Source organism: Cavia porcellus, unplaced genomic scaffold (genome assembly GCF_034190915.1).
Source record: "Cavia porcellus strain 051 isolate PalLab524CR breed Dunkin Hartley unplaced genomic scaffold, mCavPor4.1 scaffold_20, whole genome shotgun sequence".
NCBI classification, from domain to species: Eukaryota; Metazoa; Chordata; class Mammalia; order Rodentia; family Caviidae; genus Cavia; species Cavia porcellus.
Genome location: NW_026947503.1, coordinates 10761837 through 10833925, shown reverse-complemented (window position 1 = coordinate 10833925; position 72089 = coordinate 10761837).

Below are 72089 nucleotides of genomic sequence, written 5' to 3'. Positions count from 1 at the left end.
AACGTTTGTGTTTTGCACAGAAGGAGCAAACTAAACAGCCTCCATGAAAGGCCACTGCCTCGGTCTGCGCAGCCCAGCTGTGTGAGGTGCATGGAGAGTCCAAGTTGTCAGAGTCACACATTCCCGGTCATAAACACACAGCTGAGAACCTAAACCTTCCCTATAGGGGGAAACCCCAAGAAACCTTGTGTGTTCAGGATCGCTGGTCCTGAAAGCTGTACCTCGTGCCCTGATGATATGTCGCTAGAATTTAGATGTATTTAAACGCAATTTAGAATAAATTTCCCCACAGTGAATGGATGCTGCTCTGACTGGTGCAGTGTGGAGCCCACGTTGGGACTTTCTCTAATGTCTTAATCCGTGCTCAATTTACCTTGCAATTTTACTTAGGTTTATTTGTTGGTATAAAAAAAAGTTATGTAACTAAAGGATGGTCTAATTAATACTGGAGTCTTACAAGGGAAATCATTCCCTCGAGTGATCCTGAATAACAGCGTTGAGTTTGTTGAGATTTAGGTAGAGGTTAAGCCACTATTTTATACACAATCATGATTTTTAAAGTAAGCAAATTAGTTTTTACTTTGGGTACACATTCCAGGCCGTATCTGCAGTGCCCTCTTGTGGCCACATACCTTTATGCAGGTAGAATTCTTCTCTGGTTTCCGTCTCTTTTTGGATTGGCCAGGGCGCTGGAATGGGAATTAATTGAGTTTGTTTGTCATATACAAGTAAATATTGACGCAGATAGAGCCAGGAAAGTTAATGACAGGTCTGGAGTGGAGGTTACAGCTCGATGTCCTACAGATTAGCTTTTAGTCATTAAAGAGATCATGAAAAGTGATTATTGCTTTTAACCTAATACTTTAAGAGAGCCCTTTCTCTCCTTTGTCCCAGAACATTCCCTGGAAACGGCTTCGGTAGACCATAGTCACCGCTGCCAGCGACGTTCCAGGTATCAACTGGGATCTATTAGGGAAGGATGGGTCCTTGGGCTCCCACTGCCCCAGGGACCTTAGATACAGCCATCTCACCCAGGGCAGGGGAATCAGCTTTTAGAGAAGAGGCCATGATAATACCGTGGGTAACTTCTAAGTTCTGAAAGCAGCAGGCCAGGCCAACAACAAATTTTGTGAATCTAAGCAAATAATTCACCTTCACTACCTCGGTTTTGTTGTCTGCAGAATGGGAGCAGAAAACTGATGGCCGTGAAGATGAAATGCCTTAAGCTTATAAAACGTCACGCAGCCATTGTTAGTCATTGTTAAAAAGTCAGAATTGAAACGGAACTTGACTTTTCTGATGTTATTGATTTCTTAATCTTAAATTAGCATTTTAGTTTTTAGAACAGCTTTAAGTTTATAGAAAAGTTGAGCAATAGAGACCTCTCGTATTCTTATCCCCTTCCCATATTCTTCTGTTTATTAGCGTCTTTCACAAGCATGGTACATTTGCTGACAAAGCAGCATCAATACATGGTTATTAACGCAAGTGAACAGTTCACTGTTTGGTGGACCCTGAGAGATACACTTGGTGGATTTTGACCTGAGTAGCAACTTGCAGAGTACTTTTAGGGTCCTAGAAATGCTCCGTGCTCTACCTTTCATTCATCCTCCCCTCCTCTAGTGCAGAGCAACTTGGGCGCTCTGGCTGCCTCTACAATTTTGCCTCTTCCAGAATGTCCTTTACTTGGAAGCGGGAAGTCTGCAGGCTTTTCAGACTGGTCCCTTTTATTTAGTCATTTAGGAGAATGGTTTCTTCGCCTGTTCTAGCTCGGCTCATTTCAGCTCCGAATGCAGTTTGGTGTCTGGCGGTACCACAGCTGGTTTAAGCATCCACCTCTTCTACAGTGTTTGACTGCTTTTCCTCTGTGTTTCTCACTATTGGGAGTCACTAAAGGAACAGAGCTGTGAGTTAACATACTTGAGGCATTAGAAGTGGGGTAACTGCTGATGAATAATAGTTCTTCCACAATGTTTGTGGAAGGAGAGAAAGTTTCAGTCACAGGAACATTCGTCCTGGGAGGTGAGCTGAGGGACGGCTTCCCAGTGCTGCTGTGAATGATTCCTGTCATTAGCCTGGTTTCTCCTTGGGATCCTGGAGGGCTCCATGGTCTTGGGAGCGGATTCTCCAAGCTGAGCCTGCAGTCAGCTGCAGGCTTCCTGCATGGCAGCAGTGGCCCAGGAATGAAGGGCCCTGAGTGCATCAGCTGGGTGCATATTTGCACCTGCTCTGTGGCGGGTGCTCTGTGCTCCCTGGGAGATGGCTTGTGGTGGCCGCCACACTGCAGCCTAGAGAAGAGTGAGTGTATTTGAGAATGTGGAGATGAACTGTGGAAATGCAGTTTGTTGTGTGATGGGTTAAATCATAGTTCCCTGGGGATCCCTATAAACATGTCCTCAAACTGTGAGTCTACAGCTAAAAGCACCATAATGAAGTGTTCATTATTTAATGGCTGCAGAAGAAGAAATTTTAGGATTTTTTTCTTGGCACGGTAAAAGGGGAATAATTCATGTTGTTGGTGGCAGGGGTTGTTATTCAAATCAAGGTTATAAGCAGGAAAAAGAGGAGGGAAGCCTGTTGTTTGATGTAGAAGTAACCTGCAAGAGATCTTTGAAAGTTTTTATTACCAGAAGAAAAATGTTTCTTCCATGGACTTGTCTCTTGGGAGAAATTGGTTACTTATTCATGAAGAAGAAAGGATTTGAGATATGATCTTTCTTCCTACTTTTTAATTGGAAAACCAAGGACTGGAGGTCCATTCTGAGCAGAGGCTGGCCTTTAAATCGGTTGTCACAGCAGCTAAGATCTCATGTGAGGAGAAGACGGCAGTTATGGGGAATTAATCAATTGGGAAATGTGTAATTTTTAAAAAATCTCTTCCATTCTCCGCGAATGGAGGAGGGATTCTAACCCCAAAGTCATGAGGATGTCCAGATCTCCAGCATCCAACACTGGACAGGGAGGACGGACAGGAAGTCATTAGTCCTGTGAGCCTGCAGCCTGAGGTGGGGGACCCCACATGCCGACAGGGCCACGCGGGGGCAGTGCTGGGGAAGACAGTGTGTGTTCAGGAGCTGTGGGAGCTAGGATTTCCAGTAACAAGGGCTGAGGTGACCCAGGCTCTGGGGGAGGATGTGATGATGTTATTTGAGCTGTACCACGGGCTAGAAGGAAGTGGAGACCATTACTCACTGATAAGCAGAATTTTGTCTGGTTCCATGACAAGGATGATCCCTGAGCTTGGTGATGTCTCCTCAGGAGAAGAACAGGGATGGAGCTTGAGATCAGGTCACTGAAAGCTCTTCTGGCTGCCTGAGATAGAGGGTAGGATTGCAGTTAACAGTGGGTTTGAATCTTAGATCTTATGTCCCACATAGGTGTGTGTAGATCGGGTTGTGCAAGACACAACTGGCTGCTGATAATTAGTTAAGCAGTCACATTGCTGATCACACTAAGCACCTGCCCTCCCGTATCACTGGCAGCCCATGTTTCAGGGACAGTCCTGTCCTGTTCTCAGAGTGTCACTGCAGAGGGCTCACGAAGGACACACATTGCACTTACCAGAGCAAATGAGGGAAAAAAGTCCCTCAAACCTCACAGCAGGGGGTCCACGAGCGGTCAGTGTCCAGTCTCCTCAGTGCGAATTAGAAGCTGGTTTTACCAAGGGTCCTGGCCCTCATACACCTCATCTGAAAGCAGGTCACGCAGGTGAGCCACAAAACACACAACCATTTCTTCGGGCAGAGTGGATTTGGAATTTTCATTTGTTTTTAATAATATAGCTTGTTCTCTGGTGGAATTTTTCGTAGGCCAGTGGGTATTCTCCAAATTCCCACACACACCATGCAGGCAGGAGCATGGCACTGCCCATGCTTATTGCATGTGGGGCGGCTAAACTACTCTATCATGTCACAGGTCATGTTGATAAAGCATGTCATTTATTGGGTCTGAGTTTATTTTATTGTAGCCTGGATTGCTTGCTTTTGTATTTTTATTTCTGGACATTGCTATATTTTATTCCAAAAATGAGAACATCTTCAGATGTGAAAAAACCACTTCTGAATTTTCAAATTTTGATAAAAAGTATATAAATTTGGGGTACTTCTTTCCTCTTCTTTTTAAAAAAATTATTTATCTTCAGAGAGAAATTTAAAATTGAAACTCTGGCTTCTTAATATGGCAGCCCATTTTCTCCCGTAAGTGCTTCCCTGTTCTCTGAGAATAAATCTTAAACCCCCAATCTGCATCTTTCTTACAAGAAGTTTAGTGAACAAAGGGAGCCAACGGGGCTTCCACCAGCGGAGAGCCTGGTTTCACTCCTGCTTTTGCTTAAACGCTTCCTCATTTCCAAAAGGCTGTGAAGCTTTGCAGCTCCCAGTCCCTGCTCCAGCATGGCCTGGTGGTGGCAGCTTCTCATCCAGTGTGGGCAAAGACAAGATTTAGACCAGTTGTTAGGATCCTGATGATCCTTAATGCGTGCTGAACAGGGATTTACATTCTAGCTGGAAAGTCATTAAAAATGAATGCTATGCTGAGCTATTTTATCTGGGCTTTGGATGTGGAAAAAGCCTCTAATAAAGGCTTCTAAGAAAGTCTATGAATAGCTTGAAAGTCCCTCCATATTCATAATAGATATTTAGCAGCAAAGAATTTGTGATGTCTGGTTGTAATCGGTGACCAATAGTCAGCCACCAAGGTTGGGAACTGTGACTCCTGAGATAGCTCAGGCATCTGTTTGACCTGATCAGGCAGAAAGAGAGAATATTTATGTTGTTAAATTTAAATCCGTGGCAGGCAAATTGGCCATTTAGGGTCGATGACAAGCCTTCATGGTGCTGACTGTCAATAATAATATCGTATGTTAGGGGGACAGCGGTGCTGTAATGTGTGTCAGAATTTGTATAATGGACTTCTCACCAAGATGCAGCTATCCAGAGATGTGTTTGGCAGATAATAGGTTCAGTTTTATGAGCTTTATTGTTACCTTTTGATGTGCTGACTTCTAAGGTCTCAGCATAGGCACAGCTGTGTAGCAACTGCAATTGCCTGAGGTTGTAGATGGCTAAATGTAATTACTCAGCCACAGTAGTGTCCACAGGTGACTTTAGACATCCAGAGATTCTAATCACGGCACTGTGAAGTTTGGTAAAAACTGCTCCTTGAATAAATAAAATATGAAATTTATGTTGATCCAATGTAAAGGAGTTCTAAGAGGTAGCTCCATTAACAGAAAGAAAGCATGTTGCATGAAAGGTCAGACACACTACTTTTAAAATATCAGAGACAGGAGAAGAATAATTTAATTAGCATTTATGGAGGGCATTTTTGGATGTAACTTTCAGTTAATGGAGTGGGTGCCGAAATAAATGAAATCTTAGTTTCTAAATTCATGGGCTTTAACCAAATTACTAAAATAACACATATAAAAACAAAAAAGGCCTGTGATTAAAAATAAAACTTTTGTAAACAAAGGCCATCAGTTTAGGAGAGTAGAAATTTCCATGAAAATTCTTTTAAACCCTTGGGTTCATTAGAGGGAGCCAAGCAAATGAAGTGAACCAAATAGTGAGGGATCTAGACCATCCCATACTCTGTCTCTACTTACTTAGGCATCCAAACTGGGCAGACAATGAGGGAAACTTGCTGTGTGGGGAGGAGACTCAGAATCTCCCTAATATATTAAAATGTTCACTGTGATTTAGGTAACGTGAAGTTTCAGTGTTCTTACAACCGAGTTGCTAGACTTAGCAAATAAAATGTCATGTTACAAATTGAATTTACAAATCAATGAAAGATACTCTCTTGGCTCTTAATAGTTTTTTTTTTGGTTCACAGCAAAACTGAACAGAGAAAGTGAAGACCCTCTTCTGCCTGGCATCACACATGCGCAGCCTCATCCTCACCTGTGAGGAACACTGATCACAACCAATGAACTTGCATTGCTATGTCATCGTCCAGAATCTATAGTTCCCATCAGGGCTCATCCAGGACACTGTGTATTCTGTGGGTTTTACCAAGTATATAATGATGTATCCACCTTTATAGTTTCATATAGGACATTTTCACCGCCATAAAAATCCTGTGTGCTCTGCCTTTTCTTCTCTTCTCCTCCCAAACTCCGGACAACCACCAGTCTTTTGCAGTCTCCACGGTTTCATCTTTTCCAGAACGCCATGTAGTTGAAATTATACACTATGTAGTCTTTTCAGGTTTGCTCCACTCACATAGGAATAATGCTTTTAGGCTTCTCCATGATCTAATTACAGCTCAGTTTATTTTTTCTTGTTATCATTCACCTGGTGAAGGACATCTTTCCTGCTTTTACGTTGTGCCACGTATGATTAGAGCGGCTGTAAGTTGCCGTGTGGAGGTTTTGGTGTAGACATAAGTTCTCTACTAATTTGGGCAAATGCCAAAGAGTGTGATTGCTAGATTACACGATAAGTATATTTTGAATTCCATAAGGGTAATTTTTTTCAGTAGAAATATATCCTCAGTATTGCATGGCACCCCAACTGCCAAAGATGGAACGGTTCCACGTAGGGCAATGCTCCTAGAGGTTGTGATGATTTTAATTATAGTTATAAAAGGTAAGCTTTTGAATCACTCCTTGCTCCTCCAGTTGAGATAACTGGTCTCCATCTCCTGGATGGATTCCTTGGCAGCCAGGTATGCTAGATGGAGCCGGAAATCCTAAAACAAGGGGCATTAAACCCAAGCACTCTTTTGATGCCACTGGAATGCCCCATAACTGGCACATACTATACTCACAGGACTTGGTACTTTAGCTTGCAGGTGCTGTAAGTCCTGGAATTGCTTTTGGCTTCCACAAAGTGTGTCCTCTTCTTGCATCCTCTCACATTGTCGTGGTTACTTCTCTCTCATTGTTGAGAAAAAATATCTGTTGTTCAAAATGGAGGAAGGAAAGGTTTATTTCTTACAGTGTTGGAGGTTTCAGTCCATACTAGCTGGCTCCAAGGCAGAGTGGTGTGGTGAAGGACAGCCATCCACTGTGACTGCAAAGCCTAAGAGCTAAGGGGCAAAAGAGGAAAAGCATGCCTCCTTCCTGCCCTTACATTGTATGTCGGCTCCGCCCCTGGGCAGGTGCAGCACTCACACCACCAATCCCCGTGCTGGACGAGGAACCAATCACACATGCTGGATTCAGCCGCGTCATGATTGGTGAGGCCCTAGGGGCGGGGCATCGGAACACAAACCACAACACACACCTTTCTCCCTCGGTTTCCATGATCTTATTCCTCCGCTCCCAACCTACCTTGTAACCCTGGGTTATTGCTGTCCCTGATGACCCCAAGGATCCTTCAGGGTTTTAGAGTTGAGACACCAGGCCTGAATGGCATCTGCCTTTCTTCTGCAGATGTTAAGGGCTCCAGAGAACCACGAGCTGTTCATGTGTGATCTGCAAACATGCTTTTGTGCTGCAGTCTGAATTCCATGGAGTAAGTTACCTCCTTCTGGCCGAGAATATTAGCTCAGCTGTGCTGTGATCGAAAGTACTGAACTGATGATCTTCAACTTGGGCAGCAGAACAGGGTCACCAGGAAACTTACCAATCATGGCCAGCTTCTTGAATTCCTTTACGACAAGATGTTTAAGGGAGGAGCAAGCATCATTTTTCTGGATAGCTGGGAGCAGAAATCCTGTCCTGGATGGGCAGCATCTGAAGAGAGGATGTACAAGTTCCGTAAGATGGACACTCTGCATACTGAGAGATGCCTGGGAGCCATCAGGGAGGGGCCAGGATTGCTAGACATCATGGTTGCTATGCTTAGAGAACTTGCCCAGCAGACTGTAACCACAGCCGGGTCCCTCTCATTTTCAGGTGCCTGAGATACCAGGCTGACGTGCAGTCAATATGACATGCCCTGACAACATTCCCGGCCACTGTGGGGGCTGAGTTACCTGACACGGAGCAGGGGTGTTGCTTAGACTTGCTGCCCGTTGCAGCCCACGAGCAGTGTGGTTTCCTAGCTATAATCTGGATATTGGCCAAGTGTGGCTCTGGTCCCTGAGACAGAGCGGACATTGCTGAAGAGCTGAAAGATTACTTGAAGAATTCACTGATCATTAGTCTGCCTCCATTACCTCCTCTTTTGGAAAATCTAAGTTCTGTAAGTCTTTAATAGTCAGATAAGAGAGGATATGAGATATGAATTTTTCCTTCCATGTGATGTAATGAAGCTGGTGAGCTCTTTGAGGAGCTCCAGAGGTTCTAAAATTGAAGCTATTACCATCTGCAGAGAGCTTCTATTTGCTCCAAGGTGCCTGACCACACATATCAGCATCGTGAGACAGACCAAGGTTTAATCTTACCAGCAAACTGAGAAGAAAGGTGTCCTGTTAGCAAAGCTCCTGAACCAGGTGGATAAAACTCAGTTTCCTATACAAGCAGAACTGACTCACAGTGAAAATGAAAACTTCGTCAGAAGGATTGTGAGTCCAGCAGAGGTGCTTAGTGTCTGCCCACACGGGGCTGCTTTGCCAGGGAGTTGAGGGCCTGTTGTCTGTTGGCCAGGATTCTCCCCTGGGACAGGATGGCAGTGTGGACAGAAGCCTGCAGCAAATGCCAGTCACAGTGTTCTCTGTTCTCAGGGGGGAAGAGCCACCAATTGTATTAAAAATTTAAATATACTATTAGATTAATATCTAGTCTTTTATTTTGAAGAACAGGTTTTTCAACTTATGCTCTGATCTAACCTTACTAGTAATTAATTAAAAGGTTGCAGGTTATTGGTTTTGGACATGATTCTTGTGCACTTATTTAAAAGCGGTCAGGTCTCATGTCAACCAAGATGTAAGACTTTTAAAAAGAAGAGAGATGTTATTAATTATACTTGCGGATGACTAGACACCCGGGGATCACAAAGAATAAACTTTATTCAGTAAAGATAATAAGACAGAAAAATGAAGAAAATACTTTTGATAAGTCTGGGTTCAACTTCATGTAAAAACTGTGGCTGGAGCCCTACTGTGTATTTGGCGAAGTGCTTGTTAGTGGAGCAAAAAGACCTCGCTTGTAAAATAGTGAGGGAAACAATGGCTGCAGCACAGTCATTTTAATTAAATGATCAATGGCAATTTGAGATTTGTGGTGTGTTTGGCTATACTTTTGTTTAAAATGAGTATTTATGTTTTATAGCTCTTAATGGCAATAACTATGGGCATGAAACACAAATTCCAATACTAATAGTAATGACAAAAGTAGTCACTGTATAATTTACTGATATATATGGCCAGGAAAAGAAGGACATGTTTGCACTAGAAATAGAAAACTTTGGAGTGCTTGATCATTAAAACAAGCTAATGCTTTATGGTTTACTAATCTTTATGATAACATTATATATATATATATATATATATATATATAGTTGTACTTCATAAACATATGCATGTCTTAATTATTGTGTTATATTTCTTTATGACAGGAAAAGAGAATAATCTAAATGACATTGAATTCAGGAGTGGATTGACCTTGGAAACTGCAGGTATATTTACTTCTTTTTGCTTTAATACAAGCTTTATTAATTTTTTTTTTACATTTTAAAAATGTTTTAGTTTCCTGGGCTCCCAAAAGAGAGGTGACAGAGTTTTTCAGAATTTAGACCTAGGGAAATATTTACACTTTCATTTCATCCTTGCTATGAAATTTTAACCTGGGTGCACTGTTACAAAGGAGAATGGCTAAAAATACTGCAACTAAATGTGTACCAAGTGTTTTTCTAACAGGCAGTTAAACTGAGTTACATAAATCAGAGTTGATGGTTTCCAGTGTCCGTTTCCTCCAGGTCTGTTTCATCCTATGATTTTGTCTTTGGTGATATGCAGATTTCCTGTCATTTTCCCTGCATTTGTGTCATTTTATCTGCTTTATGCTTTAATTTGCGCTTGAATCACAGTAAATCATCTTTCTCATTATGTCCTTTTCATTTTCTCTCTTCAGTTTTGCTTTAGTTCTTTCCATTCTGGCCCTTCCGTATTCCTTCTAATTTTTTGAAATGCACAAATAGCTTTTATCTCAAGTCCTGGGAATCCTTCTGACCTAAAGGTTTCCTCACTGTAGAAAATGATCCAAAAACTATTGAACTGAGTGACTCTTTGGATTTAAAAGGCTGTGATTAAATATGTTTGATGGAAACCAAATATAATTAGTAGCATAATAAACATATTAAAATGATTTGGGTCTTTTCACTGGAATTAGATAAGATTTGTGAGGAAGCAAGGTAACCTGCTTTGGTTATTAACACTTTTCTTGCTGATGTACTCTGTATGCCTGCAGCATTATGACTATTAGGCAGTAAATACTGTCATTCTGAAAAGAGGCTATGGGAGATGCTTATGTTGCTGCACACGTGCCTGGGTAGAATTTTAATCCAATTTCTGGTCTGCTTATTGAATCTGTACATATGTTCAGCACTGTCTGGGATTTCTATCTTGTGGCATCTAGTGAGCATATCTACCTAAAACTTTTCATCTGTTTTGGAGGGGAAAGTAAGCATATTTAAATAATACTTTGATGATTCTACGAGCTTTTCATATTTTGTTACTTACTCCTACACAAACATTGGTATCAGGGAACTGCCAAGATTCACAACCTCCCCAACGAGTGTATTGTGAAGGCTTAAATAAATGAGACAAGTGGTATAATTTTAGGGCTCCAAGGGGATTAAAACAGCCTAGCAGAGTTTGAGACTCAGGGAGCTAAGACAGAGAGCTTCTCTGAGTGGCCCATATTTATTAGGTTTTCAAACAAAGAGAGGAGATACTGAGGGAAGCCAGGAACCGAGCAGGAGCTTAGGAGTCATTTCAAAGACTTGTCCAAGTAATAAATGATGCCAATTTAGGACAACTGCTTTCCTCCATGATGATATTTATGGTAGGAGTTAGACTGCAGGAGTGAGATGCTTGCAGCCACAGTCTCTATCTACTTAATTGTGGTGGGAGTCAGGTGTCCGAAGTTGTGGTCTTATCTTGCTCTCTGAGGTATCTCTGGCCACTAAAGTCCTCAGCCAGGACCAGTGGTTCATGGAGGTTCACTTACTATGAATCCACTATCCCTCTCCAGACAAGGGGCCAAGGCCTAGGACAGACTCACAGATAAATACAGGAAGCCAAATAGTGAATTTTACATCCTGCTCAGAGCTGCTTCATAGTGGTCTCCATCACATTGGCACATAAATTCTGTATTTATTATGAAAACAATAATTTCTTATTAAAAAACCAACAACTTAGATGTTCTGCTCCCAAGAGTTTTCCTTATTCATCACTGGTTGTCTGTTCTTCCCAATTTTCTCTGTATTTATAACAATGACTTAAACTTGATAAAGCGTAAAAATCTATCAAAGGAGCTATTCTAACACACTGCTGGGTTCTATCCATGCAGTTTCTGATTAAGTGTCTTGTACAGGAAATAGCTGATTTTTAAAAACCACACGCACGTAGCACTTAGATCAGTTTCTCACCGTTCAGATGTGGCTGATACTGCTGACCTGGGACTCATGCTTTGAGGTTACTGATCCATAAAATGCTACATGTAAAAAATGGTTTTGCCTGGTTTTCTCAATTAATTTTGTGTTTAACAATGCTGGTTGGCGAAAGAATGGATAAAAAAAATGTGGCATTTGTGGTATGCACAATGGAGTTTTATTCAGCCAGAGGAAGAATGAAATCATGGTATTAGCAGGAAAATAACTGGAAGTGGTTCCCATCATATTAAGTGGAATAAAGTTGACTCAGAAAGACTAGCACCGTATTCTGTGTGGGGAGTGTCATGGAAGCCGAGAGAGATTATTAAAGAGGGAAGAGGTGGGGAGAGTGTAATAGGCGGGTGAAAAGGATCAAAAGATGTTTACAGGTGTGTATGAATATGCCAAAGTGGACTCACTGTTCTGTGAAACTGATATGCACTGATGATAATATGTGTGGCCTTCGAAATCAGACTGCTTGAGTTGAAAGTCTGGATTTGGCGATATAAAAATGATTACTTCTGCTATTATGCAGTCATGTCTGTGGTTAAAATACCCTATGGTACAGAAACACTTATAAAAAGAGACATCCCTTCCTTTGATTCTTTTTGGAGGGTACAATTTTAAACTTTTTGTCCATTTGCTCTATTATTTGCCTCTCCATAGCTAAATAAAATACCCTGTTATTTTTTGAGTTTTCAAATTTAGACATTTAATTATTTTGTGAGCCCTCAGTTAGAAAACCAGAGTTCTGTGTCCCCATCCCAATGTGTTTGTTTCACTATTTTTGATTCCAGCTGCATATTTTTGGACTTCAAGTAATATTTCCTCTTCTTATTATCTTATTAGACTGAATATTATCAGTATCTCTTGATTCCTTAATTTGTGATATGAAGATATCAGTAATATTATTTTAGCTCTTACTGCTTGCTAATCCTTGTTTTTTAGACCTTTGCAATGCATATGTAACTTTTCATCTCATTCTTTAACTGTAGCTGTCTTCATTATTTATTGTTTGATAAAGGATTTAAAATAAAATAGTTTTCTTTGTTTAACTACTAACTTATTGACTGGAAGGCTACACGGGGCTTTGTTTTTGAACTCTGTTTTATATGGAGTTTTTATCGTCTTTCCCATTGATTTGACTTGTTTACCTTTCTTACAGTCTCATTTAAAAAATAACTCAGTGAGATTCCATCTATTTCCCTTTTCCCAAGACTTTCCTGTATATCTTTTATTTTATTTCCTTTTTCTCTGTTCTTAAGTGATGGATGCGTGTGCGTAGTACACACCTGTTACACTGGAACTCTCTTTCATAGCTCTCAAATGGATCCACTCTGCTCTTCTGATTTCCATTTCCCGTTTCTTGATTTAATCCTTCTTCTTGCTGATCTTAATGATCTTCCCAAGAGAGCAGTGAGTCCCTGCGTGTTTGAAAATGCCTTCACTTAGCCCTTGCAGGAAACTGATGATGCTGCTACATTGTTATCTATCATCCGTGTGATTCTCTGTCTTTCGCAGGTGATGCTTCTTCCACGTTCTCTTTTACAGTTCTCATTCTTTTAAAAATTATCTACTTATTTTCTTTTGTGTATTATATGTTTTTTGTAGTATGTTAGATTAATTAGAAAAAGCATGGGTTTCTTCTCTGGTCTTATTTTTATTTATTTTTTTGTCTTTTTCCTTTTTATCGGTACCGGGGATCGAACTCACGACTGCCTGCTTTCAAGGCAGGCGCTTATGCCGCTGAGCTAAATCCCCAGGCCCCCCTCTGGTCTTATTTAATAAATGTCATTTCTTTTTGTCTTGCTTATATGTAAGTAATTCTTTATTTACCTTTTTGCCTTCCCATTGAAGTTGATGTGATCAAATTTTAATTTCTAAAAGTACTTCCTTATTTTCTTATTTTTCCTCTCTTCATAACAAGTTATTATTATTTGTGGATAGAATTTCTCCTTACCATTCCTAAATATAATAATTAGACTTTCAAAAAAAGAGTATTTTTCTTCATATTTTTCCTTTGTTTTGTTTTATAATCTGAGCATCAGTTTATTTATTTACTCTAAAATCTTGGCTTTTACTTTGTCTTTTTAATTCTTGATCTTTTTAATGCAGAATTTTCTTAAATACTTAGCGATGCTTGGTTAATCACTCATATTTAAGAATGGCGCATTAATGGAGGAGGGTTTGGATTCCATGGCTTAGCTTTGTGTATTTACCTGGGGTACAGAGGACCACAGACATGGGCCAGTATGGTGTAGGGACAATGTGACGTACCCTGGATGGCATAGTCCTTGATATAGTCCCCAAGCTAAGTTACAGATGGCTCTTTTCAGAGTCCTGTCCCCTGTCTTATTTCATTATAGCGGTGTGCCTGACTTCTTGAGGGAAGATCATATTTTATTCTGGACTGGATTATAAAATATAGCTTCCAGTGTTTTCCATATAGAATAAGGATGGGGCAAGAAATGACTTGCAGGCTGATTTATTCCCTGTCTCGCTCTTATTTGTCTGTTCTCTTGTATTTGCAAGTTAGTGACTAGCTGTCTGAGGCCCCCTGCATACCTTTTGCACTGTGATTATTTCCTGCCACACTTCGTCCCTTTAATCTCCTGACTCTGTGACCTTATAATCATTTGCAAATCTACTTCCCATTTAAACAGTTCTTCACATTACTATCATTCTATCTGAGAAATGAGAGCAACAGAATTTGTTCTAAATCTCATGTTTAAAATATATAATATTACACATAGCAATCTATATTCAAAGTATGCTGTATCTCATTCTCATGAAACTATAATTTAGAAAGATTTGTTATTTTTTTAATGTAAAAACTGAGTGACATTTGTTACAGAATCAGGTGGCAATCTATGGATCTCTGGACAAATCCATTGCGGGAAATGATTTTACTTGAAAAATGTGCCAGCCCAGACCTGCCCAGTGGAATTGGATGAACTGTGCAAATGTTCTATGGGCCGCTCTGTCTGCTGTGACATATGTGGGGCTTGAGCACTTGAAATGTGGCTCATATTAATGAGGAACTGAATTTTAAGTTCTGATAATTTAATGAAGTCAAGTGGGAGCAGCCATCTTATTGAACAGACAGTTCTAAATTATTGGATTAATTTTGTCATTAGCATTTATCAAAGTGAATTATATTTTAAAGCATATGATAACTTTCAGTCTTCTTGAAACATTTACTTGTTGTTTTTAGTTCATCAAATCATAACTCCTTATAGACAAAAATGGGTTGTCTCTTGCTCACGCTTGTACCTTTAGAACCTATAAAGGTGCTTGGCAAAAAGCAGATGTTCAACGGTATTAGTTGACTGGTTGAATAGACAATCTAAGATGCAAATAAAATTTCCAGAGTCCAGGTGGATCTGTTTCTGCAGTCCACATTTCAGTGGAGATTTCCAAGCAGTGTTGAGTTTTAAAGTTCAAGTGTATCACTTTCCACTTCCAAATGTCAGGTAGGAAGAGCTTTGGTGTTATGGAAATTTTTTTACATTTCTTAAGAAGTTTTTATTCTACTCAGATGGCAATTTGCCTTTTTCTTTATCCTCATTTTACTTAGCTAAATCTTCTATATTCTTTAAGATTCATCTGAGGTCAAGTTAATATTTTCTTAGAATATTCCTTTCCAAGACACCCCAGTCCCATCCCTTACAACTGCATCCTTGCATGGGATTAGGTGACTGCATGCTCTCTCGGTCCTGTTAGTTGCTCTCACCTGCATGATCATGTGTCTTCTCTATGACACTGTGAGCCTCTACAAGATACTATCAGTCTTACTTAGCTCTAGAACCCAGCATAATGCCTGAGAAATGTGGACACATGACCAACATATTTATTCATGCAGATTGCCAATTCCTTCATTGTATAGAATACTAATGTAAGTAAATGTTTAATATCCTAGAGTTTTTGTGAGTTTGATTGCTATTTCCTTATTTATAGTTATCATAGGTTGACAAAAGGATTTACCTTTCTTGGTCTTAAATATATACTTGATGTGATTTTTTTGTGTGTGTGTGCTGGGGATTGAACTCATGACTTATGCTTGCCAGGCAGGCGCTTATGCCACTGAGCTAAACCCCTGTCTTATTGTGATTTTTTAAAAAGAATATTTTAGTATGTGTAAATATAGTATGTGTTTGTGATTCACACAGCTTATAATCATGTTGGGGACTGATTACATGTACATATTCCCACTAGTCTTTGTTTAATTCTCTTTTGTCCCCTACCTGCTTGTTCCCTTATCACTCCCTATATACTTATCATTTGTTTGAGCTCATGTTATGGCATATAATGTTTACACTTATTGGAGTTATTGGGATCCTGTACATGCCACGTATTTATCCCTCTCACTTCCCCCTCTCCTCCTCCTTATTCTTGTTCCCTTGGAACACTTCTTTTTGGATGAGATCTCCTCCCTTGTCCATTTCTATTTCTCCTTGTTTGTAGTTTGCTTCTCTCAAATAAGAGAAACCATATGGTATTTAAAGTTTTGTTTTATTTCACTCAGTATTACATTTTGCAGGTGCACCCATTTTCCAAGTGCCTCAAATCTGTCATCTTTATAGCAGAGTAGTATTCCATTATATATAGATAGCACATTTTGTTTGACCATCTGTTGATGAGTATACAGGTTGCTTCCAGAATTGAGCTATTAAAATTTTTGCTGCTATAAACATTGGTATGCAATTATCACTATAGTATGTGACTTAAGATTTTTTTTTTTGAGAGATACCTAGCAGGGGCATAGCTGGGTCATACAGAGTTTCTAATCTCAGTCCTTTGAGAAATCTCTATTCTGACTTCCATAATGATTATATTAATTGCATTCCTCAAAACAATGCAGGACAGTTCCCTTTTCATCACAACCATATGAGCATTTATTATTGCTTGATTTCCTAGTGACCAGCTTTCTTCCCAGAGTAGGATGGAAGCTTAGTGTTACATTAATTTAGCCAGGGATATTGAACATTGTTTCTTATATTTGTTAATCATTTGCATTTCTTTCTGTCTCACATGTCTGTTTATTTCTCCAGTGCATTTCTTGACTGGGTCTTTAATTTAGGTGATTTAATGTTTTGAGTTCTTTATATATTTTAGATATTAGTCCCTTGTCTAAGGAGTAACTGACAATTTTTTTTCTCATTCTTCAGGTTTTTCTTCACTCTATTGATTGGTTCTTTTCCTGTATGGAAACCTTTTAGTCTGATTTAATCCTATTTGTTGATTCTTGCTACTATTTCTTGGCAATTGAGATTTTGTTTAGAAAATTGTTTCCTACATGTCTTCAACCATGTTACTTATTTTATTTTCTAGAAGGCTTAATGTTTCTGTTTTAATGTTTACATCTTTGATCCATTTTGATTTCATGGTGAAATCATTTAGTACATGGTGAGAGATAAGGTCCAGTTTCATTCTTCTAGAAACAGATAATCAGGTTTCCCAATACCATTTGTTGAATAGAATATCTTTCCTCCAACATAAATGCTTTTGACCTTTTGTTGGTGAATGAACAGTTAATGTTTCTGGGGAGTATATAGAAATATCCTCTATCTGTTCCATTGACTCAAATGTCTGTTTTTGTTTTAGTATCATGACATTTTTATCACTGAAGCTTTGTAGTATTACTTGAAGCACGGTATTTCTATGCACTCTGCTTTGCTCTTACTGCCTCAAACTACTCTTGCTATTTGGGGTCTCTTCTGGTTCCATAGGAATTTTAAGATTGTTTTCTCTAGATTTGTAAAATATGCTATTGGCATTTTGATTGACTGCACTGAATCTGTATAAAATTTTGGAAGTATGGCCATTTTGACAATATTGGTCCTGCCTATTCAGGAAGAAGGGACATTTTTCCATTTTCTGATGTCCTCTTCATCTCCTTCAGAGTACTGTAGTTTTCTTTTTAGAAGTCTTTTACTTTCTTAGGTTAATTCCTAGATATATCATTTTTCCTTAAGTGACTGTGAATAGCATTGTTTTCAGAATTCCCTTCTCATTCTGTTCATTGTTGGCATATACAAATGCTAATGATTTTGTATGTTGTTCTTGTATCTTGCTACTTTGCTGTAATTGATAATTCTTTTTTTTAAATCATTTTATATTTTTTTAAATTTTATTTAAAAGGAAAAAGAGAAAAACACAAAACAAAACAAAGCGGTGTAAGGGTACAAGTAATACAGAATTACAAAAAAAAACAGTAAGAAGTCACCAGTTAATAGATTACATATTATCATCTTAGAGATAGTTGCTCAAATCACAGTATCAAAGCATACAAAGTGGACATTCAAATAGTGAGACTGCAAACAGTTGTGTTCAGTGATCCAACCAAAAACATTAATATGGTCAGCTATTTAACACCCCTAAACACACTTGCTGTTGTATCCTTTAGAGCTCTTTTTTTCCCTCTCTTTTGTACAACAAAATTTACACATTTTGGGTTTTATTACTCCTTAGTTCTTATTACTTTTTTGAGGGGGAGAGAATAAAGTCAAATATGGCAAAACAAAGCTGTCAGTCAAAACCAAGGATAGACATAGCACATGATGTAAAACAGAGTACAAGGTTATCAACAATGGTTATCAACAATGTCTCTTGTTTCCTTAAAAAGAATTGTCTATCTCATTAGATATTATAAAGTTGAACAAAACAGTAGAGAACAAGACCAATAAAACTTAAGCATTGTAAACATTACAGGGCTTCCAAAGGAGACAATAGTCAAACCAGAATGGGCATCTTAGTGAATCTTATTGCCTTCAAAGTAGTTGCCTATACCCTCAAACTTGATACTATCATACAGAACAGAACAGAGTCTAATCAGTCAAAACAAGATCGTGGGAGTATTACAGGACTTCAAAACAAGTTAATAGGAAATCAAAAAAAGTTACTATTATATATCCTGCTAATTTTTAAAATTTTTCCCCTTAATTAAAACAAACATAAGAAATAACTAAATAATTTTTTTAAAGAATAAGGGAGAGATTGAGATAAAACAGGACATAACAATATAACAATACAGGTCAAAGCATGACTGTTTCAGCAACCTAGTGCTTTACCACCAAATAACCCGACTTAATAGTAATTACCATAGTGTCTGTCTTTTTCCTTGAAATATTTGAATAAAACTTCATGTACTATAGCTTCAAATATTTCTGTATCAAGAAGCCCAGAATAAAGCCTTTCCAATTAATAAGTGAAAACTTTATAAGGCTTCAAGGCCACATAATGGGGAATCATGATTACCATATATTTTTATATATTTGAATCATTACTTACACTAGGGAAATCATTTGGTATTCACACATGCGAGATTGATTTATTTCACTTATGAGTATGGTCTCAAGCTGCACTCATTTATTGATAAATATCTCAATGTGATCCTTCTTTATAGCTGAATAATACTCCATTGTATAGAAATACCACAACTTTTTTATCCATTCCTCAGTTGATGCACACTTGGGTTGTTTCCAAGATCTGGCGATTACAAATTGTGCTGCTATAAACATAGGTGCACATATATCACTGTGGTATGATGCTTTCAGTTCTTCTGGGAATATGCCTAAAAGTGGAATAGCTGGAATAAATGGGACTTCCAATCCCAGCTTTTTGAGAAATCTCCAGACTGACCTCCACAAAGGCTGCACCAGTCTACACTCCCACCAACAGTATAGGAGAGTTGCTTTTTCCCCACAGCCTGTCCAGCATTTGTTGTTGGTTTTCTTGATCCTGGCCATTATTTCAAGAGTGAGATGATAGCTCAGTGTGGTTTTAATTTGCATTTCTCTAATGACCAATGATGATGAACATTTTTTCATGTATTTATTTGCCATTTGCATTTCTTCATCTGAGAAGTGCGTATTCATCTCAGATGCCCATTTTTGGATTGGATCTTTGAATTTTGGGGGTCTGAGTTTTTTTAATTCTTTATATGTTTTAGACAAGAGTCCCTTGTCTGAGAGTTCACTAAAATCTTTTCCCAGTTTGTGGGTTTTCTTTTCACTATGCTGGAGATTTCTTTTGACATGCAGAAACTTTTTAATAAGAAGTGGTCCCAGTTATTGATTCTGGGAAGTATTTCCTGTGAGGTTTGAGTCCTGTTCATGAATTTTCTACCTACCCCTATGTCTTCAACGTTTCTACCCAATTTGTCTTCCAATAGATTTAGTGTTTCTGTTTTAATATTCAGATCTTTGACCCATTTAGATTTTAATTTAGTACATGGTGATAGACATGGGTCTAGCTTTAGTTTTCGGCAAATGGAGAGCCAGTTTTTCCAAAGCACCATTTATTAAAGAGACTGTCGTTCTTCCAGTGAACCTGTTTGGCTCCTTTATCAAAGATAAGGTGGTTGAGTGTGTTTGTAGTTGTGGTTCTATCTTCTAATCTATTCTGTTGGTCTTCGGCTCTGTTTTGATTCCAATACCATGTTGATTTTACTACTGTTGCTTTGTAGTATAACTTCAAGTAAGGGATTGTGATGCCTCCCGCTTTGTCTTTGCTGCTTAGAATTGCCTTTGCTATTCTAGGTCTCTTCTGACTCCAGATGAAATTTAGGAGTGACTTCTCTAGATCTATAAGGTATGTTGACAGTATTTTTATTGGGATTGCATTGAATCTGTATAACAGTTTTGGGAGAATGGCCATTTTCACAATGTTTGTTCTTCCTATCCATGAGCAAGGGAGTCTTTCCATTTTCTGAGATCATCTTCAATTTCTTTTTTCAGTGTATTATAATTTTCACTGTATAAGCCTTTCACTTCTTTCATAAGAGTAATTCCTAAATATTTCATTTTTTTGCTTGCTAATGTGAGGAGTGTAGTTTCTCTTATTTCCCTCTCTGTGATTTTGTTGTTAGTGTATAGGAATGCTATTGATTTCTGAGTATTGATTATGTAGGCAGCTATATTACTGAATTTATTTATTATATCTAAGAGTCTTTCAATGGAGTTTAGGGGGTCTTCTATGTAGAGTATCATGTCATCTGCAAACAATGATAATTTAACTTCTTCTTTTCCTATCTTTATCCCTTTTATTTCTCTCTCTTGCCTAATTGCTCTGGCTAGTACTTCCAGTACTATATTAAATAGGAGTGGTGATAAAGGACATCCTTGTCTTGTGCCTGATTTTAAAGTAAAGGCTTTCAATTTTTGGCCATTTAATATGATGCTGGCTGTTGGTTTGTCATAAATGGCCTTTATTATATTGAGGTAAAGACCATCTATTCCAATTTTCTGTAAAGTTCTTATCATGAATAAATGTTGGACCTTATCGAAGGCTTTTTCTGCATCTATAGAAATGATCATGTGATTCTTATTTTTGGCTTTATTGATATGGTGGATTACATTTATTGATTTGCATATGTTGAACCATCCTTGCATGCCTGGGGTGAATCCCATTTGGTCATGGTGTATAATCTTCTTGATGATTTGCTGCATCCTATTTGCCAATATTTTATTGAGGATTTTTGCATCTGTGTTCATTAGGGAGATCGGTCTATAGTTCTCTTTTATAGTTGGGTCTTTCTCAGGTTTTGGTACTAGAGTAATATTTGCTTCCAGGAATGACTTAGGAAGGATTGCTTCCCTTTCAACTTCATTGAATAGTTTGAGGAGTGTTGGCATTAGGTCTTCTTTGTATTTCTTGTAGAATTCTGCAGTGAATCCATCTGGGCCTGGACTCTTCTTTGTAGGTAAGGACTTAATTACATTTTCAATTTCATTAACAGAGATTGGGTTTTACATCCTCTTGATCTAGCTTTGGTACTTCATATGTTTCTAGGAATCTGTCTATTTCTTCTGTGTTATCAAACTTTTGAGAGTAGAGGTTTTTGAAATAGGTGTTGATGATCTTCTATATTTCTATTGGGTCTGTAGTGGTTTCACCTTTTTCATTTCTTATTGCATGAATTTGGGCTTTTTCTTCCCTTTTTTTAAATAAGGTTGGCTAGGGGCTTATCGATTTTATTTATTCTTTCAAAGAACCCTTTGATTTGTTGATTCTTTGGATTGTATTCTTAGTCTCTATTGCATTGATTTCTGCTCTGATTTTTATAATTTCCTGTCTTCTTTTGGCTTTGGGCTTGACTCGCTCTTCTTTTTCTAGCTGTTTGAGGTGTAGCATCAAGTTATTTATTTGTATTCGTTCTGTTTTCCTGATGTGGGAACTCAGTGCAATAAATTTTCCTCTAAGGATGGCTTTCATTGCATCCCACAAATTCTGGTAAGTTGTATCTGCATTTTCATTTTCTTTTAGGTATTGTTTAATTTCTTCTGTGACCCACTGATTACTCAAGAGTGTGTTATTCAGTTTCCATGTGTTTGTGGGATTTTTGCAGTATCTTTTATCATTAATTTCTAATTTCAAAGTGCTATGATCCGATAACATGCAAGGGATGATTTCAACTCTTTTGCATTTGTTTAAATATGTTCTGTGAGCTAATATATGGTCTATTTTAGAAAATGATCCATGTACTGTTGAGAAGAATGTGTATTCTGATATTGTTGGGTGGAACATTCCATATATGTCTATCAAATCCATTTGTTCGCAGGTGTGATTCAGTTCTGTTATTTCTTTGCTCATTTTCTGTCTGGTTGATCTGTCCCTTGGTGTCAATGGCGTATTAAGGTCCCCTGTTACAATTGTGTTACTGATAATTTGAGTTTTCATTTCTGTTAGTAGTTGTTTTATATAACTGGGTGCTCTGGAGTTTGGTGCATATATATTTAAGATAATTATCTCTTCCTCTTGGAGTTTTCCCCTTACGAGTATGTAGTGACCTTCTTTGTCCTTTATGGTCACTGTTGGTTTAAAGTTCATGTTGTCTGCAAACAGAATGGCTACTTCTGCCTTTTTTTGGATTCCTGCTGTGTGAAGTATTGTTTTCCATCCTTTGACTTTCAGTCTGTGAGTATCCTTCTGGGTTAGATGGGTTTCCTGTAAACAGCATATGGTTGGATTTTGTTTCTTGATCCATTCTGCTAGTCTGTTTCTTTTGATTGGTGCGTTGAGACCATTTACATTAATGGTTATTACTGTTAAATGCTGGTTTATTGTTGACATGTTATCTTTCTGCTGTTGCATCTTTATCTTTCTGTTCTGTTTAATTAGCTGCTTTGTTTAGTGGTTTTTTTCCTTTGTGTATCTAAACTGTCTTTCAATATTTTTGCAGGGTTGGTTTGGTGTTCATGAAGTTCTTCAGCTGTTCTTTGTCATGGAAGTATAGTATTTCACCATCAATTTTGAATGATAGTTTTGCAGGATACATCAGTCTAGGTTGGAAATCATTTTGCTTTAGGATCTGGAATACTTCACTCCATGCTCTTCTTGACTTTATTGTTTGTGCTGAGAAGTCTGCTGTGATTCTGATAGGTTTTCCTTTATAAGTGATCTGTCATTTCTCTCTGACAGCTTTTAATAATCTATTCTTGTGTTGGATTTCTGGGATGATGATTATTATATGTCTGGGTGAATTTTTATTTTGATTATGACTATTTGGAGTTCTATATGCTTCACTGATCCTGATGTTGGTTTATGATCTCATGCTTGGGAAATTTTCAGCTATTACTTCTCTAAATATCCTCTTGACATCCTTTATGTTGTCTCCTTCTTTTTCATTAATCCCTATCATTCTTATGTTATTTTTCTTTGCATTGTCTTTCAGTTGTTGAATTGTTGTTTCCTGATTCCTTGTTATTTTTAAAAGATCTTTCCTTTCCTGTTCACTAGCTGCAATCCTGTCTTCAAGGTCTGAAATTCTATCTTCACTTTCATTAATGCGGTTTTTACAACTTTCAGTGGAGTTTTTTATTTCCTGTATATCTCTGTGCATCTGCATTATGTATTCTGTTTGTTTCTTATATTGCTCGTCTAGGGATTCTATCTTTTTGTTTAGTTCCTCCAATTTTTTATCTGTGTTTTCTTTAGATATATTCAGAATCACTTTCATTTCTTTTATCATTTCTTCTTTTACCTGGGAGATTATTTCGAGTTTGAATTTCTTTAAAGCTTCCTGGAGTTGCTTGTTAATTTCAGTAGCTATTGTCTCTAATATTTGAGGTGAATGGCATATATTTTCTTCTATATACATTGCTCCTAGGGTTTCTTGAGATGGGCTGGAGGTTTGAGGTTGTAATTTGGTCTTTCGTTTTGTCATTTTCCTATATTTCTGTGTTTCAAGTGTTATTTGAAAGCTTCCTCAGGGTCTGTTGGAAATCCCCTTCTATGTTTGCAGATACTGAGACTCTGGCACCACGCCACCCCAAGCCACTGGCCCCCAGAACCAATGGCCCTCCCCTGCCTGCCCAGAACTCCACAGTTGCAGACAAGCTGGGCCTCAGGGACACTGTACGCCCACCTGCCTGTTGGAAGCTCCACAGCTCTCCAATCACAGCTGTGATGTGGAGGCAAATGTAGATGCCTCAAACCCACCTCTCCACTTCACTGCACCCGGAAGCCTGGAGGGACCCAAACAGTCTGCGCTCTGGGCAGAGTGCGCTGAGCACTCACCACAGGCTGCAGGGCCACCGGAACCCGCGATGTTCCACCACTCGCCGAGACATCCACAGTCCTCCAGACACACGGGGAGGCCGATGCAAGCACCCCAGATCCGCCCAGCCCCTCCTCTGCACACTGATGGCTAGGTGCGGGAGGCCCAAACAGCTGTAATTGATAATTCTAAGACTTTTTTGGTGGAGTTCTTTGGGTTTTCTATGTCGAGTATCATGCCATCTGCAAATAATGATAATTTGAGTTCCTCCCTACATATGTTCATTTTATTTCTTTCTGTTGCCTAATTGCTCCAGCTAATGTTTCAAGTACTGATTTGAGTAACAGAAGTGATAGTGGGCATCCTTGTCTTGTTCTTGATTTTAGGGGGAATGCTTTTAGTTTTTCCTCATTTAGTATGATGCTGGCTATTTGTCATAAATAGCCTTTATCAGGTAAGGTCCTTCTATGCCTGTTTTCTTCAGTTTTTTTTTTGTTTGTTTGTTTCTTTTTTAATCATGAAGAGGTGTTAGATTTTGTTGAAAGTCTTTTCTGTGTCTATTGATATGACCACATGGCTCTTGATGTTGCTTCTCTTTTTGAAATGAATTACATTTATAGACTTAGGTAGTTAAAACATTTTTGTATCTCTGGGATGAAACCTACATGATCATGATGTATGATTGTTATTATATTGTGTTGATTTCTGTTTCCTAATATTCTATTGAAGGTTTTTACTTGTATATTCATTAAAAAGATTGGCCTACAGTTTTCTATTTCAGTTGAGTCTTTATTTGGCTTTGGGGTTAGGGTGGTAATGGCTTCCATAAATGAATTTGGGAGCACTCTGTCCCTTTCAATTTATTTGAATAGCTTGAGGAGTATTGGTCATATTATATCCTTAAAGATTTTGTAGAATTCAGCTGTAAATAGTCCTGAGATTTTTAAGTTGGTGTATTCTTTATTATTAAGTAATTTCATTGGTTTTTATTGGCCTGTTTTAAGTATGCTTATGTCTTATAGGGTTAATTTTAGTAGTTTGTGTATAGGAATTAGTTCATTTCTTTCAAATTTGCTAAATTGTTGGAATGTAATTTTTAAAAGTAGTTATTAACCGTATTCTGGATTTTGATAATATCTGTTGTGATTTCACTTTTGTCATTTCTAATTGAATTGATATGATCTTTTCTGTCTTTCTCTGGGTGTGCCTTGCTAAGGGTTTATCTATTTTACTTATTCATTCAGAGTGCCAACTCTTTGATTCATTGAGTTTTTTTTTAAAAAATAGAATTTTAGTGATTTATACTCTCATATTTATAATTTTCTTCTTTAATTTTGGTTTGGGGCTAGTTTGTTGTTTCTCAAGTACCTTAAGATTTCTCATAAGGTTATTTATCTGGGCCTGCTCTGTTTTCCTAATATGAACATTGATTGCAATGAATTTTACTCTTAGAACTGCTTGCATTAATAACCCAGAGGTTTCATTGAGCTCTACAGCCATTGTCATTAAATTCTAGAGATGTTTAAATTTTTCTTTGATTTCTTTTGTGATCTATTGGTTATTTATGAGTATGCTGTTAACTTTCCAAGAGGTTTTTCCTTTTCCAAAATTTCTTCTGTCATTGATTTCTATTTTCATTGTACAGTGGTTGGATAGTATGCACAAAATGATTTCAATTCTTTTATATTTCCTTAAGCAAGCTTTATGGATTAATATGTGATCTACTTTGGAAAAGTGTTATATGCTGCTAAAAAGAATGCATGCTCTGTTCTAAAAGGGTGAAATTCTCTATATTTTTTAAGGTCTTATGTTCAAGGGTTCATCTCTGAAATGTCTTTATTGGAATTTCATTTAGTTCTTGTATCTCTTTGTGAAAGTGGGGTGTTAAAATCTCCTACTATGATTGTGCTAATGATCATTCAGTCTTTTAATTTCAGCAATTAGCAATTTTTATTTTACAAAGATAGGTGTCCCAGTGTTTGGCACATATATGTTTATCAATGCTATCTTTTCTTGTTGGATTTTTCCCTTACTTAGCCCACTTTTAACTTGAAGTTTACAGGGTCTATATTTAAAATTGCTACCTTCGATTGTTTTTAGGTTCCTGGTGCATGTAATGTTGTTTTTCATCCTTTAACTTTTAGTATATGAATACCTTTTTGGATTAGATGAGTTTCTTGAATGCAGAAGATTTTTGGGTTCTGTTTTTTGATTCATTCTGCTTTTCTGTGTTGTTTAGCTGGAGAATGAGGCTGTTAAAACTGAAAGAATACTGGGATATTTTGGTTATTTGCTATTATTACCTTCTTTATCTGTTGATGAATCATTTTTTTTCACTTTTCCTGGTGCTTTTCACTGCTGTTTATCCCTTAACATCACCAGTTAATTTTCTCTGTTTTTAGGTGTGCCCAATCTGTTGTGTCTGTCAAAAAGTACTTGAAAGTGTTTTCTCTAGCATTCATATATCTTCTGAGCTGGTATTTTTCATGGAAATACCTCATTTCTCTATCTATTTTGAAGGACAATTTTGCTGGATAATTTAATCTGGATTGGAAGCTATTGCCTCATAGAATTTGAAATGTTTCATACAAGCTCTTCTGGTCTTCAGGGTTTGTCCTGAGAACATGTGATGTGATTCTCACTGGCTTACCTTTATAATTTTTTTTAAATTTTTTTCTGACTGCTCTCAAAATTCAGGATTTTTTGGAAGATGACTGGATATCTGTGAATTTAATACGGATTTGCCTTGGTTAACTTCTCCTTTCATCACAGGTGTTTGGAGTACCATCAGTATTGTTTACTTATATTTTAAAGTGTTTTTTTTTTATATTTGGGAAATTTTCTTCCGTAATTTTTCTAAGCATGTTGGTGAATCCATTTTTCAGTGTTCTAGATGTTCTCTAGCTCTGATTAGCTTTAGATTGTTCTTGTCTTTTAGAAATTACTGAATAGTCTATAGTTCTCTCTGTCTCTTTTGGCTTCTTTGAGCTCTTTATTGTAGTTCACTATTTTTTTCCTCAGTATAGGACACTGTCTTCACATTGGTTGTCACTGAAATGTATGAATTCTAAACTTTTTATATCAAATATTTTTGTCTGACATCTTTTTGAAGATTACATATCTTTGTTGAATCTGTCATGTAAACTTTGGACTGTTTTAGTTAGTTTATCCAATTTTTTACTTATTTCTCTGAAATTCATCATGGCTATATTGGGTGTAATTGCTGCAAACTTTTGGTTTATTTCTTCTTTGAACTCATCTATTTTCTTCATCCTCCTAATAAGTTTTCATAGATTTCTGCTATCTGGCATGTTTTCTTCTCCGTTTATAAGACTTTACTCCATCATAAGGGAGTTTCAGGGTTAGAAGATCTTCTGTTTCCTTGTTTTCCCATTTTCCTACTTGTATCTCTATCTATCTATCTATCTATCTATCTATCTTTTTAAATTATATGTGTTCCACTTTTTGTCCTCCTTTTTTGAGTGGTTACTGCAGGCTTGCAACAAGAAAATTGAGGAGAGCAGTTACATGGAAAGCATGAGGTCATGAGTTCGATTCCTAGTACAAAAAAGGAAAAAAGAAAACAGAACAATATGTGGTTATATAAATCTTTCTGGCAGGATGCTGCCTCCTTTGGAATAACTTTCAGCTTTGAGTATCTTGTTCTAGTATTTACTTCTGTTATTTTAAGTGACTTTGACTCTGCTCCCATGTTTCATTTCAAGAATTCCTTCAACTCATAACAGATTTAATTTTATAACATTTTATATGATAGTATTTGTAATTAGTGTTCCCTTTTTGTCTATATTTTTGAGAGAGAGAACCTTAAGTCAGAGCCAATGAAAGCACAAATATGTAAGAGTTTATCTCCTAGTATATACACAAACCCATAAAAGAACATAACCCCACATTACTAACTCAAGAAACAAACAAAACCTTTAAAAAATATGGCTGATGGGAATTCAAATTAAACAATACAGCGAGCCACTGCATATGTGATTCCCAAGTCGCTTGTTTGTCAGATAGTCTGGGTGTTCATACTACAGTGATGCCTATGATCTCTCCACTAAAAAACTAGAGTTAACTCAGACTCAGGGCCTCTTTCTGCTAGGTTCCAGACATTTTTACAGACTTTGATACAGTCTGAGATTTTGGGTTAGCAACTGTTGCTATTTGTCTCTCTGGGAGGGATGGTGAATTAACCTGCAAGTTCACTGGCATTAAATTGTCCACTGAGTCAGGATTATTCCAATGCAATCAATTCAACTACAGCAGTAGCAGGCTTATTCATTTCAACAGTGTCTATCAGGGCGAGGTGAAAAATAGCGTACCCAAACCCACTGTTTTGGGTCTCTCTTTAGGAGTGGGAGCACAGTGATGATGTGAACCTCCAATTCTGAGTAACTCAGGTTGAATCTGGTCCTGTGTCCGTGATCTGCAGTCCCTCCCTGCCTTTCAGTTGGACTCATCCCAATCTGCTCTCTAAACGCTGACAGTATCCAGTGACTGTCTTTCCCTGATCAACTCTGTGATGTTGGCAGGATAATGACGCCAGGGATCGAAGTTCAGATTCCCAGCTCTTTCCCACAAGGCCTGTGCCTACGCTGTGTGGGTGTATCCTGGGGTACTTGTAATTCAGACTCACCATATGCTACCTTCTGAAGGCCACTTAGGTGACAGACTCATGTTTTTAATGGTGTCTCCAATCCAGACTTCAGACACCTTGTCCTGGAGGAGATGAGCTGCTAGAACTCACTGCTCCACTATCTTGTCCCACCTCCTCTGTGCTCTTGTTGATGTTTGAGTCTCTTGAATGTGATTCTTCCTCTACTCAGGCATCTTCCAGACATTCCTTCTCAGTGAATCTTTCCTCAGCTTCTATCATGTCTAGTCAGCCATGTTGAATCTCCTATTCCAGACTTTCGCCTTCCCTAAGAACAAGTCTCTTGTTTGATTGGAATTTCTGCTGTTCCATGCAGAGGAGAAACAATGGAGAACCAATTCCAAATTGGTGGTGGCTGAACCAAAGTGTATAATTAATAGTTGTGGAATTGGTCAGGAGCCAGCCTGCTAGTCTGAGCACTCCACTGGAGCTGCAGGTCCAGGTTTATTTGATGTTATTTAAAATATGGATAAATCTTAAGATTTTTGTACCTAATGCATTATGTTAATCTCATCTGTAAATTTATGAAACACATTGAGCTTTTATTGTGGTCAACTTATTTTGTCTATGTACTTTCCTTTTCTGCAAGAAGGATTGGATGCTGAGATGTGCTTTGTACATTGGTGAAAGGCTATGCTCAGTAATTGTGGTGCTGATAGGAAAGGCTTCTGCCTTTCTGAAGGGACTGCTGTGTTTCTGAGTGTGAGGATGAATGCTCTTCTTAAGCAAGGTTTGCATGTCTCTGATGCACATTTCAGCAAAGCAAGGTGATGCTGATAAGCCTTCTTTTAACAACTGCAGTAAAGAGGCAGAGAGTATTTTCTTTCAAATGAGACATGCAGAGAGACACGGTCTTGATAACAAAACAACCTAGAATGTTTATGTATTTCTAGGAGAGAAAAGGGAAAGAAAGACATAGAAACTAAGCATTCTCACAATAAAAGTTGTAAGAGGATTAGATATGACCTGGGGAAATGTTTCTAACCCACAGTGCTCTGGAGCTATTGAGGCAACAGGAAGGGAAATAACTTGGAACCAGTGGATAAAGCTTTGGGGACAGATGCGCAGCTGATGGAAGGATGTCATGTCAACCTAGGTGTCTCTTCCTCTGCCAAGAACTCTGGAGATAGCTGTGGGCAGTGCAGGCTACTGTCTGTGCTCTGATGGGTGACCTGAATGCGACCCGTGGGTAACTGTAGGTAGCCAATCCTACAGTCCATTGTAATCTTCCTGAAAGGCAGCAATCTCTCCCCCTTCACTGGTTTTGGAAGGAGATGGAATGGACCAGGACTTCACCTCTGGGGCTCTGCAAGATACCTTGCTACAATAGAAATACAACAATACAACAAAATTCTACCTGCAGGTTTGAGTGAATTTTAGAAAGGTATGTTAGCATATATCAGGGAACAGCCTACTATTTCTGAAAAAGATAGGTATTGGTTCACTGTAAAGGACAGTATTTTTCTAAAAATAATATGTGCTATGCTTCCTAAGCATCAGGAATTGATATTCTAAATAGGTCTTTATCACACTGAGAAAGTCAGAGTCACCATCCCAATCTCCTTCAGGTACCACCACTTTTCTTTAAGCATGCTTGCTTGCTATGTGACTTGCTTCCTCATTTGTCTTCAATTTAATCCATTTTACTCAAGCAATTGATCTTATTGGTTGCCCAATAGTTATATCACACCTCATGCCTTCCTTGTGAGTTCCAATCCCCCCCCCCCCGTCACCCTTTGGACCTGCCTCATGATGGTGTCTTGATCTATAAATTCCCTAGAAAAGACAGGATCCTTGGCAACCCATTTGGGATTCCTTCTCTCTCTTTCTCAGACAGAAGCTTTCTTTCTCTCAATAAATATATTCTGCTCTTAAAAAAATAGTATGTGTTACTATGCTCAGGCCATATTACAAAGTGTAGGCTTAATGACAGGACTTTAATTTTGCACAGTACTGGAGCCTGCAAGTCTGGTCTTGCTGTGTTATCAGGATTGGTCTCTCCTGATGCCTGTCTTCATGGCTCCAGGATGGCTGTCTTGTTGCTGTGTTCTTTCATGATCTTTCCTCTTCATGCACACATCTGTGTTCTAATCTCTCCAAAAGCTGTTGGTCCTATGGATTAAGGGTCCATCCATATGTCCTCATTTAACCTAGTTACCTCTGTAAGGCCTATTTCCAAACACTGTAAGTCTGCAGTATTGAAAGCTTCAACATATGAATTGTGAAGGGACACAGTTCAGTGTATAACAGGATAGACGAGAAATATTTTAAGCTTTTGGAGCTACACATCTCTCTTATTTAGTGTGAAAGCTGCCCAGGCAGTACATAAATGAATGAGCATGGCTGTGTTCCAATAAAACTTTATTTATGGATACTGAGATTTGAATTTCATACACTTTTCACACTTCATGAAACACTCTTCTTTTAATATTGTTCCCAGAATATTTAAAAAATTTAAAAACCTTTTCTAGCTCAAAGCCTGCCTGAAAGCAGCCCCCGGGCTGTGGTTTGTCAGCTCATGGAAGGAGAAGGGATGCTGCAACCCTGTCCAGTGAAGGCTGTAAGTGGCAGCTGATTCTCACATCTGTGTTCTGACCTGAGTGGGTTTATGTGGGATGCTTGTTTTTATAGTGAGCTCAACCTACTATGGAGATGCATTTCTCTTTGAGGGATATGCTTGGACATAGTCAATAAAGCCATCCATCACTTTGAGAGTATTGACAGTCATCCCTGCTGGGTGCCAAGGACAGGAAATATATCACATGTTCTGGTGGGTGCTGGCTTGACTGGCCACTACTAAGCTGGCTGTGTAACACTCTTCTGCACACAGACTCTCAGCTATTGCCTTCAATTGTAATATCTTCTGCTGCTGGAGCTTGAATTACTTCCAATGATATGGAGCAGTACCTACGGGAAGAAATAAGTAGTCTTTATTGTCATTATATAAGGCAGTATTTCATTGACCAGCACAAGGCACAGCCCAGCCTGGGATGGGGAGCTTAAGCCTTTGATAAAGCCTCAATATGCTGCCTAGGGAAGGCAAAAGTTATCCCTTTGACTCCCTAGTTTGGGATCTTCCCATTGAGGCTTTGGTCATGTCCCCATCTCTAACTGAATAAGAGACAGTGTGGTTCAGGGAGAACCCTCAGCTTTGGCCGTATCCTCATCAAAGCAGGTCCACTCATTGTGTGGTCTTTATAGCCGGGGTCCTCCAGCTGGGATGTTAGCATAAACTGGAGTTGAGAGGGATCCTGGACATGTGTAGCAGGTCAAAGTTGAAGCAGAGTTCAGCTGTTTGGTCTGTAAGCACATTCCCAGTTTCTGCTCCGTGGCCTTTGTCCTGTAGTGGCAAGCTGGACTGTGACAGGCACTCTGTAGTCCTACCTTGAAATAAAATTCCTTATCCTTGAACAACTTGTTTGAACTTCATATGAAGAACATCCTGAGTCATTTCTGAAACCAACTCCAATGAGAGGTTCCAGCCAGTTTCCTCATTTCTCTTGGAATTTAGAATGACACCACAGCCTCAGATCAAGTATATTGAGTTAAAATATCTGGCACATGACAGAAAAAGCCAAACTGTGCAATCACAATTCTTCCTCCCAATTTCTAGAACATGGTGGTGTATTAGTCAGTTTTCCCACTGCTGGTCACAGTACTGAACACCCACAATTAGAGGAGAAGTTTAATTTGGGTCACAGTTTCAGCGGATTCTGTATGTGGTCAGCTGGCTCCAAGTCAGAAGCATCATGGCAGAAGTACAAGGTGCAGTAAAGCTGTTTATTTGATGGTGGAGAGGATGTGGAGGACTGCGCTGGAGAGGAAAGGGTCCCAAACCAATCAAACTGACATGTTCAAGACCAACCATCAAAGAAGGAAGCAAGGCATCCATTCTGTCTTAGAAATGTCCACAGCACCTTCCTGCTAGAAAGCATTCTGGTGTAGACTGAATGGATATAGTTCAGAATCCTAAAATTTTTGGCAGGGTCAGAATAACTTCTGATTAACTTCTATAACACTAAGTATAACTGCAAAATTCACTTAACTCTTGGAAGTTGGAAAACATAGGCATTTTTACAGATATTGCTGCAGTGCTAAAATTCCTGCGTCAGCAGCCTAGGTTGAGGTGAAAACACTGTCTGGTTGCACTTGCACAAAGCTGGCTGCATACTGCTTGGAGTCAGTCTTAGCAAAAGGTGCTTGGACCAGTGGAAGAGTTGACAGGAACTGGTGATGTGTGAGATACCAAAACAACTTTCCCTGTCTCACTCTATGCACCACTGCGAAGCACTCCTATAAGCCCCAGAGTTCCTTTCAAAGCAACTGCCTTATGCTCTCCAGAAAATGACTCACTACAAGAAGAAAGTATAGATCCTCCTGCCATCGTCTCTTGGAACACATTTGTAAGTCCTTGCTTCCTCTGTGTTGCCCATTTTGTTTTTGTCATCACTGGCCAACATTTCAGCATTCTGTCCTGCACTCATAAAATGACACAGGGATTATCCCTGGGGATGAAGCTGGAGTGATGTGTTCTTTTCCTCTCCTTGCAAAGACTGGTTGGTGCAAAGGATCGTTCACTGTTGAAAGCACCAAAGACAGCCCAGGATTCTTTTGTCTGTCCCCTGACTTATCAGCATCAGGAAGCATAATGACTATGTTGGAATTGTAAGTTTTGATTCAGAGCAACTTCCCTGTATCTTCTTGTGGAAGCAACCATCATGCTTGGAATTGAAATCCCTAATGAAATAAATTTTGAGGTCACATGGCTGGAAATCATAAATTCCCTAAGTAAGGCTCCTGACTGGTGTGTACAAGGGAATCCTGCTTCATCCAGGGCTGGTTCCTAGGCGTTATGAGTTTAAAACTGATGGTCAACTTAACACCAGCTGAATTAAAGCAGTATGGTGCTGAGCGTAGATGGTCTACCTGAGGAAAGTTGGCAGCATAAATACAGATTGTGGGTTCTCCTACCTGTTGCTGTTTGAGCTTTTGGTTCTCATAATAACTAGCTTCCTCGGTGTGAGTTCAACCAGTATCTTGTTGGTGAGAGTGGCTGTGGTTCACTTTGGGGGATCTCTGTTCCTTACATCAAGCATCACTTCCTGGCTGCAAAGGGAAAGATGTGTGCCATTTAATCTCCAGGACAAACTTGTCATGCTGGCTTTCTGGCATGTACTCAACTGTTGTTATTATCAGAGGTATTAGAACCTCCATGTTGCTGAGGATGGCTGTGCTACTTTTTAGAACAGCCCTGGTTCTTATTATGAGCATGACTTACCAGCTCTAGTGTAGAACCCTCAAGCTACCAGCATATCTCCTTTACCTCTCTAGACTTTCTGGCTTCCACTGCTGACCTTTGGGCCTCCCCAGTGCAGATCTGTAAAACAAACTGTCATGAGTCATTCTTATGGGCTCTAGACCTCCAGTTGGACTCGTGGGAGGCATTGTCATGGGCTCTAGGTTTTCATCTGGACTCATACGGGACATTGCTGTGGGATCCAGGCCCTTCGCTGAATATTCTGTCTTTAGTGTTGTGGACAGATTTCCTGCACTCCCTTGTATTAAACTATGGGTGACCACCATAAAATAATACTATAAATTCTGTGTCCGGATTCTAATTGTCCTCCTCACAACCCCTGGCTATGACAGTAGAGATACATTCTAGCTACTGGGGAAAGGCAGTATGCACAAGCTTTTGCTTTAGTACAAATATAAGATGTGATTCAAATAAATGGTAAGTGTTTGAAATAAGAATATTACAGTGAGATACACACTGCCATTTATCAGGTACTCCTGCAAAAAGCCCACTGCCTCCTGCCAGGTGCTATGGAGCATGGTGAAAGAAAGAAGGAAGGAAGGAAAGAGAGAAAGAAAGAAAGAAAGAAAGAAAGAAAGAAAGAAAGAAAGAGACAAAATGACAATACAGCAGGGATCCAGGATGCCCAGTTATTCATGAGGAACAAAAGGCCACAAGACAGCCAGAACGTTAGCATTTGGTGATGAGGAGGGGATTTTCACATGACTCAAGAGGTGGAGATGATTTAATGCCAAGAACGATCCTGCCCTGAGTGTCTTACGATTTTGGTGGTTTTAGTTTTGATCTTTGTGGATGGGAGAGGATGACTACCCTTACAGAGATTGTGGGAAATCTCAAAATGGTGACACCAGCTATCTCCAACCTCCATTTACTCCTTAGGGAAGTGTAAAAATTAGCCATTGTGAATCTGTGGTCTCCACGAGGAGTTCATCTTCTTCAAGATATTCTCTCTTCATTCACACACACATAGTCCATCTTTTTTTTTTTTTTTGCCACTTTCTTAAGTAGTTCTGGAAGTCCTTTTTCATGAGTATCTTTATGTGACAAAAAAATACAGAAAATATTGCTCCTCAGTGCCAGTCAATGAAAAGACAGGCTCCTAAAAATTATTACAAAATGTTCTCATCCATCATGTTTCTGGTTCTGGTACAGTGTGACTTCTGGTACTTCTCCAAAGTAAAATGACCACAAAAGGTAAATGGTTTGGATCTATTCAGGACATCAGTGATATTTATAAAAAGGACTTCAAGAGCTATTTCAGATAGAGGCAAAAATTATGGGTAAGTGTGTTTGGAGTAGGGAGGGTGTTTTGGGAGGGATGAGTGACTGTGCCATTTCTCCCTAGAGGATGTAGCCTGTGTAGTAAATCCCCGCTTGCAGAGCTGTTGGATTGCAGTCCTTGAACATGTTACTATGCTTCCAACTTACTCTGAGAATCTCCAGTTCCCAGGGAGCCATAAGATTGCACATTTAGCCCATCAGTCCCAAACCCTGCTGTTGCTGATGGTCACCCGACAGTGTTGTTCACTGGAAGGATGTAGTCATTTCTTCATTCATTCCTGCCTGACTCCAGAACACGTTCATCTGATTAACTCTCAGGCCTTTGTGCATGGCCTTCTGGTCTGGAGAGGATTTGTCCACATTGTCTAGAAATGTTAAACCTAATCATGTGAAGTGGTGGTTGACCAACCAATATTCCCTGATGCCTGCAGACCCCAATGCCATCTCTGTGTATGTATCAGTCAGAGTTTACTAGAGAAACAGATAAGGTACACAAGGTACACAAATGTACAAGAAATTACAAGATTGGCTTACAGTGGTCAGCCACAAAGTTCGATGAGGGAGTGTGCAGAGGGTGTATGCCCACTGAGGTTGAAGGGTCTAGGTCAAGACCTGGCGCTTACTTCAGTGTCCTGTGACAGTCCCTATCAGAAGCTGAAGGGTCTACAATGAAACACTGAAGAATCTATGCTGGAGAGCTGACGAGTCTATGACAAAAGGCTGGAGAGTCCCAGGCAGAAGCTAACAGTCTGTGCCAGAAGCCAGGAGACAACATGCAAGCTGAAGGTGAAGACTGGAGCTCCTCAAAGAACCAGCAGTCAACCCCTCCTGCAATAAAAGGTATGCAGACTGCTCACCTGGGGTGGGTGTAGCACTCACACGATCTGTGTGCCTTCCTTTTGCACAGATTAAAGACGCTACAAACTGGGGCCCCAGAGCCCCGCTGAATCACTTAAAGTTCTGACTTTCTCAAAGTGACATAATGAACAATATGCTAGAACAGGTAACGGGCTTGTTTTCTGTATACCCCAGGATGAAGAGCTGCTGAGTCACTTAGTTAAACTTTTAGACTTCTCAAGTTGATTTAGTATATAAAACATAACAATCTGTTTTGTCCACTGTGACAGCAGCAGCCACCTGTGCTTTCTGGTTTGTGGCCTCATCAAGCTAATAAATTCTGCTGGTTTACAATGCCAGAGTCTCTGCTTTGCTGGTCATACTGTGGTAACTCCCCCGGCATCTGTGAACTGAAATTGATACTGAACTTGAGAGAAAGACTCATTGGCCTTAGCTCTTAAGGTATCCACTGTACTTGCCCTTAGCTCTTCTTTTTCATATCAATCTCATTTCCACTGCAAACCAGAAGGCTCTTCAGGCCCTCATGGAATTTGAGCTGCTTCTGGCAGATTCACTATGGTTTGAATGTCCTCCCCTACTTCTTATGATGGAAACAGACCCAGCATGATATTAAGGTGTAGCACCTTACTGCGGTTTGTGTCTAGATGTCCCTCACAGCAGTCTTGGGTGGGGCTTTTTTGGAGGCGGCTGAATCTAGAGTGTGTGATTGATTTGTGGTATAATGATGGGATTGAGGGTGCTGGGATTGAAGATGGGTGATCGCTGAGTCAGTCCCCTGACTGGATTGGCACCACCCCGTACCGTAGACTGGATACAACACAGGGGACAGAAAGTGGCTGTCTCCCCTGCTGTTGCTTTTGCTGCTTTCTGCCACCATGAACTGTCTCCCCTCCGGGATGCGCCTCTGCCTTGGAGCCAACTGACTGTGAACTAAAACCTCCACGAACTAACTGTTAATCCAAATAAATCTTTCCCGCTTTAACTAAGAGGTGATTAAAACAGGAGGCCTCTGCTCTCATGAGTAACTTTAATTCCCATATAAAAGGACTTCAGGGAATGACTTAGGCCTTTTTCTTTCTTTTTTTTTTTCCTGCTCTTCTGTCTGTCACATTGTAGACATGGCAAGGAGGGCCTCACCAGGCACCGGATGCTGTTCCTTTTACCTTGGATTTCCCAGTTTCCAGAATTGCGAGAAATCGATTGATGTTATTTATAAATATCCTTACTTTTGTATTTGGTTGTAACAGCATAAACAGACCAAGACACCATCTCTCACCCTGGGCTGGGTCTCCACAGCAAATTAAATAGTGCTCTTTTATCCTCCTCCTTCTTCCTCCTTCTCCTCTTCTTCTTCCTCCTCCTCGTTTTCCACTTCTTCTTTATGATTTCTACACTCCTATTTTATTTTTAGATATTTTCTGAACTTTCTTGATCTTCCCTACCACATCCCTACCTACAATGAAAAACATGATGCATACTTCCCTGACATTCTCTCCATCACAGAATAATAATACCCTTAAAGCTTTGAAAAAAAGGTGCCACATGAACAGAGAGGAATAAAAGCTTGTCATTTGTCTGATATTATTATCTCAGTACAGTTGGAGAACTATACAACCACACTATTTCAGCAATACCCTCCTAAGGGTGGTCCCACATATACTTCTTTATTTGTGAAATGCCCTGACTTACATGGGACATTCTCATTAGAGAACTAACACTGCCATTCTTTTGCTTTTGGTCCTGTCTGCTTATGTGTCATCTGCTTTATAAGGCTTCAAAAGTATCCCTCCTTAGAAAAGATCCATTCCTAGCCTTAGGGAAGTGTTGCCCTATAGTTAGCTTAGCTAGAAAATTATTTAAAAGTGATGCTGGAATCAGAGAGAGAAAGCTGTAAGAATAAATTCTGTGTACTTTGGTGAGACTACATATTCACAGGTCAGCTCTTGTTTATTCATTATTTAAGCCCCAGTAATGTTAAAGAATGCCAGAAATTTAAATCTGGACAAGAGAAAGAAAATTGGTTCTGCTACATTTGATATTTTACAGATAAGATAATTGCTCTATTGTTTGGAAGTCTTGAAAAAAGGCCAGAGTTAAAGATTTAGGTTTGGAAACCTTCAGTGCATATGTGATCAGGCAGTGTTATAGAGTGGATAATATTACTCGGGAAGGAGAATATTGGGCCCAGGATGGCAGCTTGGAATGCCAAGACTAAGAAAGAGCAAGAAGAAGTGATCAGAGAACAGAGGGAAATCTGAGTGTTAGGCAATCTGATCAAGGGCAAAATTTCAAGGGATGAGAGATAAAGTCAAGTGCAGCAGAGAATTATGAGAGAACCATTCAAAGTGTTCACATGCAGGTGGTGGAATGGAAATGGTGGAAATAGACGTTATATTTGAGAGAATGAAGCAGTGAATGGAAAATTAAAGTGGAGAATGTAGACTGATTTAAAGAAACATATATATAGTTGAGGAGAGATGGTGAGAAAAGAGAGAGAGAGAGGATAGGGAGGTAATATAAGGGAAATGGACAGTGAGGTTTTATGGGGAGATACAAGATGTTGGAAAGGCAATGGAGGTAATGAACAAAATCCATGATAAAAAGGAGTGAATGGGCTAGTAGGGATATGTAGACAAATCAGTTAAGACAGGAGGAACATTTATTTTTTCAATAGTGGAAGTAAGAATAGAAACAGATATAGATACGTTTTTAGGGATGGCAGTAAATTGAGGTAGCTTGTGTTGATGACTTCATTGATTTTCTTGAAGTAGGAGCAAGGTTAAGTGGGGTGATGAGATGGGCAGAAGGATCACTCAGGGGCACTGGGACTGAATCTCACCAAGGACATGGGCAAAGTCACCAGGCTGTGGCAGTGGTCGTCGGGATCAAGGATGAGTGTATCTTGGAATGGCCTGCTCAGATACTGCAGTGGGAGGGACTCGGGATTGGTACATTAAGAAAAACTAGAACATGAGAATAGAGTTGCTAGAGATTTGTAGGCATTGTTGAGGACATGGCTCAGTACCTTATTGTTTGCCCTAAGAAGGTACAGGATCCAGAAAAGGATCAATTCTGGTGGGAAAAACAAAGGAAGTTAACAAAGAAAGTAGAGTCGAAGTAGGCTTAGCTTAGTAGTAGGCTTTGTACCCAGGAGAGAATATGCGGCTGTTTCTCTGCCTCTGACTTCTGTTTCTCCTTGTTGCTGCTCTCATCAAAATCATCAGTGTCTCCATGGTAAAACACCAAAGTATTTCCTGACCCTCAACTTCATTAACTTAGCAACTGCTTTCCACACTTTTTTTGCTTCCTCTTTGCAAACATGCTCCATTCTTTCTCTCTCCTTTTTAAAATAAATTCAGATGCCAACCTTCTCTTCTCCATGATCACATTGCCTGCTTCATTTCAGTCACTATTGATTCTTCATGATTTCTGGATATTTCCATGCATGAACACCTGATCTTGAACTTTCTGTTCCTTCACAGATCCCCATCCCTAGGTTGTATTCTTCAAAGAAATGCATCAGGAATTCCCTGTATGCCAGGATACACACACTGCACTGCAGCACAGCTTACTTCAATAAATCCCCACTCTAATTGACGGCTTGATAGCGTTACCATAGGGCAGAGAGATGGACCTTCAGAGCAGAACTCTGATTTTCATCTTCCATATAGTGTTCTAAATGGTTGGAAAAGAAAAGCTTTCAAGCATTAAATAATATAATCAGAGTTAAATAGAGTGAAAACATATTTTTTAATTTATAAATCCATTAGATTTAACTTCTGCAGTAAATGTCCCCTTCCCCTCCAGTCAACTAGTTTGTCAGTGGTTCTTATGCACAGCTTGTGTAAGTCTCTAACTATCACCCAAAACTCTTTGCCTTGGTCTTCAGTGACTCATTCATTTCTTTTTCTCTAAATTGCTTGAGGTCAGCTGGTGTGAAATACACAGGACCATGAAACAGGCATGAAAGTGGCTAGCTAGGTAGATGGAGGGGTGCCAGCTTTGGTAATATGAATGACTCTACTACCAGTGTGTGTGCGTGGTGGTGGTGATGGGGTGGTGGTGTGTCTGATATAAACCATACTTTCCCCCCCTAATTAGCATTTTGTGCAAATAGTTCAAATTTAGTCTCAGAATGTAGTGAGGCTGTAATTCAAATATAGAGGAAATAAGGGCAGTGACATTATTTCTTGATCAGCTGTCTGTCCTTGCTGACAATACATAAGTTTGTTGACTTTGGATATCAGAAGCATAGAATGTCTATTAGATTCGTATTTTTTAACAAATTGACTAAGTACTTACTAGATGCCAGATATTAAGCATGGCTGATTTTTATCAAGAATGAATTTAACATTCAGACCAATATGAAATCTAAAAAATAATTTGATTTTCTTTTTTTAAAAGAATGTATATTCAAGAGAAATCGACCTGTAACTTCCCAAGTAAATAGTTATAAAATGATTAATCAGTAGTAAGCTGGAAATGTTGATAAGAAAGGGCAATTCAAAGATATTAAATGTATTTCACAATGTTTAGTGACTTAGGTGTTGTCTAAAGTTAGGGCATGTGTTCTATAAATTTATTATTTTAGCCAGTTTTGCTTGTTTTCATTTATTTTCCTGTATTTTTGACCACTCCTAACAGATCATTAAAAATAGTTTTCTTTCTTTCTTTCTTTCTTTCTTTCTCCCTCCCTTCCTTTCTTTTTTAAGTGAGATCTGGGGAGCTTTTAATGGAATTTAAAGTTCATTTAAAGAGGAAGTATTTTTCTGTGTCCTGTTTGTGATCTAATGTCTATGTCAGCATTTCTGCATGAGAAAAATAGGTACTGTAGAAATGAACAGGTAATAAATTTGCTTATTCTTGGATAACTATGTGAGGACAAAACTAAAAAAAAAACAACTAAGTTAAACTCTTTAAATATGAATAATTGTGTTGAAAATAAATCCAGGGGAAATCATTATTAGAAATCAACATGATTTTCAGAAAATGTGTCTGAGTAAAGTCAGAACTCAGAGGTAGAAATCGACTGAGATCTACTTCTTTGAATGTTTTTGTTTTTTACTTTTTTTTTGTACCCAGGATCAAGCTCACAACCTTGTGCTTGCCAGGCATGCGCTTATGGCACTGAGCTAAATTCCCAGCCCCTTTGGGTCCTTTTAAAAAGCTAAAATAGCCAGTTAAATATAGAAACATGAAATAAATGTGAAGTTATTCAAACTTGTAAAGTGAATTTAATATAATTAAATTCTCTAAGACTATCATAGGTACAGTAAAATTACCAAACTAATGTGCTACAGCGGTGAGTTAAAATTTTTTTAAAGGCAACAAAACTAAATGTACCTATTGTTATGAATGTTTTAAATAGCAGTTGATATGTAATTTCAGGTATATGAGATTGATTCTAATATAATATGCACAAAAATGTTGACAAATATTACTTTTGACAGGATAGGTTTATGTCATTTAAATGGTAGTAGCACATGCTGGCTAAGTATAATCATTTTTACTTTGGCAGAATTTTTGTATAAAAAGTGGTCAAGTAAATTACTGCTAACAGTTCTCATTGACTCTTTTAGGGGAAAAATGACAAGAGCCTTTATTGCTATTGACATATTTATTTCTTTGGATGAAATACTTGCCACATTTCCAAGTATGCTCAGGTATAAATTCTGAGAAAATATTATTAGTTTATTTTCAAATTTATAGAGTATCCATATTTAACATTAGATTCTCATAAAAGTAAACTAGTATAAACAACCAAATCTTCACATATTTTCTTTTAATGTGGGAGCCATTGTTATCTCATTTTCTCATACTACACAGAATTTAACCCTACTCCCTGAGCTGAAGTTAGTATTTATTATTTTAAAATCTATTAGCATATGCAATAAATGTATTTCTCTTGTTACAAATTCGAACAATTCCTGTGAATCTAATCTCCATCGATCCAATCCATCTCATTGCTGTTTTCAGATAACTACATGTAATCTGTTGTGGAACAAATCATTACACAAGTAGTAGCTGAACACAGCACCCATTTATTATCCCAACTCTGAAGACCAGAGGCTCTGGGACTCTGCCTTTCTCGGGAGCTGGCAGCACTAAAATCAGTGTAAGGCTGGAGCCGAGGTTCTCAAGAGAGGCCCAGGGCCTCTGCTAGCCTCAGCCCTCCCTGGCAGCCTTAACTTCCCTCTCGTGCTTTCCATGAGGCACGCTCCACCTTCAAGCCAGCAAGGCATGAGTCTTCCAGGCTTTAAATATTTGCCATCTTCTGAATTTCACCCATTTATTCTTCTGTCTTCAGCCGGCAAAGCTTTGCTTTTAAAGATTATATATTGGAACCATATATGATATGATGTCCAGGGGATGATAACCCAGGGGATGATATCAGGGGATGATCTCCAGGGGATGATATCAGAAGATGATTCAAGGGGATGATATCAGGGGATGATATCCAGGAGATGATGTCCAGGGGAGAATATCAGGGAATATCATGGGATGCTATCAGGGGATGCTATCAGTGGATGATATCAGGGGATGATATCATGAGATGATATCCAGGAGATGATATCCAGTGGATGATATCAGCAGATGCTATCCAGAGGATGATATCAGAGGCTGATATCCAGGGGATAATATCAGGGGATGATATCCAGGGGATGATGTCCAGAAGATGTTATCAGGGGATGATATCTAAAAGATGATATCAGGGGGTGATATTGGGGAATGATATCAGGGGATGATATTCAAGGCATGTTATCCAGGGGCTATCAAGGGATGATATCAGAGGATGATATCAGGGGACTATATCCAGCAGTGATGTCCAGGGGATCATATCAGGGGATGATATCCAAGGGATCATATCAGGGGATGATATCCAGGGATTATATCCAGGTGATGATATCAGGAGATGATTCCAGGGGATGATATCAGGGAATGATATCCAGGGATGATATCAGTGAATGGTATCAGGGGGTTTCAGGGGATGATATCAGGAGATGATGTCCAGGGTTGATATCCAGGGGATATATTAAGGTATGATATCAGAGGATAATTCCAGAGGATGATATCAGGGGATGATATAGGGGATGATATCCAAGCCCAAATCTGCTCATCATACTGTACTTTTTGGCTTGCTTTCTTTTGAACTTAATGTTTTGGGAGTCAAACATATGCTTCTTCTGAACTGCTATGGGTACTTCACAAAATTTTTCTGAGTTTTGTATGTAAATTAGAAGTAATTTACTATTTGTAATTCTGATTAATTTACTCAACTTATTTTCACTATTTGCTTTAAGGTAAAAGAAGTATTTTCTACTCCTAAGTTGTTTTTGTTTCATTTTCCTTGTATTTCTTATAGTATTGATACATAGATTTTGGGGCCTTGCTGTTTGCAGTACAAATATTCTTAAATTGTCTTCACTGTGACAAGCACCTTTTATAGTATTGAAGTACTTCTCTGTTCTTGTAAGTTTTTGACTTGAAAACTTTGTGGCTCTTTTTATCTTTTGATAAAGTTCTGATTTCTCTCTCTCTCTCTCTCTCTCTCTCTCTCTCTCTCTCTCTCTCTCTCTCTCTTTTTCTCTTCCTCTCTGTCTTCTTCCTCCCCTGCCTTCCTTTCTCTCTCCCTTTTTTTGTCCCTCTTTATCCTCTTTTTGGTTTTGAGGTTTCTTTTTCTTAAATTGGTGAATTTAGCTCAGTTAAAGATATTGATATTATAGGTTAATTTTGTTTTAATTCTTTTACATTAAAGTGATATGTTTTCTGTTTTAGAGATGTGGAAATGAATTCTATTGTTAAATCTTTTCTTTCTTCTGTAATTGGGGTGCATGCTGTGTTCTGATATAAGAAAGTTTAAATTGCTGTGGTTTTGTTCTAGAGGTCATCATATTTTAAAATCTTCATAAAATGTTTTGTTGCAATTTTTTTTGTCAATGCTTTTTTGTTATTTTGGTGAATGATATTTAACTGTTAGTACATTTTAGTGACATTGTTCTTATTTTTTAATTATGGCATCACTACATTGTCTTGAGAGTTATTTTTGTTTAACTCTGAATGAACTGGCCTTTCCTAGGCCATTATTTGCAAGTTTCCTGTAAGATATTAGATAGAATAGAGCAGAACTCAATTCTTTCTTAGCTTTTTTTTTTCTGTGCTGTGGAAAATAAGACCCATTTATAGCCATAACTCACTTAGGTTTTGCACGAAAACTGCCCAATGGAGCTGGCTTTGGCAGCTCAGTTTGGTTTGCTCCTCACAGTTGTGGAGGGATCTAGCTCTTGACCTGAGCATGTGTCTCGTATTTCCCCAAGTACAAAGCTCATTTGTGTTCTCTCAGCACTGCTTCTTTTTTCTACTTACTTACTTATGTGTTTTTATTTTTAACACATATTTCGAATACAGTATTTATCTTATGTTATTTTAGTGCATTTTATTTTAATGCATATTTCCATTACAGTATTCGTTATGGGGAGTTCGAACATGTACATGACACATCCTCAATCATTTTCTCAAACCCTGCCCCTTTCCTCTCTCCCTTCATATTTCAATCTTTTTTCTATATGAGAGAGATCTATCTCCTTACTTATTATCTTCTATCCTTTTGTTCCATATTTATATTTTGGATTTTTATGTAAGAGAAATGAAATATTTGAGCTTATGTATCTAATTCATTTCATTTGACATTCTGATCTCAGTTGAATCTGTTTCCTACTAATATTCAAGTTTATCCTTCATTATGGCAGAGAAGTACTCTATTGCATGTATATAGCATATTTTCTTTAAGCATTCTTCGGTGGACAAGATATAAGCCAGTTCTAAGATTTAGCTGTTATGAATTGTGCTGCTCATATTTATGTATGAGTATGCATGTATCATTGTAATATGATGTGTTTAACTCTACCGAGAAGATGCGTAGAGAGGGAGTGGCTGGCTTAGATGGAATTTCTAATTAGTTTTTAAAGGAATCTCCATACTGCTTTCCATAGTGGTTGTACTTACTAGTTTACATTTCTACACAGCTTTACCAGCATTAATTATAACCTGATTTCTTGATGCTAGCCTTTCTTCTAGATTAAGAAAAATCTTAGTGTAGTTTTAATTTGCATTTCCTTAATGACCACAAATGATGAATGCTTTTCACATGTTTATTGGCCATTTGTACTTACTCTGAGAAGTGTCTATTCATTGGAGTTTTTTTTTTTTTTTTTTTTTTTTTTTTTTTTTTTTTTTTTTTCCAGAAGGGCGTTCTTTTTTGAGTTCTTTATGCCTTCCAGGTATTAGTTCTATAAGGAATAGTTGGCAAAATAATTTCTCATTTTGTAGGTTGTCTCTTCACTCTGTTGGTTGTTTCTTTTGGTTTTCAGAAGCTTTTTAATTTGATATGATCTTATTGTTTATTCTTGATACTATTGATTGTACAATTGGGGTTCTGTTAGAAAGTTTTTACCTATGCTTAAGACGTCAAGAGTTTTACCTATTTTGTCTTCCAGTAGATTATTTCTTTTAGAATTCTGACCCATTTAAAATTTTGTTTCGTGTATGGTAAAGAATAGATTTCAGCTTCTGAATGTGGATGACCAGTTTTCTTGGAACCATTTGTTAAAAGGCCTGTGTTTCCTTGAATGTATGTGTGATGTAGGCCCCTTTTTTGAAGATCGAATAGCTGAATGTGCCTGGGCTGTTTTTGCATCTTCTGTCCTCTTCAGCTGTTTCACATGCCTGCTTTTGTGTGAGTACCATACTGCTTTTTATCACTGTAGCTTTGTAATACATGTTATTTGAAATCAAGGATTGTTTTGCTTCCCGATTTGCCCCTGTTATCCAGAATTGCTTTTCTTATCCTGGATCTCTTCTGTTACCAAGTGAATTTTAAGATTATTTTCTTTAGATCTGTGAGGAGTCTTGTTGGTATTTTGGTTAGGATTGCATTAAAACTGTTTATTAATTTTGCAAGTATGACCACTTTGATTATGTTGGTTCTGCCTACCCAGGAACAAGGGATATCTTCTAATTTCTGATGTTCTTTTTATCTCCTTTTTAGAGTGCAGTAAGTTTCACTGAAAAGACCTTAAACTAACTTGGTTGGGTTTATTGTTAATTATTTATTTATTTTTTGATGTTATTGTGAATTGTATTGTTTTCCTAATTTGTTTCTTGGTGAGTTCATTATTGGTGTACAGGATTATTATTGATTTTTATGTATTTATTTTGCATCCAGCTACACTACTGAATTTAGTTATTCATTCTAGAAGCTTCTTGGTGGAATTTTTGGCATCTTCTATGCAGAGCATCATGCTGTCCGCAAATAATTATAACAACGTGTTTCTTTTCTGTGCATATATATTTTATTTGCTTTTCTTGTCTGATTGCTCCTGCTAATGTTTCAAGTATAGCATTGAACAGAAGAAGTGATAGTGGATATTCTTGTCTCATTCCTGATTTCAGAGGGAAAATTTTCAATTTTCCTCACTTAACATGATATTGGCAACAGATTTGTCATATATAGCTTTTATCAGATAGAGATAAGTTCTCTCTACACATACTTTCTTCAGTGTTTTCAGCATGATTGGATGCTGGGCTTTGTCAAAGTATTTTTTTGCTTCTATTGAAATGATTGTGTGTTTGTTTTCCCTTGCTTCTGTTTAGGTGATGTACTACATTAATTGAAATATATATATGTTGAAACATCTTTGTGACCCTAGTTTGCAATATTTTCTTTTTCCTTTTTTTTAAGTTTTATTTTGAAAGTATACAACAGAACAAGACAGAATAAAGCCAAATAAGATTGTACAGTGAAATTGGTACAGAACTTCACAGCAGGTTACCGGGATAACAGTAATAGGTATAACAGTATATTTTGTTATCTTTGTAATAGTTGTTCTTTCAATCACATATATCAAAATGAGATGAAATATGGAACACTATAGAACTTATCAAAACAGAATATTGAATAGAGCCATACCATTAATCAGAAAAGAGCAAAACAGTAATAAATATATTTGCCTTCAAAGAGATGGTAGAAGGAAATCCCCCTTATTTGCTATGTCAACCTCCCAGGAGATGCTCAGATTTCTGGTTCCCATTTGATAATGGGAGGGCAGAAGAAGGAGGGTAGGGGAAGTGGGATATTTGACTCTAGGCCATGCATCAGTAGGTTCACTATTGCTTAGCAGGGAGGCAGCTGGTTGTTTGGTTTCACAGCATCCTAAGTTCCGACATGGTGTGGATCTCAGGAGCTGCTGGTGGTTCTCCCCCTGGAAGGGCCGCAGTCTGCCACACTGCCACTGTTTACCAGGGAGGGGAGGTGCTTGCTTGGCTTCCCAGTGTCCTAAGTTCCAACATGGTGTGGATCTCAGGAGCTGCTGCTGGTTCTCCCCCTGGAAGGGCCGCAGTCTGCCACACTGCCACTGTTTACCAGGGAGGGGAGGTGCTTGCTTGGCTTCCCAGTGTCCCTAAGTTCCAACATGGTGTGGATCTCAGGAGCTGCTGCTGGTTCTCCCCCTGGAAGGGCTGCAGTCTGCCACACTGCAACTGTTTACCAGGGAGGGGAGGTGCTTGCTTGGCTTGCTGGCGTCCTAAGTTCCAATATTGTGTGGATCTCAGGAGCTGCTGCAGGTTCTCCCCCTGGAAGGGCTGCAGTGATTTGTGATCTTTTTGATGATTTGTAAGATTCTTTTTTTTAAATTTTATTTAAGGAGAAAAAGAAAAAAACAGAAAAAGGGTACAAGTAATACAGAATGTCAAAAAAAAATAAAGAGTAGGAAAACACTAGTTAATAGATTATATACTGTCATCTTAGAAATAGTTGTTCAAGTTACAAAATTAAAGCATACAAAGTGGACATTCAAACAGTGAGACTGCAAACAGTTCTGTTCAATGATCCAACAAAAACTCAGTAATATGGTTATCTGTCTTACACGCTTAAATATACATGCAGATATATCCTTTAGAGCACTTTCTTTTCCTCTCTTTATTACAATGACAATTACACATTTTGGATTTTATTACTCCCACAGTTCTTACTGCTTTTCTTTTTGAAGAGAATAAAATCAAATGTGACATAACAAAAGAGAGTCAGTCAAATCAAAAGGACGGACATAGTACAATGTAAAAACAGAATATAAGGCGATCAACAATGGTTACCATAATGCCTCTTGCTATCTTAAAAAGAATTTCCTATATCATCAGTTATAATAAAATTGAACAAAACAGTAAAGAACAAAATCAATAAAACCAAAACATTGGAGACATTTCAGGACTTCAAAAGAGATAATAGTCAACCATAATGGGCATCATAATGAATCTTATTGTCTTCACAGTTGTTGCCTATACTCTCAAACTTGGTACTATCAAGCAAAACAGAATAGAGTAAATCAGTCAAAACAAGATGGTGAGAGCAATACAGGGTTTCAAATCAAATTAATGGGAAATGAAAGTTGGTTACTATAATATATCCTGCTATTTTTTATTTATTGATTTGTAACATTCTGATTGCCAGTATCCCGTCATATCTTGTCAACGATTTTTGCACCTGTGTTTTAAAGGACACTGATTTATAGTTCTCGCCTTGTTGGTTGGATCCTTGTCTGGCTTTTGAATCAGGGTAATCCTCACAAATGACTTAGTGAGTACTCCTTCCTTATCAATATCATTAAAAAGTTTGAAGTATATTGGTGTTAGGTCTTTCCTGAAGTTTTTGCAGAATTCAACAGTGACTCCATCTGGACCTGGGCTTTTCTTAGTTGGTAGATTTTTAAATTGTTTCTTCAGTTTCAGTGCCCTATTGGATTATTCATGGCTTTTATATCTTCTTGTTTCAGTTTCGGTAGTTTGTATGAATCTAGCAATCCATTTGCTTCTTCTGAATTCTTCAATTTAGTGATGTAAATATTTGTGAAGTTGTTGCTTATAATCTTCTGAGTTTTGGCAGTATCTATTGTGGCTTCATCTTTTTCATTTCTAATTGTATTGTTTTGGGTCTTTCCCTGTTTTTGTAAGATTAAAGTTTTGTTTATTTTATCTTCTGAAGAACAATCTCTTTGGTTCATTGATTTTTTGTATTGTTTTTTGCTCTCAATTTCATTGATTTCTGCTTTGGTTTTCATAATTTCTTTCCTTGTCCTATCTTTCGATTCTGACTTTGCTTAAGTCTTGAACTGCATAATGAGGTTATTTATTTGGGCTTGCTCTATTTATAGCATTGTTGGCTATAAACTTCTCTCTTAGAACAGCTTTCACTGTGTTTCTTTTTGTTATTTAAAGAGAACCCCCCCAAAAGAAACCAGAAAAAAAGGATAGAAATAATACAGAATTACAGAAAAATAAACAGTAAGAAACCACTAGTTGATAAGTTACATATTGTTATCTTAGAAATAGTTGTTTAGGTTACAAAATTAAAGCATACAAAGTGACATTCAAATAGTGACACTGCCAACAGTTTTGCTTAATGATCCGACAAAAACTTAGTAATATGGTTATCAGTCCTACACAATTGTCTAGATAAGAGGGTAAGATTAAACATATCAAAACAGAACAAAATGATTCATAAAGAAACAATTTAAAGAAATACAGATTTCAAAGCAAGTCCACTGGAGATCTTCACTGTTTATCTTATTGTCTCTAGATTTCTTCCAAATAGTTGTCCATATTTTCACATATATTGAATATATACTGAACATTAGAGAACTAATCAAATCATTACAGGATGATGAAAACTTTTTAGGTCTTCAAGACCTGATTTTGGGGAAGTCAATAATGACTATCATAACGTTTCTCAGTCTCTTTATAGTAACTGTCTTTATCTTTATGTATGCTGAAATTGAACTTAAGATACTAGACTAATATCACTCTGAACAGTAAATAAAAGTATTGCTAGATTTTATATAATAATGTTACAGAATTAGCATTGGGTTTCTTAGTGTCTCTTCTTTAGAGTATCTGTTTGTTATATCATACATTATATAATCTGTTCTCATAAATAGTTTAAAAAAATTCTTCCCATGTGTGAATTTCTGCATGTATATCTATCCTCTCTTTATTATAGGGAAAAACAGATCATAACAAGACAACAAAACAAATTTCTAGAAAAACATGCAATGAAAAAGACACATAAGACCACAATTTTAGGTGATCTACCATAGTTCCATGCTTTGTCTTATTATTTTCAATAGACTTGTCCACATCATCAGGATTAATATAGTTAAGCATAGTATTACATAGTTATTTTTATAAAAACACAACTTTGAAAACATTGTAGGACTTGAGAGCGGTTAATAATCAAAACCATTGTGGATATGTTTTACATCTTGTCATCTTCAGAGTAGTTGCCTCTACTGTTAGTGTTGATACTATCAAGCACACCAAATTCAAATGAAATCAGCCAAGGCAAAACCGCAGTCTAACAAATCAGCTTTAAATAAGATCAGCCATAGTAAGACAATGTAAGTAATACAGGGTTTCAGTTTAAGTTAATAGGAAGTTAAGGATACTTACCATGGTATAACCTGCTATTTTTGTGTTAGATGTCTATGTCCTCAAATCTGGTATGAGTGGACAGACTGGAATAAAATAAAATCAAGCTAAACAGAGAGATAAGTCTACTGTGACTTTTAAATCCTGATACACTATTAACAATGACCTCTGCCTTCGTTTTTTGGGCTATTTTTCACCTTTCCACTTCTCAGGATGCTTTGTATGTTTTGGGTCCCACTAGCCCCTTTAGTTTTTAGATTAGGGTTGTCTATCTGAGTGTTGCTGAACCTTTGTACCCCTGAACTTGATCTTGAGCTGTACTTCTTTACTTAATAAAGTCATAGGGTTTTCCATCCTTCCAGTTGGGTAGTTCTACACAGCCCAAAAGTGTCATAGCTTTCCAGTCTATTTGTGGCTGCTGGATGAGTTATCCCTATTCTCTTTGGTTTCCTGTCACTATAGCATTGCTTTCTCGTCTTTGACTTTCAGTTTATTAACCCTCTTTCGGGTTGAGTGTATTTCCTATTCAGAGCATCTCGATGGAACCTGCCTCCTAATCTACTCTGCATGTTTCTTTCTTTTCTAAAATTTTTTTTATTTTAGTGTATCAAGGCTATCTATATTAAAGATTATAGCTTACTGTCTCTGCCTCATCTCTGCTATTCTATTCTTCTGATATTATCTGTCCACTTTACTCCTTCATTCCACTGTCTGCCCCATTCATTGAGGCCTTTCTGCCACTATTGCTAGAATCCTGGTATTCTTTCCTCTCTCTCTGTAATGTCCTTCAATATTTTTTGTAGGGTTGGGTTGGTGGCCATGAACTCCCACAGTTCCTCCTTGTCTTGGAAATATCTTGTTTCTCCATTAATTTTGAGAGGCAGCTTTACTGGGCACATCAGTCTTGATTGGAGGTTATTTTCTTTCAGGGCTGGGACTATTTCCCCCCAGGCTCTTCTTGATTTGATAGTTTGTGTTGATAAGTCTGTCATTATTTTGATGATTTTTCCTTTGTAGGTGATGTGCTTCTTTTCTCTTGTCACTTTTAATATTTTGTTCTTGTGGTGGATTTCTGGAATCTTGATTATTATATGTCTGGGTATAGATCTGTTTTGGTTGTAGGTGGCTGGAGTTCTGTATGCCTCATTTATCTGGATATCATTTCTTTTCCTTATGGTTGGGAAGTTTTCCTTAATTATATCTGTGGATAGTCTTTGTAGTTCATTTGTGGTCACTCCTGCTTCTTTGCTCACATTTTTCATTCTTAAATTATAAATCCTCTTGTCGTCTTCTAGCCTTTGAATTGTTTCTTCCTGGTTCCTTGTTATTTTTAAGAGATCTTTTCTTTCATGATCACACATCATAAATTTCTCTTCAAGTTTCATAAGGCTAACTTTAGTTTCTGTCAAGGCATTTTTCCAACTTTCAATGGAGTTTTTAGTTTCCTGATAATCTCTTTGGATCTGTTTCATGTATTCTAGATTTTGTTTATATTCTTCATCAAAGGTTTCTCTTCCTTTTCTGAGTTCCTCTGTTCTTCCATCTGTGTTCTCTTGGGAAGGGCTTATCATTTCTGTAGTTAATCTTCTTACATCTTGCCTCACTTGGATCAGAAGTACAGTTTTAAATCCATCTATGAGGTCATTAAGGTATTTCTTTATGTCCGCTGATGCTGTGTCTAATATTGCATGATTACTGCACTGGTTCTCTTCTGTATTTACCTTTCCTGGGCTTATTTTCCCAGGGTCAGAAGCTAGAGGTTTTTTAAAAATTTCTATCTCTAGGCATGTTTTTGGTTTCTTTCTGATTGGTGTGTTCTGGGGATCTCTGGCCCTCTCCATATTGCTTAGGGTCTTTCTGGCGTGCTGACTGGGGTTTTGCTGTCCTCCCCACTTTGTTGTTATCTGAGGTACACACAAGGATGCAGGGATGGTGCTGGCTAGCCTTAAGCCTCTGAACCAGTCTATCTGCAAGTTGGGCTGTACCTTGTGAATGTCACAGAGTTGGGACAATTTTGTACCTGCTTATTTAGTCTGAACTAGAGGTGTGGCTCAGCCCCAGCAGATCCCACTAGTTCTCTCTGTGCCAGGGGTGGCTGACTGATGTCACTGGGGCGCTGGGCTCTGCCCACCTCCAAGATGTCCTCCATGAATCCTCTCTGTGTCACAGGTGGCCGACTGATGCCGCCATGGCACCGGGCTCTGCCCAACTCCATGATGCCCTCCAGCCAGTGAGAGCAGCCATGGGACCCAATCCCTAGCATTCACTGGGAATCAGTGCAGTTCTTCCTCTTGGGTCCACTCCGCATTGTGCTACGTGTCTTCACTGCACTCCCAGCACAGTGAGGATCAGTCAGAAAACTGTGTGGAGCCTAGCTTCGGCGCCCAGGTATATGGTCCTCTCGTTGTCTCTTCTGAAGTGGCCAGGTGGCTCTGGCTGCTTCATGGGGCAGAAGGACCCAATCTCCATCACTCACCAAGAGCCAATAAAGCTCTGCCCCTTGGATCCACTGCTCACTGCACCACATCCTCCTGTTAAGGCCCAGGATTCGCAGACTCCTGTTACCAGCAGCTGCAGTCTCAGCGCAACTTTGGATTGTCCAGGCACTCCTAGTACAGTGCAGAACAGGTCTCACTGAGTGTGTGGGGTTTCAGTTCTCCACTTGCACTTTTCCTTCCTCTTCCTAGTTTTATTTTTCCCTTTGGTTACCACGTCGGTTAATAAGAATCATTATCTAATCATCTGGCCTTCTCTATGTTGTCAAATTCTAGCATCTGATCTGATTTCTCTGCAGAGGATCTCCATCCAGCCCTCTAGCAAGCCACCACTTTTATTTTTTGTATCTCAGCTTTGACTATGTTTCACAAGCTCTGGTATATTGTTCTGGTATTAGTGTTTAATTCTAGGAGCTGTTTTATATCTTTCTTAATGTCTCTGCAACCCAATGATTGTTTAAGAGAGCATTGGTTTCTTTCCACATGTTTACATAATTTCTTTTCCCATTTGTTTCTAGTTTCATTGTGCTATGATCCAATAATATGCATGGCATAATTTCAATTTTTTTATTTACTTAAGCATGCTTAATTGGCTAGCATGTGGTTTATTTTGAAGAAATATCCATGTGCTGCTGAGAAGAATGTATATTCTGTTATTTGGTGAACACTTTGTACATACCTATGGAGTCAATTTGTTTGAAAATTTTGTTCAGCTTTCATGCTTTGTTGATTTTTTTGTCTAGTTGTTATCTGTTTGCAACAGTGTGGTATTGATTCCCCCTTACAATTGTGTGTATATATATATATATATATATATATATATACATATTTTTTGTCTTTTTCCTTTTTATCGGTATTAGGGATCGAACTCACGACTGCCTGCTTTCAAGGCAGGTGCTTATGCCGCTGAGCTAAATCCCCAGCCCCACAATTGTGTATATGTTTATCTGACCTTTTATTTTAGTGGTACTTGTTTTACAAAGTTTGGTGTCTTGTTTGGTACATGAAGTGGGTTCATGAACAGTATAGGAATCCAAGCAGCCAAATTGAAAAATTTGGAATTTTATTAGCAGAGCTCAGGACCACTTGCATATAGACCCCTGTTTCAGACCCCCACCAAGTTGCACCAAACTGGAAATTTACAGAGTGTTTTAAAACAGGAAACCACAAAAAGACATCCTGTTAAAAACAATTTAGCTAGACTCTTATATTAATTTTTGGTTGACACCTATATCTTGCTTCTTCGTTGCAGGCTAATTTTTCTTTTGTGGGTACAACTCATTTTTTCTTATGGGATTGTGCTCTAGGTAATTTTTCATTCTCCTGGATCAAATACAGGGTGCTAGTTAAATGCAGGGTTCAAGATGGCATCAGTTATGCCAAGCCACAACAGTACATATATGTTAATAATTTCTTTTTCAATTGGATTGTTATCTTAACCAATATGCAGTGACCTTCTTTTCCTTTTGTAATCGGTTTTGTCTTGAAGTTCACTTTGTCTAAGTTAGGATAGCTACTACTGCTTATTTTCAGGTTCTCATTTTACAGAATATTATTTTCCATACTCTGATTTTTTAGCTGTGAAATTCTGTTTGGGTTAAATGTGTTTTTCTATAAAGCATTTTGAATTTTGTTTCTTAAACCATTCTACCAACATGCAACTTTCTTTCTTTCTTATTAGTACATGTTTTCCATGCGTAATGATCACATTCATCATGGGCAATTTTTACCTGTATATAATATATCTTAGTTCTTTTCTTCCCATTATACTTCCTTCAATCTTTCTTCCCCTCCACATTTACAAAAGCTCTGTATCTATTTTGTCCTTCAATTTGAGAGAATTTTCCTAAAAATTTCTTAGAATCCCTTTCCCCTTCTTTATTTCTGCCTCCCCTACTGCCTTCTTTCTCTTCCCATTAAACAAGTTTTCCTACTTTCTCATTTTGCTCCTTATCTATACTTTGGATTTCTCACAGGAGAGAAAAAAATGTGATACTTAAACTTGTCTGATTTATTTCACTTAAGATTATTATTATTAATTTTGGGGGAAGGAGACAAGGTCTTACTATGTAGTTTGGGTTGCCTTTGAACTCACCATGTAGCTCAGGGATTCTCCTGCCTTAGACTCTTGAGCATTGGGATTATATAGGAGTGTGCCACCACAGTTGACCAAAATTATGGTCTTGATACACATCAATTTTCCTAAAAATTTCTCAAGTTTATCCTTATTTGTGGAAGAGTAGTATTCCATTTTATATATGTAGCGTATTTTCTTTATTCATTCATCTGTTGATGGGCATATGGGCTGATTCCAAGATATAGATAGTATAAATTGTGCTGCTATAAATATTGGTATGGATATATCACTGTGGTATGATGACTTTAATTTTTGGGAGAGAATAGGTGGATCATATTGATCCTCTAATTTTAACTTTTTCAGAAATTTCCATACTGATTTCCATAGTAGTTAGATCAATTTACACTTCCACCAACAATGAAGAAGGTTTCATTTTCCCCCACAGCATTGCTAGTACTTGTTATTGGTTGATTACTTTATGCTCAATCTGTGTCTTTTGATTGTCAAATATTTTTTTTTGTCTTTTTCATTTTTATCAGTACCGGGGATCGAACTCACAACCACCTGCTTGCAAGGCAGGTGCTTATGTCGCTGAGCTAAATCCCCAGGCCCTTGATTGTCAAATTGAGAGTATTACTGAAAGGTATTGTCTTATTCCTATTACATTTTTTTTTTCTTTTGCTGATCCCTTTCTTTTCCTTTTGCTTAACTGTTCTTCTTATCTGGTGCATTCATTCTGTTAGAACTTTTTTCTAATCATCTGTTTATTTGCAGCATATTTGGCCCACATCCTGGATCCCTGGGAATAATCTGGCGTATTGTTAACTATATAAAAGCAAGGAGATATTAGCATTCAGATAAAGCCAATTATTAGTGACAACTATGTGTCTTGGGTGTAGTAATAAAATTATCAAAGACAAATTGGATATTGATATCCCCTAAGAATCATTAATGTATCATCTTTAGCACCAGAAAAGATATCAGTAAGTATTAATACTAAAACAAACCAAATATTGATCTATAGTTAATATGTGCTAAATGCAGCTACTTTATCTTCACTAATGATAGAATAATATTTGATAATGATACCATAAAACTAATCAACCTATATAAATATGTACAAAGCTTCATGGTTATTTTAGTAAGGGTAGAAGGGGTGGGGAAATGGAGAATCAAAATGTAAAGATTGAAAAATTAATGAAGGCAGAATGAGATGGAACAGAGAGAAATGAGATAGGGGATATTACTGAAGAGTAAAAGAAATTAGTAGTATTAGAAAATAGGCACAGAAAAGAATGCACAAGAAAACAATAAAAAAGAAAATCAGAGAGCAAAATATGGGAAACAAAGGAAAGGAGTGAAGAAAAAGTTGACAGGAGAAAAGGAAAAAAAGATAAAAAGGTTGAGAAACTCCAAACCCTAAAAAAACTGGTCAAAAAGACAGAGGACAAAAAAGACTGAACTTCGACCCTACCCTTGCCTACATGGCGTTAGGACTGCAGTGAGAAACATATCTGTGAACTTCATATGTATTTTGTTTCCTTTCTTCACTAGCACAACACCTATCATATTAGATCTATTTGGCCTGCCATAGTTTTCTTTTATTTGTTCTTTTATGTCTAGCATGTACCCTTTGAAGTATGTGGGGAAAAAAGTACTGAGTCTAAAAATAATTCCCGTGCTTTTGAATGGGTAGTTTCTTTCCAGGATTTGGAGTCTTGGATACCAGCAAGTCAGGATTTTTCTGCCTAGCTTTAAGGCCTGTGGGCTTGTGAGGGGTCCTCTCTGTCCCAGAGGCCATCCTGTCCCTTCACTCTATCCTGTGGTAACTGTCTGTACCTGCTGGGGCACATCCTTGCTCTTGTTGGCAGATGTAAGTACCCAGCCCCCTGCAATTTCTGCTGGATGTAGGTCACTGCATGGGCATTAGAACAGGCTCAACAGCCTGGTTTCTCACTGTGGGTGGCAGGGCCAGTGTGCTTTCTTGCATGAACTTGAATTTTTCAGGGAGTCTACATCTCTCTGTAATTCTCCATGGCTTTTTCCTGTGGTTGTCTTACCCAGACACTGTGGGAGGGTACCCCTGGGATCCCTGAAGCTGCTGGCCAGGTCTGTAACTTTTTCCTTGGATCTTCTGGCACTTTGGGTTACCTTCTCCCCTTGTATTGTCTTCACCTACGGTCAAGTCAGCCAGTCCTCACTTCTGATGCCCTATGCCAAGAGGAAGCAACGTGTGAGCTTGGAGTTGGTGGACGGTCATGGAAGCATGATGCAGGGTGACTTGATGGTCTGTTCCCTTCTTCATTGTTCACCTCGGGAATTTCCCCCGTCTCTGAATGTAAGAAGGAAAGTCATTTACTTATTGTGTTTACTGTTTCGAAGTTTGGTAGAAGAAAAAGAGGTCTCTGAAAGTTAAAATTTCAGTGTTAGTTCTCTTCATGTGTTTTATTTTGTCAATATTTCATCCCAAACCGGGCTTATCTTTTTTTTTTCCTTTTGGTACTGGGGATCGAACTCACAACCTCACGCTTGTGGAGGCAGGCGCTTATGCCACTAAGGTAAATCCCCAGCCCCAAGGGCTTGCCTTTTATAGTGGAGATTAGAGTTTGGTGTAGATGGATTTATTCACTTTCCATTTATTTCCCCTGTACTTTGTGTCTTAAGAAATCTCACTTGTCCCAAAGTTTATAGGTAAGTCTATTTTTCTTATACTACCAGAGTTTCATTTTTTGTACTGAGTCCCTTAGAGCACTGAGAATTGATATGTGTTATTAATAGGATGCAGGAATGTAAATTAACTTTAAAAATCATAGCTAATAGTTCTAACATTGCCTGGACAAACTGAATAGTGTATCCTTTCCAACTGCTTTGACATACTGACTTTTAATATTTTTAGCTCCAAATAACAGATTATTTTCAAATATTATGTTTTATTCCATTGATCTAGTTATCATTTGAAGCACATTTACCCACAGTATTTAATTTCCTGCAATGCTATATTACATCAAGCAACTATTTGTTCCTTCTTTTTCAAAATATCTTTGCTGTTACTCTTGCTTTTCTGTTTTTAAGATTTTAATGACCAGCCTGACAGGTTGTATAAAGTTAAACACAAATTAGTACATTGATTGGACTTTATGAACATATAAATTAATTTTTAAAAAGTCATCAGCAATATTGGCATTGAGTCACTACACACTTCACGTAGGATGGATTTCTCTTTCCAATTTGTTCGTCAGAAAAGTTTGAGAATGTTTATATGGATCTTGCAACTGGCCTACCTTCCCTTTCCTTCCTTTTTTCCTTCCTCTCCTTTCCATTCCTCTCCTTTTTCTCTTATTCAACGATGTCTCACCAAATAGCCAGACTGGTCTTAAACTCATAATCCTCCTGCCTCAGCCTCATGGGTATTGTTATTACAGTCATAGATATTATGCACAGCTTGTGTCTTTTTTGAAAGATTTGTTCATAAGTGTTTATAGCTTATTTAAAAATTATGGCTCTTGTGAATGGAATTTTTTTGTCATTTGGTTATTCCACATACAGAGCATAGTGATTTTTGTTTTCTTGTTAATATTGTGTGACCATGTTCTGATCTGTCCCATGTTACTGTTTTTATTATTATATTTTATTAGTATGTGTTGATACTACATGATGATGGAGTTTGTTTTGGGAGGTAGGTACATGCTTTTAACATTTCTTAATCCATTTCAATACCATAATTATTTTATTTATTTATCAACTATTTTTTAGATTTCTCATGAAAAAACACATATTTATTTTTTGAGTCTACTTACTTTCACTTAACATGATAGTCTTTAATTTTATCCACTTTCTCATGAATGACATGATTTCACTCTTCTTGGATATTACCTCATTGTATTTATATATCACGTTTATTTTATACATTCATCTGTTGACCTAAGCTTTTCCCACAGATTAGATATTGTGAGTTGGAATGTTACAAACTTTAATATGCACGTATCATTATAGAATATATTGCTTAATTCTTTTAGTAGTATGTCCTAGAGTGGAATAGTTGGGTTTTGACAAATTTCCATACTGACTTCTGCAGTGGTTGCATTATTATTTATACTTCCACCAGCAGTGTAGATGGGTTCTTTTTTTCCATAATCCTCAACACTATTCATTACTTTTTGAATACTTGATGACAGCTATTCTGATTGGGGAGAAATTCTTGTTATGCTATGTGGCTTGAGTTTGCACCTTCTTCATTCCGAAAAGGCTATCTGGAGTCTCACTTGCCCTCATGTATTTCTGCCCTAAGAAGTTTGTATTAGTATGTGTTTGCAATACACAGTGATTATAGTCCACCTGGGGATTTGTCACATACACAGATTGTCTTAAAAACTTCTTAACTATCTTTTATTTTCTCTGAAAATCCACTTGCAGTCTAGTACAAACACCAGCAAAGCATTTGTGCTACTTTCATTGTTTTATAAATATATTTATTGTTCAAGATTACAAACAGCACGAGGCCTGTGACTAACTTTTAAGGTTACTCCTTTATCCAAATGATTTAGGTATGAGGCTGATTTCCAGTACACATTTGATCCAATAAAATATTCTTAGACTAATAGAATGGAATTAATTTTAGATTTTTTCATGTGATTGAATTCTCATAATTCTAAGAAGATTTATAAAGAACATGATTATCAAATGAATCTTTTCCATTTTTTTGACAGAGTCAGTTTTTAATAATCTAGACAGTTGCTTTTCAGTAAAAAAATTTGAAATAAGAGAAAAATTCTGAGTAGGCAGTCTTTTCTAATCCCATATTTCAGTTCACAAAGAATGAACAAGAATCATGGATTGGAACTTGTTCGATTTTGTATGCAGTCTCGTTGGTCCAGAGTATAATATACCCCAAAGCATTTGTCATCATAAGCGGGGAGGCTTATGAGTCTGAGACCCAGGAGGTCAGATATGCTGTGCTGCTGCATTGCCGATTACTATTATTTACATTCAAGCTGGAAGTGAATTGGTTTTTTGTTTCTTCTCATTTAATAATGTTTACATTGTGGAAATAAGCTAGCAATAAAATTTTTAGCCATTTGTAATCTAGCCCAGTGAATTCTGCTTTCTCTGGAAATAGGTTGCTTGGTTGATTTTGCAACCTTTTTCTCGTTCCTCTCCCAAACCCTATTTCTTACCCCCATTTTCCCAATCAGCTTCTAGATGCTGTTTTGTTTACCTGTATCACCTCAAATAGCCTATGCATTTGTATTATCCAAGCTTTATATTATGCTTGAGAGATTAATTACAAGTAGATGTCTATAAAAAATCTGGAAAAATATAAAATGCTTTGGTTCAGGCTTAATGGAAGGGAAGTTTGAATCAGCCTGCAGTCATTACATTATTGAGGTTAGAAATCACACTTTATATGAGACCCTAAGTGACTTTAAAGATGAGGTTTCTGCATTTTTTTATGCGAGAATCACAGATTTCTTACTGTGACTTTGTTTATGGATATGGGAAATGTATAATTAAATTCTTCACATTGGAATTTGTGCGCATGTGTAAGCATATATTCTTAAATAATCCATACCCTAATTTTTATCATTTGCTAAGGCAAATCTTGGTGCAAGCATGAACTAATAGCAAGACCACAGAAAGGTGGATGCAATAAGCATTAGGGGAAGAGTCATTGAGGGCACCTGGCGTGGTCTTCTCAGTGGTCTTGAAAGATAGAGGAGAGGGTCATTCATGTGAAAAGAGAAAAAAGAAATAAGCATCTCCTGAATATATCTTCTAACATTATATTAATGATCAGGGAACGATTCACATAGGTAACTTCTATACATACACCTTCAAAATATCCCCAGGGCAGCTGTGGATGTTGGTGAGTAATTGAAATATTTTGTATAACTTCATTTTAGAGTATGGCTCTGGTGTGAATTTTATGCCCTTGCTTGACAAGCACACAGAAATTTGGGCCTGAAATTTGCATATTCTTGAATGCTCATGCTGGGCTTTGCAACTGAAATTTACAAATGTTTCTTTTCAGATAGGCAGCCAGAAGCGTACACCCGGGAAGGGGAGCTCTGGAATAAAAATCCTACCTAATACACGCTGAGAAGGCCTAACTCTTTTCTTTAGGCAGCTACACTGAATGGGGACTTTTGCATTCTGGCCAGATTAAATGGAAACCAAAACAAATGAGTGAACTACGTATAGGAACTAATTATTAATTCTCTTATACCACAACTCCTGGCAGAACCCTGGCATTAAACTGCATGATACTTTGCCACACAATTCTTTCTCTTAATTGCCATGATTTATATTTTTTCAGGACTAGTTCAACCTCATTGTTATGCTCTTGCTCTGTAATAGCCCTGCCTGGAGGCTTCTAAAATAACACATCACAACTGTGTGTATGTAGAATTATATGTATATCTCCATTTGTGCATCTCTATGTCTCTATTTATATAGATTTATAAGGAGAAATGGTTCTTTTTCACATACATGAGGATAAGTAAAGGATATGGAGGAACAAATCTTTCTAGTCCTGCACTGTAAATTGTAAGTCTTGGTGTCTTCAAGCAAAAAAAATATTATCTTAGCTGCATCTGCACATCAGTGATAGCTTACGGGGTAACCTGAGAAGTCGGCTGCGAGACTACAGGGAAAATGTTACCTTCCCAAGCTGCCAGCGTTGTCCAGAAGTTAGATGGGCAAAATAACAAGGGCATCCTGCCAGAGCCTTGGTTAGGAAAACCCTAAATTTGGCTAGAATGAAAATATGATAAAAATGAGGTACACCCTGCATTTCTGGCAAGCACTTTTCACCCTGACTTTCTGACTACTATTTCTGGAATACAGGTCCATTTCAACAGGGGTCTTAGTCATCAGGATGGATACATGACTTGGATCTTCTGACCCACTTCTCCAGGAGGGAGTGGGTAGAAATTTTGCTTTCTCTGCTAGATGTATAGTAGTTCTATACCTTGTACTAATCTTCCTAAATAAGGGTTGTAAACTAATGCTCTGGTCCTCAGTGATATAATGGATGAATGGTAAAGTTATGGGAGAGCTGTCCCTGAGCTAGACTGTGACTAATATCATGTCTAATATCATGTCTTATTGCTTGTCATCCCCAGTGCTTATCACAGAGCAAGTAGACAATAAATATGAACTAATAAAAACAAAGCTCTGAAATAAAAAGGCAATTCTTGTTTAATAATAAGCACGAGACCACTATCCTAAGTGTAATTTCTAAAAAGATGCATGAACATTTAAAGGTTTAAGTCTTACATCTCTAGAAATGCTAAAATGGGATTTTTTTTTTTTTTTTTTTGGTACAGGGGATCAGACTCACAACCTCACACTTGCCAGGCAGGTACTTACACTGTTGAGCTAAATCCTCAGCCCTAAATGCTAAAATGAAAGATAAGATTTCATATCCAAAAATTAAGCTCTGTCTCAGTTTTAAAAACTAAGTGTGGATATAAACAGAAAGTATCCAGATGAAAACTAGCTGAATTTATTTACTTGGAGCTTGTTTTAGTAAGAGAATTAACTACAGTGACTTGCGTTTGAAATGGAAATCTTGATAGCAGGGATGAGGGAGGCTCTGGGGGTGTCCTGACTGGAGGCTATTTGAAAGGGGAGCAAGGGGGTGAGAGGAACTGGAAGCAGGGTCCCTTTTGTTACCTGCCAGGAATGTAGATTTAGCTTTCTCTGGTTGTTTCTAAGCTATATATGGGGTAAAATTAGAGTTTGTCAGTTGTTGAGGCCTGGACTTTTAAGATAATTGTTACAGAGGCTGTTGCATGGTTTTCTGTCTGGTTGCTAAAGATACTGGTCTGATTTTCTGCAAACCTGCCCTGTGAATCATAAATTGGCTCCCTAGGCTTGTGCTGCAGAGTATTGGCTATAGTTCTATTTTTATATATGGTCCAGCCATTGTCTGTTTTTATATTCAGCCTTTCATAGTTTTGAAGGTAGCAATGCTGAGGGTCAGAATATTAAATTCATATGAAAAACCATTACATGTTAGAAGTAAACTTAGCCAAATGATTATTTGTACAGAAAAAAACTATTTCTTTTATGCTTACAATACTTTACAATACACTTGCAAACAGAGATTCTGAGCTTCATTTTTGAGAGCTGTCCAGGCTGTAATTAGAGATGGTCAACTGCAAGAGAAGCTTCAAAAATGACAGCAAGTATATCCAATCTAGTTAGCTTTATAATTAGAACAAAGGTGATTCGTGGGGACGACAGGAATGATAAATTATTTCAGAGCAAGATGTGGACAGATACAAGAATGAAGGATTAAAAACATCCTGGAAAAGAAACTCAAGAAAAATGTAAGTGCCAGAGGTTGCTGTAAAATGAATGGATGTCTTAAAGGCCAAGTGTGCTATCAGCCTGCACACAGAACAGCATGAAAAACACCAATCGAAAATTACAATGGCATGCGAGATAATTACAAGGACAGCAGTGATGAGATTAAAAACTGTGTAACAAGAAAGTAGCTTAAAGTCTGGGCAAATTAGAAAGCAGATACTTTATCAAGGAAGATGCTAACATGATAGTATACATCATAGCAAATGCAGGTCTATTTATTCCTTCCATAAACATAATCATGGCTAACTTTTCTTAAGTACTTACTATGTGCTAGGAGTAGTGTTTTCCAGATGCTAAGGTTGTAGATTTGTCACCCATTTTCCAGATTCTATTCTCTTGGGCAGCAACTGAGCTGGATATTGTCTCAGTGCCATAAAAATTTTGCAACTTTTAAATTGTGGTAACATGAAATAACATAAAATTTACTGTCTTAATTACTTTAGTATCCAAATCAGAGATATTAAATGCCTTAATAAAGTTGTGCATTTATAATCATCTATCGGCAGCACTCTTTTCATTTTGTAATATTGTAACTCTTTGTCTATTAAATGACTCCTTGTGGCCCCTTTCAAACCTGGGAATCCTTTTGACTTTCTACTTCCATGTATTAGCAGTGTTTTCTTGAATCGCCTTTTTATTTTAAAATTGGGATTATATAAAGATAAAATAAAGTTTACCATGTCATTCATTTAAAATTAGTCAGTTAAATATACCAGTCAGAAAAGGACACATAATTATGATTCCAGTTCTTCGAGGGTCCTAGCATAGTTAGATTCATATTCAGAGAGGAAGAAAGTAGACTACTGATTGCTAGGGACTGAGAGGAGGAGGAGAGGGGAGTTTAGTTTTTATGAATGCAGAGTGTCAGCTGCAGAAGAGGAAAAGAATTCTGGAGATGGATGTCAGTGTCATTACAGAACACTGTCAATTCACATAACCCTGAATCTTTTAAAAAAAGTCAACTGTTCTTAGACATTTCTTTTGTTTCTGTGGTGTTATTTCTATGTCTGTGTTCAGAATCTCTGGGATAGAGTTCCTTTTCCAGTTTTCTACATTTTCTTTGGTGAGCTCCTTCCTCTAAGTTTCCTCTGTGTCCACTCTCAATTTTTCATTTACTTATTCTAACTTTAGAAGAAATGATGATCTCTGCTGATTTGGCATTTTGGGGCTTGGCCTCCCTCAGTATCTACTTGAGTGCTATAAGATCCCTTTAGAACATTATGAACATTTATGAGGTTGCGATTTCTTAGCTAACCCTAGGATCTAGTGGATTTTTTATTTGAATAATTCAGTGAAAGAGGCAGTATGTTCTAACACTGACCATTTACACTGAATATATATTACATACACTAAAGTGATAAAAATTTAAAGTAAATGTGTATTGATGCATGTTTTTTATCTTTAACATTTTGATATTCTTAAGGTGTGGTTTTCAGGGTGAAATTTGTGATTGTTATTTTTTTATCTATATCATCTGTCATCCAGATGTTGAAGTCTTGGAGAAGGTAAAGTATTGACAGAAAGAAAGAACAACAAACAAAAGACCTCCAGCATTAAAGTGGTCATGTATGGTGTTGCCTGAAAAAGACAGCAAGAAGTGAAAAACCATGGGTCTTTGTTGAATCTGTGAGGGGCAAAGCAGTCATGCTCACATAAAGGGACAGTTGCTGCTCAGTTCCAATAAAATCTGTTGGATCTCTTGATGTTTTGATGAGAAGGTAAAAATTTAGATTTTGTGAAATCATCCTGTTGTTTAAACACTAAATATGGCAAAAACAAACACAAAGGTGCTGTGTGTATCCAGAGGCGGGGGGAGCTGCCGAGTATATGAATTGCAACCAGAGTGCAACCACGTTGGGGTATTTCCTATGGAGAGAAAATATTGCCCGCCTTTGGAAAGGTTGATTTTTTCCTAGCATCAGTGTATTATTAATGCCTTATTCGAGATGTGATGTTAAATTCCATTTCCTGCTATTTCATGTATTTTCAATACCACCAATAATGAGATAAGACATTTCTTTTTAAGTCTGTGAGCAATTTCTGCATTTATCCCAGTATAAATAAGTAATATAAAATAATTGACTCGAGTAACTTTAGATTTAGGTTCACTGAGACATTCTGAATTTCTTCAATATTCTTGTCTCTTCCAATAATGAATTTCATGTCTAAAATAACTTCTTTTGCCCCCAACTTTATAAACTTCTGAATTTTTACCTTAGTTATATGAGTTTCTGTTTCATCAGGAAGTATTAAAGTCAAACCAAACTAGATTACACGGCCCGTTTTTATTCCATTTTCCTCCTTACATAAACAAAATGGTCTTATATAGAATAAGAGGTCATATCTGGCTCCTATTTGTGTAATTTTAAATGTGTTTCTACTGAAAATGGAACCAATGCCCTTAAAATGCATTGCTTGCACAGCTTGGCCTCACTCTGTACAGGAGCATGTGATGACGTCTGTTTTCCTCCAGCTCCAAAGCATACATTGTTTACTGCATTAAGCATCTGTGGCTGCCACACAAAGCCCACAGACCAAGAGACTTCCATCACAGAAATTTATTTTTTTCACAGTCTGGGGGCTGGAAGGCCAAGGTCGGGGTGTTGGTGAGGCTGGTGACTGGTGTGGGATTTCCGGCTTGTGTAGAGGGCTTCCTCCTTGCTGTGTCTGCATCTGGTTTCCTCTGCTAGCCAGGAGAGAGGGCAGCTGTGCTGTTTCTTGTCTTCTTACAAGGAAACTACACTCACCAGAGAAAGGGCCTCCTCTATAACTTTATTTAACCATACTCACCTTTTCAGAGGCTCTGCTACAAATGTATTGACACTGGGGATTAATGCTAAATTGTATGAATTTTGTGGGGGACACAGTTCACTGCTTCACAGACAGGTCCTCTTCAAGAGGCCTCATTCCTTTCTGCAGTGTGACCCAAAGTGAAAGGACCCAAGTAATCCAATTTTATAAACTGTGTGCTGGAATCACAAATGGCTGAGTTGCAAAAAACAAAAAGGTGGGTATTCTAATAGTTTCTTGTCCTTATTGATATAGGAAATTGTTCAGATTTCTTACTGAAAATGGAAGTAATGTTTTTAAGTAGTGAAATTTACATATATTTAAATGCCCAGCTGTAATTTTTACTTATATATATACACACACACACACACATATATAGGGAGAGAGTTATGCCAGCTAATGGACATTCTGAAATTTTGTTTCTCAGATTACTTACTTAACCCAAGAGAAATAGTGTAATTTGTTTGTTTTCAAAGTAATTATAGTATAGAAAATGACTTTTTAATTGCTACTAAAAAGCACATGCAATAAAGACAATAAATAAAGTCAACATTGTATGTTTTCCTGTTCTAAATGGAATAATTCTTACTGCTAATCACAGCTTTGATCACAACGCCTTAGGACATAGTCTTTGATAAGAATATTGCTTTTTAAAAATATGACCACAAGTAAAATTTCCTGAACAGCCAACTTGGCAGAGGTGAATACTGTTCTTTGAATAACTGGTTAGTTAAACAAATATTAATGTTTGGTTGGAAAAGTGTTTATTTTTTAGCCTTTAATTTGGTAGGCTTTGTCTAGTTACTGAATTCTCAGATATAAAATTTCCAAAATTTATAAGCAAAAGCTGTGTGCTTTTAATGTGTGTGTCAGGTAATTTACCTTAAACGGAGACAGTAGAGAACTGTAACCACTGAAGATGTCTTAGTGTTTTCCCACTCTCTCCTGCACTGAGATACCTCAAGTATATTAACTGAAAGCCTGTTAGTGATGGAGATCGTCTGTTGAGCTTGAGATTTCCCATTAGACAAAGGCAGAAGCCTGCGCGAAGTGGAAGGATGGACGGAGCACGGGTGTCCCACACAACACACAATCAGAACTACAGTTACAACTCTTGCTTCACATTGACAGGGAAACCAGATGTCAGCACAGTTGTTTTGCTTCCATCAAACAAGAACTGTGGGTCAACAACACACCTAAAGTTCAGTGTTGTGATGGTCACTAACTACTTTCTCAGCCACTATAAATTAGTTTGTAAACAAGTTTTGGAAAGTAAAGAAAGCCAGATGAGTGCACAGTGGTGCCATTTAGATTCTGAGATCTCCTGAAGGAAGACTTGTACAAACTTCATGGATTCACCCTGTCACCAGTAGATCTTTCAGTTTATTGCTTTTAGAGGACCCTCCTTTTATACTTGATTTTCTTATTCTATTTCTTCTAGCAAAACTGTTCAACTGAGTCTTACATGGATGTGGGGGGTTAACTAATGGTGAACTCTTAACTCCCAGCTGAAGCGAATCAATGTGGTTCTGGGTGTGGAAGGCCCAGCTGCAGATTACTAACAGCATCAAAAGAGAACGGTAGGGGAAGATGGTGTGCTGTTGTTTCTCCTGGAGAAGCTTGTCATGCTTGTTTTCCTAATATGAACTCAGCTGTTCCCATCATCGGAGGTGCTTGGGTCCTTGCTGTTGCTCAGGAAGGCTGTGGTTCTTTCTAGGGGAGCTCTGGTCCTTACTTTGAGTGTCACTTCCTGGCTCCAGTGCAGATCCCTCAGTCTGTTGGCACAGATCATTTATGCTGCTAACACAGTTGTTCTAGCTTCCACCACTGACCTTTGGGGTTTCCTAGTTTAGGTCCCTGTTACAGACTTGTGTGAGACATTGATTGGACTCTAGGCCTGCAGCTGAACTCATGGAGGACATTTCCATAGCTTCTATTTCTTCAGCTCCATTCTTTGGGTCTCTAGTGTGTGGACAGATCTCTTTGACTCTTTGAGTGAATATTATAAAATAATTCTATAAATCAGATGTCCCATATTAAATCCTTTCCCTTGTAAACCCTGACTACAACAATAGACAAAGACTTTTGGTTGCAAAATAACAAAAAGGAAGGAACGGTGAAAACCAGGTGATAAAGGGAGTATTATGGTCTGCCGTCAACTTCACAGGGCCTGAGGCAGGTAATCTCTGTGCAGGTGGAAGGCTCTGACTGACAGCTCCTCCATGGACTGACCTCTACTTTTAAATAATAATTTCTTTTTTAACAAGAGAGAATATTCTTCATGAAGTTGTGCTGACAAAGATTCCATCGTTTTTCAGTGAGCCTGAGTGTTGTTTATTTATGTGACTGCTGTAAAAGCCATGGAGTGATCTGAAAAAAACACACAGCTCCATGAGATAATAAAAGAGCCAGAGGTTTCCCGTGTGTAGGTGTCAAAAAATCCTGTCCACGGGTGTATGATAAATGAAGAACTCTTTCAGTGTTCCAAGTTTGCAGTTGAGACATATGTATAATTGAACTATTGAGTTTGCATAGTTTTTATAAAGTACAGTGAAATGCAATATAATGCATCCCCTTTTCAGAGACAATTTACCATACTTAATATTTAAAACATAAAAATTGCACTGAGATTATTGAAATAATGACATGAATACAGATTATACCTCTGCCTTTCTCAGCATGTGGAAAGATAACTAGAGGCAAAACTTTCAGTGAAATGTAGGCCAAGAAAGAATCCATGTGGTAGCTCAGAGGAGAACGGAAGCTCCAACTGTTGACTGGCTTTTGTGATACTGCAGACAGAGGCGTCATCTGTGCACCAGGAAAGGCACCCTCATCACACACTGAATCTGCTGGCACATTGAATTCAATATCCCAGTCTGTGGTATTTTTAAAATAGCCGTCTAAATGGACTGAGGCATTACTTAACATGTAAATAATATTGTATCTGATTTCTTCAAAGAATTTACTATCTTCTTAGAAATATAGTCTGCAAATGTTTTTCTTTTGTGACAGCATGAAATTCTCTTTATCTAGCATTTTGACTTTAGGATAACAAATCAAGTTGTTCTGCACCCCCGCTATAAATTAATCATTTTGACCTTTGCTGAAGTGGTTCTTTTATAGGTTAGCATAAGATAGGAAGGAGAAAGAATACCAAAAATGTAAGTTTCATGAATATTCTCTTCCTAGTTTCAAATGGCTTCGTGTGCTTCTTTTATCACATCAAGTAAGTACTTAATTTTTACAACTCAATCCTTGTATTCAGAAGTGTCCTGCTTAGACAAGTGGCTTCATGAGGGTCCTGGCTGATGTTTTAGACTGACTAATAGTACCACATATGCCATTCTTGTGAAGAAGAAATAAGAGGCTCGTTTGACTCATCTTTACACATTGTTACTTTTGAAGTAAAAGTCATCATTAGGAACTGTGATGGGCAGGACTGAGTTTAGAAGTAGAGAAGATTCTCAGGTAACAAAATAAATGCAATCAGAATTTGTCACTACTCAGTTGATTTACATTTTTTGGGGGAGGCAAGTTTAGAATTGGCTCTGCATATGACTAAGCATATGCATGTAGTGTATGTCTTTTCCATCAAGTTTTTAAAAATCCTGTAACAAGTCCACTATTAGGTTTTGTCCTAGATCTCTGGTCTCCCAAATGAGTGTAAGGCAGAGGTTAAATAAAGAGATAATTAGTATGCTTTTTAGGGTTCCAGGAGGGTCAAAACCCTTTAATTAAGCTTAAGGCTTTGAGGGTTAAGACAAAGGATTCTCTGGATTAGTCTACTTATATCAGGATCAAGGGCAAAGGGCAGAAAAATTGAGGAAAGTGCAGGCAATGAGCAGGACCTTGGAAGTCACTTCGAGGATGTCTCCAAGCAATGAATCAAGTCAATTTAGTAGCACTGTCTTATCATGAAGACATGGTAGACGTGAGACTGTAGGAGTAATCTTTGCAGCTGCAGGCTCTACCTTGTTAATTGGGATTGGAGCCAGAGTGTCCACAGCTGTGGCCTTATCTTGCCCTTTGAGATATCTCTGGCCTCACAGACCACTATAAGCTTCAGTCAGGACCAGTGATTCATAGAGGTTCACTTACTATGAATCAACTCCCATCACTAGGCATGGGGCCTCAGTCTAGGACAGACTCACAGAAAAACATAGAAAGCCAATTAGTAAAATTTAAATCCTGCTCAGAGCTGTTTCGTAGTGGTCTCCAAGAGTTCACACTATTTTTTTCCACCCAATTATGTGTGGGGAAAAGCATGTGTTCTTATCCCTGGAAGTGTTTCTCAGGCATTTCACTACGTTACATTAAAGTAAATTGGCAGCCATATTTTTGAGACAGTGCAGCTAGCATTTCTTGTGACTTTATTGGAATGGCATTTGTGACGGGGTGTAAAGCTGACCAGGAGGTGGAATGGGACAGTTTACTCTAGGAACCCATAGTGTTTATGGAAATAGAGTACTGATATTTTTCCCAAGATCAACTGGAAGGTTGACTGATGTGGATTATGTGGTGTTAGGTGAGGTACAAGGGCAAAGAAAATGGTGAATTCAGGCCAGAGACTCAGACTCAAGGCATGGATCTGAGAGTTCAGGTGTGAAGTGGTTCAACCTAAGTGGTATAAGAATATTGTTTGAATTTGACTACCTTAGCCCGATACTGTGGTAACTACTAACTGAGTAGGAGAATGTGAAATAAAACATGGACACCCAGTGGTGACATGTTCTGGACTGAACCAATAAGGTCATATTACCTTCTGTAGATGAGGATCATGCATCAACTTGTAGAGGGTCACTCATGACAGCCACACAGTGTTGCAAAGAGAAGCAAAAAAGCACTGATTTTATTAGGTCCTGGAACTCATTGTTGATGTCTGGGCACAGGACTGAGACCTTCTTGTGCTGAGGAGGACCTCCTGGTCTTGAATAATTTGTATGTCTGTGGAGGTCTTAGGAACTCATGAGCACGATTTGACTTACAGTTAGGCAGCTTAGACCTAGGTAGTTTTTGCTTGGGAAAAAAGAGAGAGAAATGAAACCATACTTGTTAAACCTCTAGTCACGTAACATTTTTCAGTTACATAGAATAATTGTTTAACAAAGGATGTACAACGATATGAAAGCAGAGTCTTATCAGCTCTTCACCAATTTTTAAAAACTAATACTACCTTTATTTTTCCCTTTTGAGACAGATATGAATTCTTTCTATATTAACTACTCACTGAATAGTGGTACCCTAGTAACATAAAAAGAAAGAAATTCTCAACTTTCAGGATCCCAAAGAGAATTTTGTAGACCATAGCAGAAGTAATAGCCCAGAGAGAAAATGTTTTTGACACCCAAGGGCCAGGTTGGATTTGGTGAATAAAATAAAATTGTAGTCTTACACATTGAGAGAAAAAGACAGGTTTATTACAGATTATATTTGAAAATCCCTGAATCCCAGAAAATGGGCATTGTGAAGCATGCAATTCAAGAATGTACTTTTGTGTTTTAGTTGGAGAATCTGTTTCATTACGTTTTTGACTTGAAAGAGGCAGTAGATACATAAATGGTGCTATGTAACAGATGAAAAGATGCCTTAGACTCCCTAGTGTGAGATGAGCAAATGTACTTGGACTTGCACATATGCTATGCAATACACTGTGCCCCTCAACCCAATGCACAGGGCAGAGGGAGACGTAGTAGAGATCAGACGTGAATGCATCTGACGAGGCCTCCAGTGATGATCTGATTTTGGGATATGGGCTTTCACTTTGAGATTATAACA